The following is a 58,253-nucleotide window of genomic DNA, read 5'->3' on the forward strand; positions in this document are numbered from 1 at the left end:
CAATGGTGCCCACAAGAAGAGTTGTAGTCTCTATTTATGTACATTTGATGTAATATAGTCTCACAGAGACTCTTGCTTGTAAGTGTCGAATCATAAATAAAAGTTGAAACATTCATTCATTCTTCATTGTCTGTTTGACGCTTTATAATAAACCTTAGTCTTTAGTCCATAAACAAACCTGTTGTCGGCCCGTCTCGGACCAACGAGGACAAAGGCGTCACATCGACCCACGCGATCGGGCGAGGCCTCGAACGGCGAAACCTTGCCTCGGCCATTGGCCGGCCCACACCAATGGCCGACCCAAGGTTCCGCCGGCCAATGGCCGGCCCAATGCTCAGCCAGCCAGTGGCCGACCCAAGGGCTCGGCCGGCCAATGGCCGGCCGAAGGTTCAACCCCTTCACTCGGCCAATGGCCGAGTGAACCTTCAGCCGGCCATGCAGTTAACTCGGCCAATGGCCGAGTGAACCTTCCAGGCAGTTCACTCGGCCAATGGCTGAGTGAACCTCCAGCCGGCCATGCAGTTCACTCGGCCAATGGCCAAGTGAACCTTCCAGGCAGCTCACTCGGCCAATGGCCAAGTGAACCTTCAGCCGGCCAAGCAGTTCACTCGGCCAATGGCCGAGTGAACCTCCCAAGCAGTTCACTCGGCCAATGGCCGAGTGAACCTTCAGCCGGCCAAGCACTTCACTCGGCCAATGGCAGAGTGAACCTTCCAAGAAGTTCACTCAGCCAATGGCCGACCCAAAGGCTCACTCGGCCAAGGGGTTGCCCGAAACACCCCTTGGTCGCCTATAAATAGAGAAGTCCGCCCTCTCCCAAAGGTAATCCAATTTTGAGTCCCGAAGCGCTGTCGAACTTATACTTCACTCGTTTCGCTCATCTTTGGCCTCTCACCCTCTAAAACCTCTACACTCCACCTAAATCCCTCTAATGTTGAGCGTCGGAGAGGTAAACAGAGGCACCCCCTCTGTTTTCCCTTTGTAGTTCACGTGTTCTTTCTTCCTTTTTAGGTGCTAGGACGAACTCAAGGGTCATTGACACCTAAGGGAAGACTCGGGGTACCGAGTCCGACATGCTCGAACCGAAGCGAGGCCACTTGGTCCGGCCTTGGGCCTAACCGCTTCCAATTTCTAAATCGTTGTCCGAAAACGAGCGACAACATTTTAGCGCTAGAAGGAGGGGATCTCCCAACCTTGGCAACGCTCTCCCTTCCAACTTATTTTCTCGTATTCCGCAAGACTCTCGATAGATGAGTCTCCTTCCGGCCACCTCCGTGGGCACCCGAGCGACTAGCTCGGGGTACGACCTCAAGAACTTAACACATCGTCTAGGAGGGCAACCTCGTGACAACGAGAGCCAGCCCCAAGACCCAGCAAATGACCCCGAGGCCAAGCTCCGAGAGGACACGAATCGAGGGCTTGCCGAGCTCCTAGACCGCCCCGGCGTCGACGGCGCGCTTATCGCCGACCTCCTCGGCTATGGTGTCGAGGACCACGTCAACCACGACCAAAGAGACCCCAACAACGTGGCAAGATCAAAAATCGACGAGGCCAACCTCGACCGCGCTATTCACGAAAGTGAACGCACACGCACGCCTTCGAGGAGACTCCCTCAGGCAACCACGTCGAGACATCAATCGTCGAGTGAACAAACACGTGCGCCCTCGAGGGGACGCCCCCGAGAATCCACATCAAGACAAAGATCGAGCAATGTTCGAGGACGCTCAATCTCAAGGTCCCGAAAGGGACGCTCTAAGCTAACCATTTGCGTCCAATACCCTTGTAGAGACGACGATGTCGATGATCGCGGCATCCGTCAAGGGCGTCGCCTGAATGACGTACCCTTGCCAAGGGTGATTGGAACGGCCGGCGAAGACTTGAGAGAACGCCTCAATTCGGCCAGCGCAGACTTGAGAGACCGTCTCAATTCTCGAAGGGAGTCTCATGGGAGTGACTTGAGGGATAAACTCAACGCCCGACGCGAGATCGTGAGAGAGGTCGTGTTGGGACACCAACCACCCAATGTTGTTAATCGAGCGCCCAACAAGAAGCGCATTCCCGCACTCGTCGCACCGGCCATCGGTCGCGACTCGCGAAGGAAGAGGCGTAGAAATGGTCAAGCCCCTAACGACCGTCCTTCTCCGACCCCGAAGCAACCCTTCATCCCTCTCAATACAACACCCGACCGGATCCTTAGCGTACACAAAGAGAAGCTAGGATCTCCGCCTCCGATGAAGAGGGACCCCACAACGCGGGATATGAGCAAACGGTGTGAATATTACCAAGACCATGGACACGTGACAACTGAATGCTACCAACTTAGGAAGCAAATTGACTCCCTGATTCGAAGCGGGAATCTCAAAGAGTTCGTGGCATGCGCTAGCAAAGTGACAACCCCGACTGAGCGCCCGACTCGTCAAAAGAAAGAGAGCGTCGTCGCCGCTACAATAAGCCCCACCACAGGCAACGTTTCAGAAACCTTGAGCATGAGAGAAGTGAGACGATGAGCGCGGTTCATCGACTAAAGAACAAGCTCGCACCATTCGCGGCCGCGACCAACACAATTTTCGCCGTTAAGTTCATGCCTGAACTTGCTCAACTTTGTAATCGCTTTATTTCAAGCACATTGTTTTCTTTTCCTTAAAAAGGCCAAGTTCCAAGGCAAGCTGTAAAAACTTCTTCATTGCAATAAAAGTTGTTCTACCCATTGTAACGTACTATTGTATACCTCCAACACGAGAGTTTCTTGGTCTTCGTCTCAAAAACACAAGAAACTCGGGGGGCTAATGGGGAGAAATATTGAATGAAACCGAGACCCTAGAAAAAAAACAAAAGTATAACGAAGTCTCAAGGGGCCGATGGTTAGGCCGGAGGTCCCGAAGAGAGACAATATACACACATGACTCCTCGAGTTGAGTTCGCTCCTCGAGTTAAGTATCGAGTCCACGAGTCGACCGATAAGTCCTCGTGTCGACTCTACACATGACTCCTCGGGTTGAGTTCACTCCTCGAGTTGAGTCCTGAGTCCACGAGTCGACCGATAAGTCTTCATGTCGACTCTACACATGACTCCTCGAGTTGAGTTCACTTCTCGAGTTGAATCCCGAGTCCACGAGTCGACCGATAAGTCCTCGTGTCGACCCTACACATAACTCCTCGAGTTGAGTTCACTCCTCGAGTTGAGTCTCGAGTCCACGAGTCGACCGATAAGTCCTCGTGTCGACTCTACACATGACTCCTCGGGTTGAGTTCACTCCTCGAGTTGAGTCCCGAGTCCAAGAGTCGACCGATAAGTCCTCGTGTCGACTCTACACATGACTCCTCGAGTTGAGTCCCGAGTCCACGAGTCGACCGATAAGTCCTCGTGTCGACTCTACACATGACTCCTCGAGTTGAGTTCACTCCACGAGTTGAGTCCCGAGTCCACGAGTCGACCAATAACTCCTCGTGTCGACTCTACACATGACTCCTCGAGTTGAGTTCGCTCCTCGAGTTGAGTTCCGAGTCCACGAGTCGACCGATAAGTCCTCGTGTCGACTCTACACATGACTCCTCGAGTTGAGTTCACTCCTCGAGTTGAGTCCCGAGTCCACGAGTCGACAGATAAGTCCTCGTGTCGACTCTACGCATGACTCCTCGAGTTGAGTCCCGAGTCCACGAGTCGACTGATAAGTCCTCATGTTGACTCTACGCATGACTCCTCGAGTTGAGTTCACTCCTCGAGTTAAGTCCCGAGTCCACGAGTCGACCGACAAGTCCTCGTGTCGACTCTACGCATGACTCCTCGAGTTGAGTTCACTCTTCGAGTTGAGTCCTGAGTCCACGAGTCGACCGACAAGTTCTCCTGCCGACTCTTCATGTGACTCCTCGAGTTGAGTTCACTCCTCGAGTTGATTCCCGAGTCCACGAGTCGACCGATAAGTCCTCGTGTCGACTCTATACATGACTCCTCGAGTTGAATTCACTCCTTGAGTTGAGTCCCGAGTCCACAAGTCGACCGATATGTCCTCGTGCCGACTCTTCACGTGACTCCTCGAGTTGAGTTCACTCCTCGAGTTGAGTCCCGAGTCCACGAGTTGACCGATAAGTCCTCGTGTCGACTCTACACATGACTCCTCGGGTTTAGTTCACTCCTCGAGTTGAGTCCCGAGTCCACGACTCGACCGATAAGTCCTCGTGTCGACTCTACACATGACTCCTCGAGTTGAGTCCCGAGTCCACGAGTCGACCGACAAGTCCTCGTGTCGACTCTACGCATGACTCCTCGAGTTGAGTCCCGAGTCCACGAGTCGACCGACAAGTCCTCGTGCCGACTTTTCACGTTACTCCTCGAGTTGAGTTCACTCCTCGAGTTGAGTCCCGAGTCCACGAGTCGACCGACAAGTCCACGTGTCGACTCTTCACGTGACTCCTCGAGGTGAGTTTACTCCTCGAGTTGAGTCCCGAGTCCACGAGTCGACCGACAAGTCCTCGTGCCGACTCTTCACGTGACTCCTCGAGTTGAGTTCACTCCTCGTTGAGCTCCGAGTCCACGAGTCGACCGATAAGTCCTCGTGTCGACTCTACACATGACTCCTCGAGTTGAGTTCACTCCTTGAGTTGAGTCTCGAGTCCACGAGTCGACCGATAAGTCCTCGTGTCGACTCTACACATGAATCCTCTGGTTGAGTTCACTCCTCGAGTTGAGTCTCGAGCCCACGAGTCGACCGATAAGTCCTCGTGTTGACTCTACACATTAGTCCACGAGTTGATTTCACTCCTCGAGTTGAGTCCCGAGTCCACGAGTCGACCGATAAGTCCTCGTGTTGACTCTACACATGACTCCTCGAGTTGAGTTCACTCCTCGAGTTGAGTCCCGAGTTCATGAATCGACCGATAAGTCCTCGTGTCGACTCTATACATGACTCCTCGGGTTGAGTTCACTCCTCGAGTTGAGTCCCGAGTCCACGAGTCGACTAACTATTCCTCGTGCCGACTCTACATGACTCCTCGAGTTGAGTTGGCTCCTCGAGTTGAGTTCACTCCTCGAGTCGTGTACCGTGTCCACGAGTTGACTAACTACTCCTCATACCGATTCTACATGAGTCTTCGAGTTGAGTTCACTCCTCGAGTTGAGTTTCGAGTCCGCGAGTCGGCTGATAAGTCCCCGTGCCGAATCTTCACGTGACTAACCCTCGAGTCGACCTTACATGTAACTCCTCGGGTCGAGCCTATTCCTCAAAGTTGACCCATAAAACCCACGAACCGACTTGAAAGTCCTCGTGTCGAAAATTCACAACTCGACACGCCCTCGGTCTTTAAAATATCGATATTTTAAAATCCACATGTGACAACATGCCCCTCGGTCTTTAAAATATCGATATTTTCTCCTTAATCTTCACGATTGTGACAGATTGGTCCTGCCGTCTAAGCTGGGTCACGTTCCGTCAGTCATATTTTCACGTGTGAGTCACGTGTTACTAAGTAAAAGGGTATTGTAGTAAACTATCAAATGAATATTAAATTCATGAATATTCTAAATTCATTGATTAAAAAATAATTAATATAATCGAATAAATGAAACTAAAAAAATGAGTTCAAATTCCATTACAAATCGAGAAACCTAAACCCTGATTTTCAAAGGTATGGAGAAATCACCAGGTAAATCTTCGACGAAGAGTCCGACGAGGTCGTCTCCACGCTTGCAGAGAAGCAGTTCTGCGTCTCGTGCAAACAAGAAATCGCCGGCTAAGGCAAAAATGCCAATGAAAACAAAATCACCAGCGAAGAAGAAATCAACAGAGAAGACCAAATCGCCGGCGAAAGAAGCTTTTGATAATATACCTCACAGCGAAGATGATTTTGGTAAGTGAAAAGAAAATAATATGCTCTGATGGTGATTGTGAAATTTGAACTTTTATAAAATGGGTTCGGGGACCACATTTTTCTATTGTTTGTAAATGGTCGGGTATTATTGAAACCGTGGGTCCTCTGTGTCTCCAAGTATTTCATTTATTCCTCTTTTTAATTCATCTGGTCGGGTGTTGGTGTGTATGGATGGGAAATATTTATTAGGTTATGTCATTTAATTTGTATTTATTTTTTGTGTTGCAGATGCGTTGCTGAACAACTTTGTGATCAACATACACTATGGGGGTTCGATGAGTATTGAGACTGCTAACTGGAAATACGTTGGTGGGCATGTAGCTCGCTTGGATTGTGCAGATATAGACAGGATGTCTATAGTGTACTTGCACAATATATTGAGGGTCCAACTAGGATTTCTTGATGGCCCAGTCTATTTATTGAAGGACCCTGAGAGTCGTGGTACGCAGCTGGTATTCATTGAAGACGACGAGACGTTGTTGGACGTTATGGCGAAGACGCTGAGAACACAGTGGGCTGTCGATGTGTATTGCGATCATCCCGTTAATGTTCCACACATTGTGTATTGGGATAATGATAACAATATGCAGATCATCGTGTCTCAAGAAGGTCACATTGTCGATGATGTGACTACAAAAGAATCTCATGAGAATGATAAAGGTGCAAATGTGGAAGATCTTCCTGAAGATGGTCCTGTTGTAGAAGACCTTACTCAAGATGCTCCGATTGTGGAAGACCTTACTCAAAATGGTGGTCATGAAGAAGCTGCAAATGTTGAAGAATCTCCAAGCATTGAAGACATGACTGAAGATGGTGGTCACGGAGAAGCTGCAAACGTTGATGAATCTCCAAGCATTGAAGACATGACTGAAGATGGTTGTCATGGAGAAGATGCAAACGTCGATGAAGCTCCAAGCATTGAAGACCAACTGAAGATGGTGGTCATGAAGAAGCTGCAGAAGTCGATGAAGCTCCAAGCATTGAAGACCTGGATGAAGATGGTGGTCATGAAGCTGCTGCAATTGTCGATGAAGCATCATCAGATGAGCATGGCCATGATGACTTGCAACAAGAACCTGGGTTTGAAGCCAGTGACGATGACGTCCACGTAGATGGTGATGTTGTAGACATTGGACTTTCAGCGTTACGTGGAAAAGGAAAGAATGTTATGAGCGATGTAGACGACATTTCTGAAGATGGAAGTGAGTATGAAATGGACGCTAACATCGGTATGGCTGACGAGTCATCAGATTCAGATCTAGCAGAACATGGCAATGGCTCGTCAAGTGTCCCGGGAAAAAAAATTCCAAAGAAAAGACTTCCAAATTTCCAAGAGTTTAAGGAGGCAACTAACATGATAAACCCTAGTTTGAAACTGTGTTTAACATTCAAAACCGCTCACATATTCAAAGAAGCCATCAGAGAGTATGCTATCAGAGCAGGTAAAGATGTTTACTTTAAGAAAAATGATACTGATCGTGTGTGAGCTTAGTGTAAGGATCCAAACTGCAAGTGGACATGTTATGCCTCTTTACTAGGCAAGACTGGTTTGTTTATCATCAAAACATTTAGGTCGGAGCATACGTGTGCGAGGGTTAATCGTAACAGGTTTGCCACCTCTAAATGGTTGTCAAAGACATACATGCAACAATTAAAAAACACAGAGTCGTGGTCTGCTCCAGATTTCATGAATCAAGTTCAAAAAGACTTCAATCTCGAGTGTTCACGTGTGAAAGCATATAGAGCTAAGAAACTTGCTGCACAAGTAATAGAAGGATCGTACATTGAGCAATATGCGGCGCTATGGAACTATGCAGCTGAGCTGAAATGTTCAAACCCAGGCTCGACAGTAGAGATTGAATCTGAGGCAAGTCCGGAGGGTAAGCCTGTTTTCAGACGTATGTATATATGTTTTAAGGGTTGCAAAGATGGGTTCCTTCATTGTAGACCTGTGATTGGCCTCGACGGCTGTCACATAAAGGGTCATCACACTGGTCAACTTCTAACAGCTATTGGTATAAACGCAAACAACAACATTTTTCCGATTGCGTATGCCGTGGTTGAATCAGAATGCAAGGCGTCGTGGTCATGGTTTCTACAATTCTTGAAAGAAGATGTGAACATCTCCAATGGTCATCACTGGACATTTATTTCTGACAAACAGAAATGCCTACATGAAGCATTAGCGAGTATGTGGGAGGAAGGGTCTGTGCAAGCCGAACACAGACACTGTGCTCGACATCTTCAAAGTAACTTCACTAAGGTCAGTGTACTGTGAATATTATGATAGGTTTTTAACTAAGAATATTCTTTAACTAAATGGTGAGATGTGAATATTGTGACAGGTTTTTAAAGGACAATATCTTAAAAGCTTGATGATGTCTTCGGCAATGGCATATTCAAAAGCTCGGTTTGAATCTGAAATGGAGCTTATAAAGAATGAAGATCAGAATGCGTATGATTGGCTAATGGAGAAAGGTCCTCATCACTAGGCTAGGAGCCATTTTAGGACAACTCCTAAATGCGAGATCTTACTGAATAATCTTTGTGAAAGTTTCAATGGCACAAGAGCAGTTCTTATGGCGAGGCAGAAACCGATCCTATCATTGCTAGAACGGCTGAGAATGTATCTATTGCAAAGGTTCAGCAAGCAACGCCTTGCTGCTGATAAATGGAAAGGTTAAATAGGTCCTCGAATATATAAAATACTTGAGACTAACAAGGTTCTAAGCGCAGAGAACATAGCACAGTGGGCCGGTCAAAGTGAATATCAAGTGAGCAACATGTACGGTTCAATGTATAGAGTGAACCTCGCTCATCAGACATGCTCGTGTAGTCGATGGGATTTGTCAGGTATACAGTGCTATTTATTACATATTTAAGACGTGCTCATACTTAACATTAACATTTGTCTGAACTTTGTGAATTTAGGTATACCATGCTCGCATGTAATCAGCTGCATATGGCAACGGCATGAGGACCCAGTCAAGTACGTGTCAGCTTGGTATAAAAAAGAAGCCTACACGAAAACATACGAAAACATGATAAGGCCCATAAATCCGAGTGATCAATGGCCAAAGACAGGCTTAACTGCAATGGAGATGCCACCTGACAGAGCAAAACCTGGGAGGCCAAAGAAGCTGAGGCGAGTTGAACACGACGAAATTGTTCCTCGCCGTGGAACCAGAATAACTAGAAGGTATGTCATAACTACATGCTCAAGCTGTGGCAAGGATGGACACAACAAGACCACGTGTTTCAGACGACTACAACAACAACAGGTACCTGATTGTGTATAAGACTGGCAACCTATAACGTAAATTCATTATAGGTTTGGTAATTAGAATATTTCATACTTTTCAGAGACAAGCTACACAGAAGGCCAGCCAACGAGCTTCTCAACGAGCTCGAGCAACACAGCACACAACTCAAGAAGCTCAGGGACCTTCAGCTACACAGAAGGGCAGCCAACGAGCTTATCAACGAGCTCGAGCAACACAACACACAACTCAAGCAACTCAGGGACCTTCAGCTACACAAGAAGGCCAGCCAAATTTAAGGGTAAGTGATGTCATATTTAATTATTGGAGCTTGGTAATATAGGTGTGTATATTACTCAGTTCGCCAGCTCGCCAGCTCGCGAGCTAAGTGAGCGATCTGCGATCTGCGATCTGGCGAGATGGCGAGCCACACACCTAATCCACACACCTATATTCTAACTACCAAGCTCCAATATTAATTTATGGTCATCAGTAGATATTGGGTCGTAACATTTTATTTTTTTCTTTCCATTTACAGCGAAGCCCAAGATTTAGGACTCGCACCAGTCGACGGGAAGTCATGGAGCCTAGAGGGCTTTTCAGAGACTGATTTTGTGTTTCTAAGGACAAAGATGTATAGCCTATCTTTCGTCCTTAATTCATGCTTTTGGGTCGGGTCTAATGCCCTACAAACTTCACTTCTTCTTTTTGGTGTAAAGGCTTAAGTTATTAGTTACTGTAATGTTTGTAATGTTTTGTACTAAGTAATTGCCCACTGCTTGCAATGTGTTTTGTACTATGTTTGTAAAAGCTTATCTGAAATACAATGCTTGCAATGTTTGTAAAGGCTTATCTGAAATACAATGTTTGTAATGAATTGTAATCAAATGTGTTTTTTACTAAGTAATTGCCTACTGCTTGCACATATCTTCATTTCTAACTCTTATTCCATTTATCAGAACACATTTTCATAACCTCACAAATTTATACAAAGCAGCCAACTTATACAAAACAGCCGAACACCAACTTTAAACATCTTCTTAAACATATTGCATATCTAATTCATCATATAGGTTACGCGTCAAACACGACAATGGTTCAATAACATTCAGATTATTTAAACAAAACCAGACAAATAAGTAAAAGAACAATCATAACCAACAGCTTCAATTTATGCACTTCAGTAGCAATTAGCCTAATCACGTCACTTGAGTCGTCGTTTTTTGGAGATGGGCCTTGGTCTACCGATTTTTCAGTCACCGAAAACTGTGTTGCGCTCTCGAGTGTATTGACCTTCTTCAACAATCCAGGGATAATATGCTTTGCTCTTGAGCACATCGGTGGGTCCAACCACTCATGAAATCCGCACCCTCTCATATTAGAATTCTGAGAAACAAATCAGTCCACTTCAATACATAATGAATTAACCCAAACAAAAAATCGATTCACAACTACAAAAAAAAAAAAAACAAACCTGATACTTTGGGCATCCGTAAAATCGTCTTCCTGGGTTATCATTTGTCCACGAAGTCCGTTCGACGCTGCTAATTTCGCACAAACACTGCGGCCTTCGATCTTCGACAATGACACGAGGTTTCTTGCGATTCGACGAACTGCTCGGACTGGTTTCCATATCACAAACGAGAGAAAGCAATACGCGACAAGGACCTCAGAAATTATGGGTTCTCGAACCTTAACTGGTTATGGAGTTTCGAAATTGATTTTGGGAAAATTGGGGTTTTTTTATAACCCTAGCTCGAGCTGAGTTGGGCGATGAGAATTTTTGGATTTTGAAAATATCGATTAATTCTTCTTTTATATATATTTGGGTTAATGTTTTAAGGGTTATATTCGTAAAACCACTAGAAATGTATCTCACGTGACGAAAACGTGACGACTTAACAGACTTCTATTGAGTTTCATACACAGAAGGACCAGAAGCGTACAAAACATGATATTAGATGGTGATTTAGTCGATTTTATGTTTTAAGGAGCACGATGTCTCAAGTGCTATAATTCAGGGAGCAATCCTGTCATTTATTCTAAATTTAAATGCTCTCCCATAAGCAGCAAAAATCGTCCCTAAAGACGTGCTCAAGTCGCCCCTAACGGCGCACCAAAATTCGCTCCACGACGCTCTCGTGAGAGAAAGAATGGGCCAATTGAGTCCCCAAACGTGACAAGCGCACCATGGCTCATGCTCACAAGGGCACAAGACTCGACCCAAGAGACTCAACTCGAAAACGTGACCAGTGCACTAAGGTACCACACTCGCCGGGGGATCAAGTCTACACCTAACCTCGCCTATCACGTGACATGCGCGCCCAAGGGTGCCACGCTCATAAGATGGTATGGTTGCGCTCGCCGCCCAGCTCGTGCGCCGATAGGCAGCGAATCACATATGGGTTTCAAAGGCATGTGCCCGCCGGACGTAACTGGCCTAGCCAGCGTCCACGGAAAACCCGGTCACACCAATGTGACACCAAGGCCCCCCGAGGCCCAAGCCATGCAAATCAATCACGCCTTCATTGGTAGGTCAAGAAAATAAGCCACGCACAACAAAGCCGTGCTAATCGATCACGCCTTCACTGGTAGGTCGAGAAAATAAGCCGCGCACAACAAAGCCGTGCTAATCGATCACGCCTTCATTGGTAGGTCGAGAAAATAAGCCACGTACCCCTCAAAGCCGTGCACATCGATCACGCCTTGGTTGGTAGGTCGAGAAAATAAGCCACGCGCAATAAAGTCGTGCTAATCGGTCACGCCTTCATTGGTAGGTCGAGAAAATAAGCCGCGCACAACGCAAAGACATGTGAATCGACTACGCCTTCATTGGTAAGTCGAGAATATAAGGCACGCAATGCAAAGACGTGCAAATCGATTACGCCTTCATTGGTAAGTCGAGAAAATAAGACGCGCACCGACAAAACCGTGCGAATCGACTACGATAGTATGTCGAGAACATAAGACACGTAAAAATAAAGACAACAAAAGCCGTCCCTCGCGACGCACAAAAGCCGTCCCTCGCGACGCACAAAATCCGTCCCACGCGACGCACAAAAGCCGTCCCTCGCGACGCATAAAAGCCATCCATCGAAACGCATAGAAGCCATCCCTCGCGACGCACAAAAGCCGTCCCTCGCGATGCATTAAAAGCCCTTCTACGATGCGACCACAAACTCGAGAGCGTTTGTCCCGGGTCCGCACGTCAGCTCAAGTACTGAGATTCCGCTCGACCAGAAACTCGGGGGGCTAATGTTGTCGGCCCGTCTCGGACCAACGAGAACAAAGGCATCACTTTGACCCACGCGATCGGCGCGAGGCCTCGAACAGCAAAACCTTGCCTCGGCCATAGGCCGACCCAAGGTTCAGCCGACCCAATGCTCAGCTAGCCAGTGGCCGACCCTAGGGCTCGGCCGGCCAATGGCCGACCCAAGGGTCAGCCGGCCAATGGCCGGCCGAAGGTTCAGCCCCTTCACTCGGCCAATGACCGAGTGAACCTACAGCCGGCCATGCAGTTCACTCGGCCAATGGCCGAGTGAACCTTCCAGGCAGTTCACTCGGCCAATGGCTGAGTGAACCTTCAGCCGGCCATGCAGTTCACTCGGCCAATGGCCGAGTGAACCTTCCAGGTAGTTCACTCGACCAATGGCTGAGTGAACCTCCAGCCGGCCATGCAGTTCACTCGGCCAATGGCCGAGTGAACCTTCCGGGCAGCTCACTCGGCCAATGGCCGAGTGAACCTCCCAAGCAGTTCACTCGGCCAATGGCCGAGTGAACCTTCAGCCGGCCAAGCACTTCACTCGGCCAATGGCCGAGTGAACCTTCCAAGAAGTTCACTCGGCCAATGGCCGACCCAAAGGCTCACTCGGCCAAGGGGTTGCCCGAAACACCCCTTGGTCGCCTATAAATAGAGAAGTCCGCCCTCTCCCAAAGGTAATCCAATTTTGAGTCCCGAAGCGCTGTTGAACTCATACTTCACTCGTTTCGCTCATCTTTGGCCTCTCACCCTCTAAAACCTCTACACTCCACCTCAATCCCACTAATGTTGAGCGTCGAAGAGGTAAACAGAAGCAGCCCCTCTGTTTCCCCTTTGTAGTTCACGTGTTCTTTCTATCTTTTCAGGTGCTTGGACGAACTCAAGGGTCATTCCCACCTAAGGGAAGACTCGGGATACCGAGTCCGACATGCTCGAACCGAAGCGAGGCCACTTGGTCCGGCCTTGGGCCTAACCGTTTCCGGTTTTTTAAATCGTTGTCCGAAAATGAGCGACAATAAAACCTAACAACATATGAAGAGACAAATGTAGATTTGCATGAACAAACTCTTCATTGTTTGCTTAAAACTTTATATTCACAATCTAAAGATCAAAGGGCTATTGATCTCTGTATGATTGTTAGGAGAATCTATGATATCTGGTTATGGGACATTGAGAGTTGGAGACTCTATATTTCTTCTAGGTATCTTCTAAAGGTACTGAATTGACCAGTGCACTTCTAGAGACAGAATAAGATCAAACCATAACCTCTTATGTCTCGAAGTCACTACGTATGAATTGCATCGTGCTTACCTCAATCTTTAAATGAGACATGTCATTTCATAGCTTATGTATTCTCATTTGAGAAAGTCAGAGTTCGGATTCACTATGTGACTCTGAACAGGACCTATTGGTGAAGTACTAAGTTATGAAGAGGTCATGAGTAACTTTGTGAAGATCTCATATATATGGAATTCATGTATAAGATTGCTGAAATGCAATGTATATCACCTCATGCTTTGTTCCTTGGAATGTGAATAAATGAACTGGCTAGTGTCCAAATTGAGTCATGACACTTTTGGATGAATCAACGTGACTTATTAGCTCCTCGTCAATACATTGTTTCTAACTTATTCACAAGCGACAAAGGAGTTGAGGAAATAACAACTAGAAGGGTAAAATGGTAAATTTGCAAATCTCGACTAGCTGATGATATTCATGAAGGGTAAACATAGATAATATTTAGTGGATCCACTTATCACAATTTAGTATGATTCTTGAGTAATAAATAAATTCATTTGAACCGAGAGATTCTCAGTGTCAACTCTTTAATGGAGTTAATTAACATTAAGCTAAACTTGGAAAAGGTTTGTGAACTTTTGAGTCCAAGTAGGTTAGCTCAAGCTTTGTTCATTTGGATCCCTGAGGTCAGTGTCACAAGTCATATCGAGTAGGATTAGTTAAAATAGAAGCTAAGTCAAAACAATAACTAGTAAATTTTACGAAAATTGTCTAAAGGGTATTTTTGTGTTTTTGGACATAGGACGAAATGAATGTCAATAAATAATTTTTTTGACATTGTCATATGATGAGAATGAATTAAACCACACGGCCAAGTTAAATAATTTGGGCCTTGAGGATAAATTTCATTTCATGGAATTTTACTTGAAAATTCTTAATGGGTTTTTCTTATGTTGTCATGAACAAATGAAGAAACATCTAGAAGCTCGTTCTATATGCATGTTGCTCGTCCAAACCAAAGAAATAGAGATCAATTTTGTACATTGATGTATGAAGATACTTTCCAAATGAAAAAGAGGAAACAAATATCCTCTATGAGGAAATGAAGTGGGCGGCCAAGGCAAGAGAGAAAGCAAAAGATGAAACAAATCCAAGGCCTTCTAGAAGCTTGTTTGGCCGTGTGACATAAGGGAGAAAGAGGCAATATTTGCTCATGAATATGTGATATTCTATAGAAGAGGAAACTACCTTTATGAAGGTAATCATTCTCCTATAAATAGAGGCCTCATCCTCATTGTTTCTCATTATTTCTCCTATAGCTTCTCTCTCTAGACATTGTGGCCGCCCATCTCCTTCTCTCTCTCTCTAGCTCTTTTTGTTTTTGTTTTGGCACCTAGGTCCACATTAGACCTAGTGTTTATTTTAGCTCTTCAACTCTAAGACTTGTTCTTGAGTCGTCGTGTTTTAAAGTGCCCACACACTTATTCCGTCTTACTTCGAGTGATCTATGTTATAGAAACTTTCGTGGTTACTTGAGTTCCCGAAGAACGAAGAAAGTCGTGCTGCGTGGGAAGACGAGCGATTCAACCTCCACAAGTTTCTCAACGATCAAGCTTCATAAAGGTTATTAAACATGTAATCACTATTAGATAGTTTTAATAATAACATGTGCTTGCTCTTTGTCTAGGTTAGTAAAAATCGTTTTACTTGTTTAAAGAAAATTTTTATTTTCCGCCGCTTGCTAGAAGCGTTAAATCTTTTCTTAACCCTAGATCATTTCAACCAGTTTTCTTCTTCTCCTTCTTCTTTTTTCCCTTCTTCTTTTCCTCTTTTTCGACCTCTGCGGCCGAAACAAAAACCCTTTCCATGGAAGCTACCTTATTCCCCTTAGTCTTCTTGGCAGAAGGCATGACTCACAGCCGTCCCCTAAGTTTGGACGCATTTACAGAATAGAAATTTTTAAAGCTTGTAAATATTCTAACAAAAGCGGATTGATGGGAAACCTAAGCCCACATTCCCTAAAGAAGATTTCTCAGACACAACAATACCCCTTTGAAATGTCTGAGGCTGTATAATCTTTGCTCGGAAGGGCTAAAGAGACCTCTAGGGGAACATCAACTTCTTCAAATAATTCAACAAATTCGACTTCAGTCACCATGGTGGAACCCCGGAGATCTTTAGAGACATCATCTAATTTTTCGGCAGTAGTTTCGGTGGACAGAGTAACAAACTTGGAAAAAATATGTGAAGCCTAGTTTCATTTTTGGGGTTAATGACTGTAAAAACTTAGAGAGATAAACCCTGACAAGGGAAAAAGAAGAGAGAGATAAGAAATGAGGAATACCTTGTTTCGGAATCTTCAGAAGCGTTTAAAGGGAGGTGAAATAAAAAAGAATTGAAAAGCCCTATTTATGTATGACGATTGAGTGTCAGACTGGTTTGAAATCCCACTCGAGTAGGAAGCTCAACCGACTCTGTTACAAATTCAAAATTGATCGGCTTGACAGGTTGCACCGCGAATGAGTAAATCTTGGCACTTGTCCCGAGGTCGTAGCAGGGCAGTTTTGACCTTAAATGATTATGACGAAACATTGCTCTCTGTCGAACGTAACTTTAGTTTATTTGATAAATATCGTTATTAAATATACTAGGGGACTAATTGTGGGTATAGAAATTAATCTATCCCACTCCCAAAAAAATTTAATTAGGTTTTAAGCCCAATTATCCATTTTTCGTGATGAAAAACTCTTTCAACAAAATGACGGGCCCAATTCGCTAAAAAGCCCAACCCATACGACCAAAGCTGAGTTCGCTAGACGAATACTTCTCCGAGCCTTAGACTTCATCCTCAACCACCCGGAAGAACAGGTCCAGCTACTTTGATCTCGCATGCAGTCAGCCCGGATGATGCTGCCGGACGATAACGCACCTAGAAGACCACCATACCGACCACGTGTCCGCCAGATTGATGATGGAGCGGAACCGGACTCAGCTATAAATAGAAGATAGATAATTTTAGGAGATTCATTAATTATTTTTTTATCCTGATTATTTACATTTTGTCCGATATTCGTGTTGAGCTCGTCAACTCTCAGTCCGAGCTCGACCACTCTGTATTTCGATCGAATTGCAATAAAGTATTATTATCTTATTCATATTAGTTTGTTCATTTTGGCAATTCAGCTTTAATTCAATTCATTTACGACGAATTCTCGTGATCCGTGTATTCTAAATATATATATTTATACCATAAATATAACATATAGTTCTTTGATAGTTGAGGGATCGAATCCTACATCAACAATAAGTATGTATTTGTTTGTGTGGATGATTACTCATGATCCACTTGGGTAGATTTTCTCAGGGAAAAGTCAGATGTTCTCAAGGTATTCATCACTTTGTGCACCAAGCTTCAACGTGAAAAAGAAAGCTGCATTAAATCTATACGTCGTGATCATGGGCGTGAGTTTGAGAATAGATCTTTCATTGATTTATGTGAGTCTCAGTGGATTGTTCATCAATTCTCATCTCCTATCACTCTACGGCAAAATGGAGTGGTTGAGCACAAAAATAAAACCATACAGGAGATAGCCAGGGTGATGATTCATGCCAAGAAGATGCCTTTGAAGTTTTAGGATGAGGCAGTAAATACAGCTTACTATATTATCAACAGAGTGTATGTTCGAACTAGAATTGAGAAGACTTGTTATGAGCTGTGAAAAGGGAAAAAGCCCTCGATCAAGTACTTGCATATTTTTGGAAGTGTGTGCTATATTCTGAATGATAGAGACTATAGGCATAAGTTAGATCCGAATACTGATGAAGTTATCTTTCTTGGCTACTCCACCACTAGCCATGCCTATAGAGTCTTTAAAAAGCGCACGCACTCTGCAATGGAGTTCATAAATGTCACCGTCAAAGACATTGAAGATTACAAGGCAAGTGTAGACGAAGACTGTGCAACTAATGAAACAACCACTTACACTCATGTTGTTCAAGAACTTGGTCAAGAAGGGACTTCTGCAACTATTCAATATAAATTTGTTGGCTTATCTGATGATGAATCTATGCAAGACTTGAATGAGAAGCATCCTATCAATTCCATTATCGGTGATCCACAAAAAGGAAGAAGAACCAGAGATAAGCTTGCTCTTAATTATTGTGATTTGCTTAGTCATTCCTTGTTCATCTCTACCTATAAGCCTAAAAACATTGAAGAAGCGATTATTCATGAATACTTGGTAGTAGCCACGCAGGAAGAACTTGGTGAATTTGAAAGGAATGATGTGTGGGATTTAGTTCCTTGCCCAGCTGATGTTAAAGTCATAGGTACCAAGTGGATATTCAAGAACAAGTCGGATGAAAAGGGCAACATCACCATAAACAAAGCGCGCCTTGCGGCTCAAGGCTATTCTCAGATAGAAAGTGTTGACTTCAAAGAAACATGTGCTCCAGTTTCTCGTCTGTTGCTTGCTCTAACATGCCATCTGAACTTTAAGCTTCATTATATGGATGTCAAGAGTGCATTCCTGAATGGATTTTCTCAGAAGAAGTATATGTTGCTCAACCCAGGGGCTTTGAAGATCCTCACCATCCTGACCATGTCTATAATTTGAAGAAGACTCTTTATGGCTTGAAGAATGCGCCTAGGGCCTAGTATGAAAGGTTGACGGTATTTTTGATCGATCATGGCTACGATCAAGGGGGAATAGATAAAACCTTGTTTGTTGAACACATCAGGTCATAGTATATTAGTTCTCAGATTTATGTTGATGACATTATATTTGGCTCAAGCTCCCAGAAGTTTGTTGAACAATTGCAACGAGAATTTAAAATGAGTATGGTGGGGGGAGCTATCATACTTTCTCGAATTACTGGTGAATCAAAGATAAGGATTTTCATCAGCGGCATCAGCGATCGGCGATGTGAAATCAATGGTGGACCCTACATATAGGTGGGTCTCACTTGTATTTCAGATGCTGATAACTTATTTATATCAGTGTCTATAATCATAATCCAAATTATTTCCTTCAATACAACTTAAATAAATTAGTATGCTTATTTTTAATAGTAATTTTTTTTTTTATCTTTTATAGTAGTTAATCTAATTAATAATATGTAATTTTCATATCTATGTTTTTTAAAAATGTGTTATTTATTTCCTAAGACAAAATCGTACTATCTATGTAATGAAGTTTACTAATTTTTGACTAATTTTTTTCTATTTTTAAATCATTTATTATTGATTTATACTAAATGTTACACATAATTAATAAATAAAATATAAGAATAAATGTTACTTTTACTGAGAATACATTACTTTTACTGAGAATAAATGTTATTATTGGTGGTGCTGAGAATACATTACTTGTACTATAAAAACTGATTTTTTTAGTCCTTAATATCAGATCTTGTAATAGAATTAGGCCTTCCGTGTATTATTTCGAGCAAACGTCAGTTAAGTTTACCATTATTCCAGAAGTTACGAATATACCCTTAGTTTATACCATTTCAAATTATAAATGAGATATTTTATGATATCAGTTATAAATGATAGAATATACATTTTATAAAAAAGGAAAGCCCCAAATCTTGTTCGACAGAAAAAAATGATGAGCTAAGGTTCGAGAAAAAAATACCCAAATCGTTGTTGTTTCTTCACCGAGTAAATCGAACATCGTTTCGCGTTCCTTCCCTGTTCGCGATGAACAGCAGTGCGAGCATCTTCTCAAGTCGCAAGAAACAGCGTAGCTCCATTGATGAACATCGACACCCATATTGTAAATGTGGTATGACCAAAATCCGTACCGCGTGGACAGGAGATAATCCAGGACGACGCTTCTTTGGACGTTCACAATATAAGTTAATCTGGATTTTTGTATTTTAATTCTAAAATTATTAAGTAATTTGTGGATTTTCACTCATTTCCATCTCTTTCTGTCTATGAATTCTATCAGAGTAAGGACGATAGAGGGTGCAATTTTTTTCAATGGATGGACCGCCAATAATGTGTCCGATGCAAAGAAAATTATTCCAGGTTTACTGAAGAAAATCAACAGATATGAAAACATTGGTGAAGAATGGGACTTTGAAGATTCGAGGGATGATGGACAATATTCTGGACTGAATGTATCAACTGAGGAATCAAGATTGAATCTCTCAACTGAAGATCTTATGGTCGTGATGCATAGTGAATCCAAGAAAATTAAGTTATTGCTCTGTGTTGTTGTATTTTTTGTTTGTTTGCTTTTGTTCAAGTAATGCAGTAGTGGTTATTTGAAGATTGGTATATGAAGATCATATATGTTGTATTGTTATTAGAAGAAAATTGGTGTTTTTTCTGTGCATCTTGCGTTTTGGTTGACACTGAATGAAGATTGGGAAACAGAATGAGATACCTAACACATTCAAAATACATAGGAATCTGTTAAAAAATTCAAAGCAGTATCAAAAGGACTTGGGTTACATATTCAAGTCATATTCTACTATTAACTTTCTTAGCTTAAAGACTCCCAAAATGACCTGGTTTACACGTTCATGTCGCATATACATCATTCGTAATCCAAAAAAGTCTAACAACATAACCATAGCAATAAACCGGGCTTCTAATCTCGGAATAAACTGCTCTGCTCCATTTGCCCTCCTCGCAAGCCGGTGTGAGTATGGAACCGAGGGCTACACTGTAAATACCATATATGAATAAATCATATTCATGTTATAATATCGTCTTGAGTTTCTTACTATAAATTTTTTTACCCTAAGCATGTCCTCTTGAGTTTGACCCTGTGTTGGCTGTGAAGTTTGAGGTCCTTCAATTGTGTGAGTTGAATGCGTCGATTGAGTAGATCCTCTACTTGTACGTCTTGCTCGTTCATTTCTCTGTAAGAATAATATTATAAAAATTAGTAAAATAACCATAAAAAATTAAAATTAGTCAACACAAATACCTCTTGCTCATGCTCTCTTCTAAAGCATGTTGTTTTGTTGTGACCATGTTTACCACATCTTGAGCATTTTTTGGTTACATATTTCCGAGTCAACTTTGTGCCTGTACGAGGAACGACCTCATCATGTGTAACTCGTCTTAGCTTTTTGGGTCTGCCGGGCTTAGTTCTTTCTGGTGGCATCGACATAGGATTCAAACCTGTCCTCGGCCATTGTTTGATGGGGTTGATTGGTTGGATCATGTTTTCATAAATCTTACTTTGGAAATCCTTTTTTATACCAGTCTGACACGTAATTCACTGGCTCTTCATGCTTCTACGATATGCAACTAATGGCATGTGAACAAGGAATTCCTGGCATGGTTACTAGGTTAGATATTGAAGACACATAATTAAGTTAGACATAACCAATTGCACTAAGTCATTACCTGATAAGTCCCAACGGCGATATGAGCATGTTGGGTGTTCCAAATTGACACTGTACATGGCACCGTACTTAGTAACTTGAAACAGTTGACCACCGGTTCAGTAAGGTATATTCAGAGCACTGTGGACTTTGTTTTGCTCAAGAATGTTGTGAATGCGTGGTCCCAGTGCACCGGTCCATTTTTCATAGGCCTTGCGCTGTTTTGAGAAGCGTTGCAACAGGTACAGTTGTATGCGCTCGAGCATTGATAAAATAGGCTTCTATCTTGCCATTAGGATCGCTCGTGTGCCGTTGAAGCTCTAGCAGAGGTTGTTCAGCACGATCTCACATTTAGGACCAGTCCTGAAATTACATCTCGCTCATTGTTTAGGGCATTTGCTAATAAGCCAATCGTAGGCTTCCTGGTCTTCTCTTTTAATATCATCCATCTCTGATTCAAACCTACCAGTAGAATAAGTCATCGCCGCCGCCATCATCTTGGTCTTCATAAATTTTCCCCTGAAAACCTAATGAAGAAAGCATATTAGCCCGATATTGGTAAGTGTATTATCAGAGTAAATATTATACTAAGAGATAATCACGATTCAAATTTGCATATCTGAATTACCTTGATGAAATTCGCTTGAAAATGTCTAGCACAGTGCCTATGTTCTACTTGAACGGACCCTTTGTCCCACATATCTGTCAATGCCTCTTGTAGACCTTTTTGTTTATCAGATATGAACGTCCAGTGATGGCCGTTGACAATAATTAGATCTTCCCTCAAGAAATTTAGAAATCACGTCCATGAAGACTTGCACTCAGACTCAACAACTACGTAGGCTATCGGGAAAATACTGTTATTCCCATCGATACCAATTGCAGTCAGTAGTTGACCGGTGTGATGACCTTTGATATGACAACCATCAACACCAATCACAGGTCTACAATGTTTAAACCCAGATTTGCAGCCCTGAAAACAGACATACATCTTCTTGAAAACTGTCTGACCTTCTGAATCAGTTTCAGTTTCAAATTGAATGGTTGAACCTGGATCTGAGTGTTTCAGTTCAGCACCATAGCTCCAAAGAGCATGATATTGTTCTTTATACGAACCCTCGATAGCCTTCTTAGCAATTTTTTTTACCCTATAAGCCTTCTCCTTCGAACATTCAAGCACGAAGTCTTGTTGGACTCGATTCATGATATCTGCGGCCGTCAACGACTCACTGTCTTTGATCTGTTGCATCTACTTCTTTGAAAGCCATGTTGCAGCGGCAAACGGGTTAATGTTAACCCTAGCGCAAGTATGTTCAGGCCTCAACGTTTTGATTATGAACGTACCGGTGTCACCCAAAACAGACGCGTAACACGTCCACTTGCAGTTAGGGTCCTTGCATTCTGCTCTTACACGGTTTGAATCGTTTTTCTTGAAGTATATATTTTCACCGGCTTTGATTGAGTATTCTCTGATGGCCTGTTTGAACAGTTTTGAGCTTTTGAACACCAAACCCAACTTGAAGCTTGGATTCTGCATATCTACCTCTTTAAACTTCGTGAACGATGGGAGTTTCGTCTTCAAATTTTTATAGTCTCTAAACTTATTGGCTCCTGAGCTTTCAGGAATCTCCGGTAGTTCTTCTTCTGAGGAATCGGATTCCACGCCAATTTCTGCATCCATGTCTAAGCTTGTGTCTGTGTCGCTCAAAACAGCCTTCCCTTTACCACGCAACACTGAGAGACCAATATCAACAGCGTCTCTATCAACATGAATGTCGTCGTTGTTTAACTCAAACCCAGCAGGTTCTTGTTGGAAATCCTCTACCGCCTCTTGATCAGATTCAGCTTCATCCTGCTGCACATTCTCTCCCGCGTCTTGCTGCACGTTGTCTTGTGTTTGTGTCGCCGTCTCTGTCATGAACTCATGTTGTTCCTGTTGAATAAACTCTCCTGGATCGGGAACGTCTTGTGTTTGCTCTTCTGGATAGGGAACGTCTTGTGTTTGCTCTTCTAGATCGGGAGCGTCTTGTGTTTGCTCTTCCATATTTGGAGGGTGATCGTCAACGTCAACTTCATCCTGAATAGTCGGTGGAGCCAGGACAATCCTTTCGTTTGCACGAACACGCACATCCACGGGGTGCTCACAGAAAATATCAACGTCCCACTTGGTCTTCAATGTGTCTCCAAAAGCTTCAAACAAAGCCTCGTCGTTATCAACAACCATCACCTTCTTACTCCGTGGATCCCTCAAGTAATAAAATTCTGAACCAGGATATCATAGACTCCGATTCAGTGTGTTATTCAGTACGACAATGGACATTCTATCGATATCCACACATTCCAAATGAAGTACATGCCCACCAAGGTACTTCCATCCACCGGACTCAAACTCCATTGTACCCCCATAGTGCATATTGAGTATAAAGTTGTTTCGCAAACATTCCAAATGAAGTACATGCCCACCGAGGTACTTCCAGCCACCAGACTCAAACTCCATTGTACCCCCATAGTGCATATTGAGTATAAAGTTGTTTCGCAAAGGTTCTGCAAAATTAAATTTAAAACAAAATAAATACGAGTTACCTTTTATTGCCCAACAACCAACCAACATGGACCCACAACCCTTCAAGTTTACCGACAAATAAACAACACCAAAAAGGAAGTGACAAATAAAGATGATAAAAAACCTATTTCTTTGTGGTCCCCAAAATAAACACCGTCTATAAATATCAATCTTTAAAAGTTCACATACGGAAAACACCTTCGTCGTGAGAACTACAAGAAATACCACATTTAGTGACGAAACTATTAGCGACGACTTAATCGTCGCTAATCACCCTTTTAGCGATGATATTATCGTCGCTAATATTTTGGGGCGAAAAATATTAAAGTTTGGCGGCAAAGATAATTAGCGACGAATTTATCGTCGCTAATTCTTTTTTGTCGTCGCTAAGTTCGCGGGAAAATAATTAGGGACGATAAATTCGTCGCTAATTATTTCTGAATTCATTTAGCGACGATCATATCGTCGCTAATAATGTTGAATTAATTTCGAGTTTTAAAGAGGGAAAAATCCCTCCAATTTAATTAAGACGAAAACCTTTAGCGACGATTTTATCGTCGCTACATATTTTTTTATCGTCGCTATACAATTAGCGACGAAATAATCGTCGCTAAATATTTTCGAATTTTAAAGAGGGAAAAATCTCTCCCATTAAATTAAAACGAAATGATTTAGCGACGATAAAATCGTCGCTAAATATGTGAAATTTACTATTAGCGACGACGAAATCGTCGCTAAATGCCTGGTTAACGTAAGTTCATTTAGCGACGAAATGAAATCATGTAGCGACGAAAAAATCGTCAGTAAATGTCTTTAAATACCAGATCACGACCCAGCTTCCTCATTCGCTCCCAAACCCTAAAATTTACATTTTTCTCTCTGCTTTCTCCTCCTCAGCCGTGTGTCTCGTCCGCCGTGTGCCTCCCCGGTAAGTCTCTCTCTCCTCACTACTTCTCTCTTTCTCCTCACATCTCTCTCCTAAAGTCTCTCTCCTGTCTGCAGCTCCTCCGCCGCTCCTCCGCCGCTCCGCCGCCGACGCCGTCGCCGCTCCACCACCGACGCCGTCCTCGTCCTCGTCCGCCCCGGTCGGGCAGCTCTTCCCCTCCCCGCTTCCCGCGCGCGCGCGCCAAATCTACACGGTAAGTTTTTTTTATAAGTTTATATATATATTAGTTATAGAATGAATTAATTAGTTAATATATATATATATATTAGTTAATATATATATATATATATATTAACTTTATAGAACTTAATTAGTTATAGGGAAAATAACACATTTATACCCTGTGTTTTAGTGAAATGTCAAGTTTAACCCTTGGTTTTCAAAAATGTCGAGTTCATACCCTCTGTTTAACTAAAATGACGAAATTATACTCTCTGTTTAACTTAAATGACGAAATTATACCCTGAAATGAATAACAGCGTCACAAATCTCCCTTTCATTGATATTAACTCTTATATAAGAAAAACCAAATCAAATCTAAATCAGTGCCCTAACTTCCAAATTCTCAATTTTGAAATAAAAATAGCCTTAAATTGAAATTAAATAATAAAACTCATACCTTCTAAGAAATGACTTCATTCCGTGTTCGAATTGTAACTCTAAATCCTGGATTCTCTGTTCGAATATGCGATTTTGATGACTATCAACTATCGATGTTTACCCATTTGCCTATTTCTGTGTTCTTCACGATTAAGAGACTGTTGTTTATTTTTTAGTTTTTAAATAAATTACATATATGGCACAAATGAATAAAGATAATTGGTGTTTATATATAAATATTATAGTCAACGTCAATGAAAAGTCAATAAAAAGAATATTCGTGACACTGTTGTCTATTTCAGGGTATAATTTCGTCATTTTAGTTAAACATATGGTATAATTTCGTCATTTTAGTTAAACAAAGGGTATGAACTCGACATTTTTGAAAACCGAGGGTTAAACTCGACATTTCACTAAAACACAGGGTATAAATGTGTTATTTTCCCTTAGTTATAAAGGTAAATGAATTAATTAGTTATATTTACATAATTTAGTATAAATATTTATATTTATAGAATGAGTTATATATTTGTTATAAATTTTATAAATATTTAAATTAGTTTTGTTTACACAAATATTTAAATTCGTTATAAATTTTAATATTAGGTATAAATATTAAAATTAGTTATAAATATTTATATTAGGTAAAATTATGTAAAAACATGTAAAAACAATTAGTTAGTTTATGTAAATTAAATGGAATTGTATTTAATTCTTGTTAGAAATTATTAAAAATGTGAAATTAATTAGTTGATATGGATTATGAATTTTAATAATCGAACCACTGAGGTTGGATTTATTGTTAGTTTTAGGATGTTTCTATGCAGGTTTTAAAATTAAAGGCTTGATGCCGGGTTGTTACGTTTATAGGGGAGGTTCTGCCGAAATTTCGGTAGGATCGATCGTTAAATTATAAAATAAAATCCAAAAACTACTAAATTTTGAAATGTTCAATCTATAGGTAAAATGAGTTATCCAAATAGGAATTGGATAATCGAGGACCAACGTTTAAGCGTTGAGTTTGCGGCTGGCATGACAGAGTTCATGGCAATGGCCCGACAACACGAAAATGTCGAAGGACGAGTTAAGTGTCCATGCAAGATGTGTAACAACGTGTTGATGCAAAAAATTCCTGATATAGAGAATCATCTCTTTATAAGAGGATTTAAGAGGAATTACACGAGGTGGAACTTTCACGGGGAGGAAGAAGATGACGTAATGCAGTATCAGACGGATTACAGAGGAGGAGGGATGTTTGATGTTGTACACGATATCTTAGATCACAACGACGTAGACGGTGACGATGACAGTATTGACCCGAATGCAGAATACCAGAGTGGACAGTTCGATGACCTTTTTAATGACCTGAACACAGAATTATGGCCGGGTTGTATGGAGTATACGTCACTCTCATTTGTTGTCACGTTGATGCATTTGAAAGTGATGAACAAGTGGACGAATAAGTCATTTGATCAGCTATTGAAAGTACTGAAAAAATCTCATCCGATCGGCAACACGATTCCAGAGTCACACTATGAAGCAAAGGCGAAATTGCGTCGATTTGGTATGGGTTACAAGTCGATTCACGTCTGCAAACACGATTGCGCGTTGTTTTGGAAGGACAACACCAATCTAGACGAGTGTCCAGTTTGTAATGAGAGCCGGTGGCTAAAGAAAGACGGTGGAAAAAAAGTAGCGCATAAAGTGTTGCGCTACTTTCCACTGAAAGATCGACTTAAGCGACTGTACGCGAGTCGGCACACAGCTCTAGAGATGCAGTGGCACGAGAATGAACGCATTGAGGAGGATGGTGTACTGCGACATCCTGCAGACGGAGCAACGTGGAAGGAGATCGACCGAAAATATCCCATGTTTGCGGCAGAACCGAGGAACGTCCGGCTTGGACTTGCCGCCGATGGTTTCAACCCATTTGGTGACATGAGTTTATCATACAGTATGTGGCCGGTAGTCTTGACTGCGAAGAGTGTAATCATCGAAATGTGTGGGATCTTCCTGATATTGACCTCATTCTTGGTCAATCTTCGTCTTCAGTTTAGTTGTCAGTAGAACCGTCAGATTTAGATTCACTGTCGACGAGTCATCAGTCTGCGATACCAGAGCCCGTGAGCAACGACGCAGTGAACTTGTTGGAAAATATTGAAGAAGAAGAGTTTATCGATGACGAAGAAACTGAGGACGAAGATTTGATAGAAGAAGATGATTTGTCAAACGACAATGATTGATAGTATATAACGTTTTTCATTTACTTACTAAATTAACTGATTTAAATCATTACGAATGCATAAATTAATAAATTTTGTTTTGAATTTCAGATGGCTGCGGCTACAGGAGCTGGAGGCAGCGGAGGCGGGGATGACTTCTTAGCCCGTCTCCCGAATTATTGCCAGTCGGCGCCCGAACGTGATGGCGTCGAAGAAGAAGACGAGGATATCGAACCGGCCGTGCGTGGGCCGACGGTCGGGCTTCGATCTGAGCGTGCACGGCGCCCCGGGGTGAAGGAAGTCGTTATTTATAACGAGGAGTTTCAGTCGTTCTTGCAGCCAGAGCGCGAGATGGATCCGGATCTCGCGACGTTCGCGAACACGCTCGGGTTGGTCGTCCGAGACAAGATCTCGCCTACGGTCCCAAGGTGGACGAATGCGAACGTGGGGCCGGCGAAGGAGGCCGAGATCCGAGCAGCGATTCGAGACAAGTACGACATTCGAGTCGATGGTGATGCAACCGGGAAGAAGAAGGCGATTGTCGATGCGGCAATCATTCGTGACGCGAAGACTCGTCTTCGCGATTGGAGGCATACCTTGCGGTCATGGTTCGACATCGACTGCAAGAGCAGCGTACAGGTGGCGCGGTCGCTGAAACCGAGGACCGTTAAGCTCGACACCGAATGGGAGACGCTGATACAACGATATACGAGCGATGAGTTTAAGGTAATCAAATCATTTACGTTAAATATGTGTTTACCCTTTTATTAAACGATTTGTTATTGACGTGTGCGTTTACTTATATTACAGGCCATACAAGCGAAGAACAAGGCGAATCGCGCGAAGAAGAAGACGAAGACTCGACAGGGGACGATTGGGTTCTCGACCCACCGCATGAAGAACGTAAGTTTTATGTTTATATGATACATCAAATCGTTAAAATTATCTAACACTTGAAGTTTTGTTTACATGCATGCAGAAGAGCGCCGAGACAGGCGCTTTCGAGAGCTTGTTTGCGAACTACAAGCGCCAACATCAGTCCGACAAGTCCGAATGGCTGACTCCTGAAGCCTCCGCACGTTATGTAAGTTTACATTTATTTTTCTTATTTTTCGATTAATATATACTAACTAGTTAATTATATCAGGATCGACTGGTCGATAGGTTCAACACGTTGCGAGCGGAGGCTGAGCAACAAGGAGCGGACGTTGATATTTCCGCCCTAGAGCAGCAGGCGATCCGCGATATTATGGGTTCGCGGACTGATCACTTGACCGGCGTCGGACGTTTGGTGCCACAGGGAGCACGGATGGCGGCTGAAGTTGCCGAAGTCTACGGTTCGGAGGCTGGGACGTCGCAACCATGATATATCTCGCAGGAGGTGTTGACATCGACCTTCGCCGCGTTCGCCGAGGCAATACAGAGTCAGGTGCCCGGCGTCAACCTTAGCTCGTTCATGCCCCAATTTCTGTAGAGTTCGCAGCAGGCTCCGTCATCCCACAGCCGGCAGACTCCGACGGCCGGCGTCCACACTCCGACGCCCGGCGTCCACACTCCGACGCCCGGCGTTCACACTCCGACGGGCGGCCAGCAGAGGACTCCCGACGCCAGCCAGCAGACGACGCCCGGCGGACCAAGTCAGTCTACTGATCAGCACGTTATTCCGCCGCAGCCATCAGAGTTTCAGCGCCAACAGAAGAGCGTTTCACGTCGAGGAGGGGGAAAACGAGCGCCGGGACGACAAAGCAAACGTCGCGACTAGTGTTTTATTAGATATTTTGTGTATAGTAGATTATTATTTACATATTTCTCGATAACCGAAAACGTACGTAACCGGATTTTATATATTTGTTGATTTCGATAATATAATTTAGTTTTTATTTGATTTTTCATTTTAGAATTTCATAAACAAAAAACCATAAAAAATTAATAATTAACGACGAAAAAAATAAAAAATAAAAATAATAATAATAATTAGCTAGCGACGACAAAGTCGTCGCTAAATATTATTACACAGAAGTAATTAGCGACGACTTTGTCGTCGCTAATTCACGCGCGAAAATTTTCCGCGTGAATTAGCGACGACAAAGTCGTCGCTAATTACCTGTTTCAAAATGGAAAAAACTTCTCGTCACGACATTTAGGGACGACATTATCGTCGCTAATATCGTCGGTAAATATTTAGCGACGAATAAATCGTCGCTAAATATATTTAGGCACGGACATTTAGCGACGATAATAATCGTCGCTAAAATCGTCGCTAAATAGATTTAGCGACGATTATAGGGTTATTACCGACGAAAAAAATCGTCGGTAATTATCGTATTTGTTGTAGTGGAGGTCTCTGCGCAGAAGCCTTCGTCGGAGATTTTCTCTTCATAGGCGATTTCCTTTTCAGTGGCGATTTTTTATTCCATGGCGATTTTCTCTTCGCCGGAGATTTCGAGACACCCTTCGCCGGAGATTTCGATGTTGAACCAGAAGTTTTGTTCTTCAACCGAAGAGAAGAACGCGTCGGAGCAGCATTCCCAGGCGATGTCGCCATTTTCAATTTTGAATTTAGGTTTAGATCGATAGTTTGTTTTCAATCAAGTTTTTTTTCTTTTACTTCTTAATTTAATTCTTTTATTTCATTTTTTTATATGATGGAATTACCCATAACACCCTTCTCTCAAATAGCTAGCACGTCAGACCAATGTTCTATTTTAACTACCAACTTCACAGATTATTAGACGGAAGGACATAAATGAAATTATTTCACACATTAAGGGGAAAACATCGAGTTTTAAAAGTTTGGGGGAGGAAATTTCAGCACCACCAAAATTCAGGGGACAAAAGTAACATTTAAGAAATTTAATCTAAAAACATATTTTTTTTAATATTCTCTTTAGTGTAAAATTTTGTGTTGTACAATTGGTTCAAAATAAAATAATTATATCATATATTTTTTTATGTAAAAATTATACAAGATATAGTGTCAGCAGAGATGGTCTAAGTTTGCTGAACAAGCTACAGAAGAAGAGAGACTTGCTCCTTTGTTATTGAACCGTCAAAATTCACTTGCAAATCAGTTGTGATTGGTAGTTTGGCACCAGGGCCGGGTCACAATAATTAATGAAATCTTAAAACCGTTGACAAACCCAATGATCACGCTAACTGTTCGGCTTCCCCACCGCTTCGGCTTCTCAATATCCATATCTTTAATAACGAATGGAATTTTCAGTTTGTTTTAAATTTTGCAAAAGGCTTGATAAACAACGTGTGATTTAATACCTATTATGTGCTTTTTGGAAGTCTTTGGAATTTGCTATGCACGAAAAGTCGAATAAAATTTGGCTACCATCCAATAGAGTATATCCTTCTGTTCCTCGCAATGGAAAAGAATAGCTGAACAAATTTTTTTAATTAAAAATGAAATCGATCTATGGGAAATTGACACTAATAATACCATCTCAATATCATTTATCAAATTTAGCCCAAAATCAAAAAAATTGATAAAACTAGTACTTTTGGCAGGTGAGAGAAATTAAATTTTCCCCAAATACTCTCAACACTCTTATCATCTCAAATACATCTTACGTTTCACTTCTCCCATCTGAAACTTCTTACACGGTTTTTTTCAATTTTTTCTTCTTCTTGGACTCAGGTGGAGAATGAAGGAGTGAAGCTTCTAGGGTTGCCGGAATCTTCATCTCTTGGGTCGTCGGAATCTTCTTGTCGCCGAGTGTAAGTTTCTTAAACCCATTTTGCAATAATATTAAACCCATCTAAAACCATTTTGCAATCCAAGTTTGTTCATCAAAACTTCAAGATTCAAGTTTGTTTTCTGCAAATTGTTCATAAAAGCTTCAAGATCCAAGCTTCTTCTTCCTGCAAATCCTAGATCCAAAATTTCTTCAAACATATTTTGGTAAATTCTTCCTATCCTTAACATACAAGAACATGTTTAATTGTTTTGATTCATATTGAAATAGGTTCCATTGTCTTTGGGTGTGATTTGTTTGTCAAAAATGATGTTTTTTGTTGAATTCCCGATTTTTCCAAGGTGTCACGAAGTGAATCCAGTTCGTGACACATGTGTCACGAACTGGAAATAACAATTTTACCCTGTTGTTGATGTGTTTTATTTTATTCTTTCAGAATTAAATAACAATTAATGTTGATACAATCACGATGGATTCGAGTGATTGCAGTTCGTCAACACGTCGGAAGCCGCGCGTTTATGGAAATATAGGAGGTGGTACCGAGCGTCGACGACCTCCTCCTTCATGTTCGTGTGGTCTAAATGGAGTTGAACGAATTTCCTGGACTGTTGATAACACTGGAAGACGATTCTATGGATGCCCCGAGTATAAGGTTTGAATATGTTTCTCGTTCTCCTAGAAACCGTCTAGAAATCTTATAAATAAGGTTTGCATATGTTTCTATTCTTTTTAAGATTTTGTAAATAAATATTCTTTGGTTTATACTTGTGACAGATAAAGAAATTCAATGGATGCGGGTTTTTGGAATGGATTGACCCACCTATATGCCCAAGATCGATTCAAATCATTCAAGTGCTGCTAAGGAAGATAAATTCATTGGAAAACAAGATACCATCTTTTGTCGATGAAGACTTCAAACACGAAGAACCAATTGAAGCCAATGAATTAAAACAACTGATTGTATCTGAATTATTCAAGATTAAAATGTTGGAATCGATCTAGGGTTTAAGAAAATAATTAACGCTTCGGTAAGCGGCGGAATTTTAAAAATTTTCTTTTACAAGTAAAAACGGGTTTTTACTAACCTAGACAAAAGAGCAAGTACATGTAATTAAAAACTATTATGAGTATAGAAGTTTACTAACCTTTCTTGAAGCTTGAACTTTGAGAAGCTTTTGGAAAGTTGCAACGCTCGTCTCCCTCGCAGCACGTCTCTCTTCCTTTCCTCGGCACCTCGAGCAACCACGAAAGTTTCTATCACTAAATCACTCGAAATAAAAGGAATTAGTGAGTGGGCACTTTTAAACACGACGACTCGAGAACATGTCTCAGAGTCGAAGAGCTAAAACCACTAGGTCAAATGAGGACCTAGGTGCCAAAACAAAAACCGAAAATAACTAGAGGGAGAGAGAGAGGATCGGCCACAAGGTCTAGAGAGAGAAGCTCTCAATCTCTAACTTATGTGGGATGACTAGAATGAGAGGAATGAGGCCTCTATTTATAGGGGAGGCATGAGCAAATCTTATTTCCTCTTTTCTACCCATGTTGGACGTTCATGACATGTCATGCAAGTCCTTGGATTTGTTTCCTCATTTGTTCTCTCTTAGTTTGCCGAAAATGCACTTTCCTTCTAAAGGAAATTTGTTTCCTCTTTTTCTTTTGGCAAGTATCTTCATACATCAATGCACAAAATAAACTCTCTTTCCCACTATGGCATGAACGAAATTCAGCCTTATTTTCCTTGGGTTGGACGAAATTTGAGCTTCTAGAAGGAGCTTCTAGATGTTTCTTCAATTGTTCACGACAACATAAGAAAAGCCCATTAAGAATTTTCAAGTAAAATTCTATGAAACGAAATTAATCCTCAAGGCCCAATTACACTAATATGGCTGAGTAATATTTATTTCATTTGTCATCATATGACAATGTCAAAAATAATTTATTGACATTCATTTCGTCCTATGTCCAAAAGGACTAAAATACCCTTTTGACAATTTTCGTAAAACTTGTCTCGTTTTTGTTTTGACTTAGCTTCTAGTTTAACTATTCCTACTCGATGTGATTCGTGACAGTGACCTCATGGATCCAAATGAACAAAGCTTGAGCTAAACACTTGGACTCAAAAGTTCACAAACCTTTTCCACGTTTAGCTTAATGCCAACTGACTCCACTAAAGAGTTGACACTGAAAGTCTCTCGGTTCAAATGAATTTGTTTTCTACTCAAGAATTCGACCTAATTACGATGAGCGGATCCACTGAATATTATCTATGTTTACCCTTCATGAATGTCATCAGCTAGTCGGGATTTACTAAATTACCATTTTACCCTTCTAGCTGTTATTTCCTCAACTCCTTTGTCGCTTGTGAATAAGTTAGAAACAATGTATTGACGAGGAGCTAACAAGTCACATTGTTTCATCCAAAAAAGTCAGGACTCAATTTGGACACTGGCCAGTTCATTTATTCACACTCCAAGGAACAAAGCATGAGGTGACATACATTGCATTTCAGCAATCTTGTACATGAATTCCATATCTATGAGAACTTCACAAAGTTACTCATGACAGACTCACAACTTAGTACTTCACCAATAGGCCTTGTTCGGAATCACATAGTGAGTCCGAACTTTGACTTTCTCAAATGAGAATACTAAGGTGTGAAATGGCATGTCTCATTTCAGGATTAAGGTAAGCATGATGCAATTCATACATAGTGACTTCGAGACATAAGAGGTTAAATGGTTTGTTCTTATATTGTCTCTAGAAGTGCACTGGTCAATTCAGTACCTTCGGAAGATACCTAGAAGAACTATAGAGTCCCCAACTCTCAATGCCTCATAACCAGACATCATAGATTCTTCTAACAATCATACTGAGGTCAATAGTCCTTTGACCCTAAGATTGCGAATATATCGTTTTAAGCAAACTACGAAGAGTTTGTTCATGCAAATCTACATTTGTCTCTTCGTAAGTTGTTAGGTTTGTTTATGGACTAAAAGACTAGGGTTTTATCATAAAGCTTCAGACAAGGAAGATTGAATGAACGTTTCAACTTTTTATTAATGAATAAGCAATTACAAGCAAGAGTCTTCGTAAGACTATATTACATCAAATGTACATAAATAGACACTACTACTCTTCTTGTGGGCACCATTGACAACAAACTCCCACTTGACTCAAAGAAGATGTGAGTAGTCCTTTATGCCTAATCCCTCTCGATGTTGGTCGAAGACCATGTTCGCTAGGGCCTTGGTGAATGGATCTGCCAGAGATCTACTTCACCTCCACGTCTCCGCGTTGCGCGATCTCTCGAATCAAATGGTATTTCCTCTCAATATGCTTTAGAGCGCTTATGGCTTCTAGGTTCCTTTGAGTTAGCGACAGCCCCACTATTATCACAATAAAGGGTCATGGGCTCGTCGACGTTTGGAACAATTTCCAAATACTTAAGAAATTTTCTAAGCCATACAGCCTCTTTGGATGCTTCACAAGCAACCACATATTCTGCTTCCATTGTGGAGTCAGCAATGCAAGATTGCTTAATACTTCTCCACACAACAGCTCCACCATTAAGGATGAACACAGATCCCGAAGTGGATTTCTTGGAATCCTTATCCGCTTGAAAATCGGAGTCGGTATATCCCGTCATAGTCAGGTTAGTACCTGAGTATGTAAGCATCAAGTTCCTAGTTCTTCGAAGATACTTAAGAACATGCTTAACAGCAATCTAGTGCTCGGGTCCAGGGTTGGATTGGAAACGGCTAACTACGCCAACGGCGAAACAGATGTCAGGTCTAGTGCAAAGTATGGTATACATGAGGCTTCCTACGGCAGAGGCGTAAGGAATTTTCCTCATGTCTTCAATCTCTTGTGCAGTCTTGGGAGACTGGTCCTTAGAGAGTGAAACTCCATGCCTAAAGGGTGTTTGACCCTTCTTGGAGTCTTGCATCGAGAAGCGATCCATCACCTTATCAATATAAGATTCTTGAGAGAGCGACAGGGTCCGGTTTTTCCTATCTCGAAAGATTTGGATCCCCAGAATGCACGCGGCTTCTCCTAGATCCTTCATATCGAATTGTTTTGCCAGCCAGACCTTAACCTCAGATAACTTACCCACGTCATTACCAATGAGTAGTATATCATCGACATATAGTACCAGAAACACAACTTTACCTTCGTGTATTAACTTGTAAACACAAGGCTCATCTATTGACTGTTCAAAGCAAAAGCTTTTTACAGTTTCATCGAATCTAATATTCCATGACCTAGATGCTTGCTTTAGTCCATAAATGGATTTAAGCAACTCACAAACCTTGGTCTCTTGACCTTTATCCACGAAACCGTCTGGTTGAGCCATGTAAATGCGCTCGTCAAGATTGCCATTCAGAAAGGCTGTCTTGACATCCATTTGCCAGATCTCATAGTCGAGAGCTGCAGCTATGCATAGGAGTATGCGGATGGATTTAAGCATCGCGACTGGCGAGAAGGTTTCTTCATAGTCAATCCCTTCTTGTTGGGTATAACCCTTCGCCACAAGTCGTGCTTTGAACGTCTCGACGTTCCCATCAGGACCCCTTTTCTTCTTGTATATCCACTTACACCCTACGGGTTTAATCCCTTCAGGAAGGTCTACAAGTTTCCAGACATTGTTGACATACATCGAGTGCATTTCAACTTTCATGGCGTCAAGCCAAAGGTTTGATTCAGAACAAGCTATCGCTTGGCTATAGGAAACAGGATCATCCATGTCAGAGACGGCTACAAGAGAGTCTCCATAAGACATGTACCTGTCAGGCTTTTGAGTAGCCCTCCCACTACGTCTAAGTACTACTTGACGAGATTCTGATGAGTTAGGTTGTGTTTCAGTTGGGGTAAGAACAGTTCTTACAGATGAGGTAGAAGCTTCCTCACCCAACTTTTCTTCAAGCACAATTTTGCTTCTAGGTTTTGCATCCTTCATAAAGTCCTCCTCAAGGAAACGAGCATTCGTGCTAACGAAAGTCTTATCATCCTCGGGACTATAGAAAGTAAAACCTTTGGTTTCCTTTGGATATCCCACAAACAGGCACAATTCTGACCTACTAGCCAACTTGCTAGTCTTTTGCCTCAGCACGTGTGCAGGGCAACCCCAAATTCGGATGCGGCCAAGATTCACTTTACGGCCAGTCCATCGTTCCTAAGGAGTACCAGGAACCGTTTTGGACGGGACTTGGTTCAGAATGTAGGCGGCTGTTTCAAGGGCATATCCCCAAAAGGAAAGAGGGAGTGATGAGTAACTCATCATTGATCTAACCATCTCCATAAGAGTTCGGTTTCTTCTCTCTGACACTCCGTTTTGTTGAGGTGTGCCAGGTGCGGTAAGCTGAGAAGCGATACCCTCTTCTTTAAGAAAGTCATCGAACTCTCCAGACATATACTCACCACCTCGATCAGATCGAAGGGTTTTGATCACTTTGCCAGTTTGCTTTTCCACTAAAGCCCTAAAGACCTTAAATACGTTAAAGGTCTCGGATTTGTGTTTGAGCAATAGACAAAACCATATCGTGAGTAATCATCGGTGAAGGTGACGAAGTATTCGTATCCTCCACGTGCCTGTTGGCTGAGCGGACCACATACATCAGAATGTATTAGTTTCAGCAACTCAGTGGCTCTTCGACCCTTATCGGAGAAAGGTCGCTTAGTCATTTTTCCTTCTATGCAGGATTCACAAGTAGGTAGTGAACCTATTGCAGAGGCTTGGAGTGGACCATCCCTCACAAGTCTCTTAATCCTATCTAGACTGATATGACCAAGTCTTAAGTGCCAGAGGTATGTTGATTTTATTAGATCGGAGGATTCAGAAAGTTTGATCCTCTTTGGCTCCCTAATTAGATCGTTATCTATTTCGGTGTCTAAAAGAGAAGGTTGAGTGGGATAGATGTAGAAAAGAGCATTCTTCATACATGCATCAGTGACAAAAGAATTATCAGGAAACGAAATACGAATTCCATTCTTTATGAACTTTAAACAATAATCTTGCTCGAGAAGACGAGCAACGGATATTAAGTTCTTTCCAAAGGCAGGAACAAAATAAACATTATTCAAGTTTAAAGTGCGGTCTTCAAAAGACAGCGTCACGGATCCCACAGCCTTTGCAGACACTAGGCTCCCATCACCCCATTTGAAACAGAACTCGCCTTTCTCTAAGCTTTTGGTTTTCTTGAAACCATTCAAGGAACAACAAATATGGTTAGTAGCAGCAGAGTCAAGAATCCACGTTGATACATTATCAGCTACTAAGCATGCTTCGGTAACTAGTACAATACTATGTTCCTTTGCTTTGAGATAGGCAGGACAGTTCTTTTTATCGGCCTTGTGAGGTCTCTTCTTAGTTCTAGAGGCGGAGGCTTTTTGCTCAGTAGCATGTGCCTCTCCTTGATTCCTCTTTCTCTTAGTGAGACCTAGAGCAGTATGAAGTCCCTTCATAAGCTTGGTAACAGTGTACTCCAGCTTGTTTATGAAGTAGTTCATCTTGGAGGTATCAAGAGATGCGGGGAGAGTTTCTAAGATCACATCTATGACATTCTTCCCATCAATCTCAGATCCTAGGATTTCCATTTTACTCAGATGACTAATGATCAATATCATAAAGTCTCCAACAGGAGTCCTAGCCTTCATGCGACAGTTCATAAAATGTCAGACTGCTTGTAGCCTTGTTTGACGCCTTTGCCCTCCAAACATCTCAAGGAGATTGTAGAGCATTTCGGCGGCAGTCTCGATGTTACGATGTTGCTCTTTCAGCATATTGTTCATAGATGCCAAGATATAGCACCTCACAATCTCATCGGATCGAAGCCAGGCCGCTACGACGTCATTATCCTCTTGAGTTGAATCATCATTCGTCAGAGGAGGACACGGGGTGGTGAGTACCCGTTTGTGCTTGTTAAAGGTAGGTATTATGTCGAGGTTACGTTTCGAGTCTATGTAGTTTTCGTTTTCGAGTTTGTTCGAGGAAAGAATGAAAGAGAGAGAGTTGGGAGATATATTGCCTATAAAAGTTGAAACAAGTTTATGATTAGTCTTTGGTTTAGGATTTAAGTTTATTTAAGACTTTATAAAATCCAAAGGTGTTATGAACGAAATGACACTTTACTCCTTCGAGGGAAGGCCGCAACGAGTCTCCTTTCATAAGTAAATGACTCATCATTAATGCATAGCCAAGATGTCAATACATCAATTTTGACTAGCCACCTTGTAAATTGGTTTGATCACTCACATCCTTTCGCAGGGCCTCGAGGGAGGATTACTAGGGATTGAGTCTAAGTGTGTAACCAACCACTTAGTCCAAAAGATTGACTTTGAAAAACAATCCGCCGAGGGGAGGTCTTGTCATCGTCGTCTCACTCTCGGACGTAGCTCATTGAGCAATGATCAGAGCAAAGCGCCCTTGAGTACTCTCATTTAAGAGAGGGCCACGAGGGTGACTCTTAGTCCGGCGACACTTGCACTTTTCATTAGTGTTGGGGATCGTGGGTTACAAACAACAAGTATAACCCTCCCACTTAGTTTTTGGAGATGGTTCATCGACTCTTATAAGTTCGGAAACAAATTTCCTAGTTAGAGAGCGACAGAGCGGACAACTAGAAGAGAATCCTAGATCGACATGTTCAGAGCAGTATTAGTGCATAAAGGCACAAGGTACATACTCGATCTTTTCCTATTTTCTATTTCGGGAAAGTGCGTGAGGGAAGTGTGAACTTCAACTCACTCGAACACTTGAAAGTTTGAGATTACACATCTTTTTATTTTTCGGCTTGTCTACAAGGAGACTTCCCACTCAAATTTTCAAGAGCATATAGATTTTGAACATATGTGATATAGATATAGTTTTGAAAACATTTTGAAAATTTATTTGATTTGGATGACAATATATTTTTCAAGTTTGAAAGTGAAAACGGTTTTTCAAAATTCAAACTAGTTTTGTAAAAATTCAATTTCAATTAAACTTTCAAAAATCAAAACATTTTAATCTTACACATCATGTTTATAATCATATGAAAAACATTTTTGCTCAAGAAAATTTTCTCATTAGAGTTCTATAACTCATGGTAGTGGGGTTTGAAAATCCGGATTTCTAAAAAACTGGAGTTTCAGACAGCCGCGTACCTCGGAGTAAAATCGCCATAACTGGCGGCTCCGATGTCCTTTTGAGCCGAAACCGGTGGAATTGGAAAGAGGACAGACAGAGCTTTAATTTGAGTCAAGAATCATTAAATTTAGATTTCTGAGCAGAGAGTTATGCCACTTTTACTGCGGGTTTTACTCCAGCTCGAAGAAAAAGAAATAATTAAAGTTTGGTCCTTTTTAGGTGCGAAAAAGAATCAAGTGTAACGGAACGTTTTAAGATGTTGTTTAAAGCTTTTATTTGTGTTTTATTAGCAGGGTAATAACATAGAATAAAAGAAATAACAACATGCATAAAACGATTCAAGTAAAAATAAGAAACTAGCAAGATATCAAAACTAGTCACAAAATTTTACTCGAAATTTCTCAAACCGTTAAAACACGTTTTTCAATATAAAAAATTAAAAACTTTTAGAACTGATTCTAATGTGTTTTAAAAACATCCCAAACTCATAGAAAATCAACATGCTTTTTAATTTAAAGACAAGACCATTAAATTAAAAAAATCTAAGATTACAATTCTAACTTGTCACAAAATTAGTAAACTTTCGAAAACGATTTTCAAGCTCATAATTTTAAAAACATGTACATGCTAATCTTTGACCATAGCTCTGATACCATTTGTTGGAATCGATCTAGGGTTTAAGAAAATAATTAACGCTTCGGTAAGCGGCGGAATTTTAAAAATTTTCTTTTACAAGTAAAAACGGTTTTTTACTAACCTAGACAAAAGAGCAAGTACATGTAATTAAAAACTATTATGAGTATAGAAGTTTACTAACCTTTCTTGAAGCTTGAACTTTGAGAAGCTTTTGGAAAGTTGCAACGCTCGTCTCCCTCGCAGCACGTCTCTCTTCCTTTCCTCGGCACCTCGAGCAACCACGAAAGTTTCTATCACTAAATCACTCGAAATAAAAGGAATTAGTGAGTGGGCACTTTTAAACACGACGACTCGAGAACATGTCTCAGAGTCGAAGAGCTAAAACCACTAGGTCAAATGAGGACCTAGGTGCCAAAACAAAAACCGAAAATAACTAGAGGGAGAGAGAGAGGATCGGCCACAAGGTCTAGAGAGAGAAGCTCTCAATCTCTAACTTATGTGGGATGACTAGAATGAGAGGAATGAGGCCTCTATTTATAGGGGAGGCATGAGCAAATCTTATTTCCTCTTTTCTACCCATGTTGGACGTTCATGACATGTCATGCAAGTCCTTGGATTTGTTTCCTCATTTGTTCTCTCTTAGTTTGCCGAAAATGCACTTTCCTTCTAAAGGAAATTTGTTTCCTCTTTTTCTTTTGGCAAGTATCTTCATACATCAATGCACAAAATAAACTCTCTTTCCCACTATGGCATGAACGAAATTCAGCCTTATTTTCCTTGGGTTGGACGAAATTTGAGCTTCTAGAAGGAGCTTCTAGATGTTTCTTCAATTGTTCACGACAACATAAGAAAAGCCCATTAAGAATTTTCAAGTAAAATTCTATGAAACGAAATTAATCCTCAAGGCCCAATTACACTAATATGGCTGAGTAATATTTATTTCATTTGTCATCATATGACAATGTCAAAAATAATTTATTGACATTCATTTCGTCCTATGTCCAAAAGGACTAAAATACCCTTTTGACAATTTTCGTAAAACTTGTCTCGTTTTTGTTTTGACTTAGCTTCTAGTTTAACTATTCCTACTCGATGTGATTCGTGACAGTGACCTCATGGATCCAAATGAACAAAGCTTGAGCTAAACACTTGGACTCAAAAGTTCACAAACCTTTTCCACGTTTAGCTTAATGCCAACTGACTCCACTAAAGAGTTGACACTGAAAGTCTCTCGGTTCAAATGAATTTGTTTTCTACTCAAGAATTCGACCTAATTACGATGAGCGGATCCACTGAATATTATCTATGTTTACCCTTCATGAATGTCATCAGCTAGTCGGGATTTACTAAATTACCATTTTACCCTTCTAGCTGTTATTTCCTCAACTCCTTTGTCGCTTGTGAATAAGTTAGAAACAATGTATTGACGAGGAGCTAACAAGTCACATTGTTTCATCCAAAAAAGTCAGGACTCAATTTGGACACTGGCCAGTTCATTTATTCACACTCCAAGGAACAAAGCATGAGGTGACATACATTGCATTTCAGCAATCTTGTACATGAATTCCATATCTATGAGAACTTCACAAAGTTACTCATGACAGACTCACAACTTAGTACTTCACCAATAGGCCTTGTTCGGAATCACATAGTGAGTCCGAACTTTGACTTTCTCAAATGAGAATACTAAGGTGTGAAATGGCATGTCTCATTTCAGGATTAAGGTAAGCATGATGCAATTCATACATAGTGACTTCGAGACATAAGAGGTTAAATGGTTTGTTCTTATATTGTCTCTAGAAGTGCACTGGTCAATTCAGTACCTTCGGAAGATACCTAGAAGAACTATAGAGTCCCCAACTCTCAATGCCTCATAACCAGACATCATAGATTCTTCTAACAATCATACTGAGGTCAATAGTCCTTTGACCCTAAGATTGCGAATATATCGTTTTAAGCAAACTACGAAGAGTTTGTTCATGCAAATCTACATTTGTCTCTTCGTAAGTTGTTAGGTTTGTTTATGGACTAAAAGACTAGGGTTTTATCATAAAGCTTCAGACAAGGAAGATTGAATGAACGTTTCAACTTTTTATTAATGAATAAGCAATTACAAGCAAGAGTCTTCGTAAGACTATATTACATCAAATGTACATAAATAGACACTACTACTCTTCTTGTGGGCACCATTGACAACATAAAATGGTGGTTGTTGTTGTTTTGTTGGACTTGCCTGTGTAATGTGATATTGGTATTGTGATATTTCACCTCATATGTCACGAAGTGATCTCAGTCCGTGATACATCTATCACGAAATGAGGTCACGTTGTGACAAATAAATTGATTTCAAAACAATACATAAAATTCTAAACTAATTAATTGATTTCAAGACAATACATAAAGTTCAAAACACATACATAAATGTCTAAACATATACGTACAATCAGACACAAATATATACAGTTATAAACACATGCGTACAAAAAAAACACATGTATACAGTCATAATCACATAATTTTAAGTAGCCTCAACGTTGACATTTCCACGTGTGTGTAGTTTTAGCGCTCCATGTTGGTATAATTCGGTGTTCATCTTATGTTCGTATATCCTCATGTCCTCCTGTTTCAAAGCAGACAAGGGAAGGCCATGCGCCAAAAACTCGGCAGTCTTGATCATAAACATGCCACAATCATTTCTGAAGGAACAAAAAACGCATGCTTAAATTAAAATGTGTCGTTAAGAATGTGAAATTAAGAATTAAAATATTTACCCATTGTCTTGTTGTGGAATTTGATCGTAGTGGACGACCTTAAATATTTCTTCATTGGAGAGTAGAACGCCGGTGACATGCAGAACATATGATAAAATGGTGGTCAAGTTTCTGACTTCCGTATCCACAAGCGTTTGGTGTCTACCGGGGGAACTCATGGAGTCATACATCGTTATACACCTTGAACGCACATTGACAACCAGAAGATACCAGTGCCCGCCATCTATGACAGGGATGAAGACATCATCGATGCCATCCCTTGGGTCCACTAGTTACTCTGCTCCAGACTCCCCGGTAATGTGGTCGAAGACACATCTTTTCAGTTTCTTCTTCAAAAATACAACCGGATCCTGGTTAGCATTGAACTGAGTGTAAGTATCTCGGAGATACTTATAGAAGACAGTGGACATGACGGTGAATTACTGACGCAACAAACCCGCCTTTTTCTTCTTCCGAAGGTAATATATCGCGATGTCAACATGTTGCGCGACAAAAGATAAACATAAGCACAAAATACCTCAGTCCGTGACACATGTGTCACAGACTCAGTTCACTTCATGACACATGTGTCACTGACTCAGTTCACTTCGTGACACATGTGTCACGAAGTGAGCTGTAAAACAAGACTTATTTTAAAAATTATTAACACACATTAATACCTGATCAGACAACCAACCATCCGCGTGCCACATGTTGTAGAAAAAGGACTTCTGGTTTATAGCCATCTATCCAAGTTCCATTGAAGGCGCAATGGTTTCTTCCTCCGGCTTCCTCCGTCGGGAGCATTCGTGAACCTCAGAAATGGCAACGCATTTTTTGAAGCAATAAACCTATCGGGGCTGCGTCGTTGTCGGGTCAACTGTTTCTTTAGAAGTGAGTCTTCAATCAGGATATGAGGATTCGGTGTGCTCAAGTCATATATCTATCCAACAAGAAAAAAAGTTCAAGTGTTTTGTTGAGTTCAACCATAAAATTATATTTGATAACAATTCAAGTGTTTTGTTGAGTTCAACCTTAAAATTATATTTGATAATAATTCATATGCTTATTTGAGTTCATCCATAAAATTATATTTGATAACAATTCATATGCTTATGAAGTCATGCTTCTAAACAAGTCAAAAAAAGAGTTCAACTATCAAATTAATGGAGGTACCTCTTGAACCCCCTGTGTCCCTAACAACTCATACTCTTCCATAGCCTCTGCGTTCATTTGGACTTTCAAACTGATATGCGAATCTTCATCGCCCCAAGATTGATGACCTTGTGTTTTTTCAACATCAGCGTCGTCCTCGTGGCCATTCAAAATCATTTAGTTCAACAAGACTGTTATAAAAATAACTAAATTCAATGACTTCGTGACACAGTGTCACGGACTGGATTCACTTCGTGACACATCTGTCACGGAGTGAATCCACTCATCTCCGCATTTAAAATTTTAAACAACAAAATAATACGGATTGCATGTCTAGTTGTCAATGGTGCCCAGAAGAAGAATTGTAGTCTTTATTTTGTACATTTGATGTAATAAAGTCTCATGAAGACTCTTGCTTGTAACTGCTTATTCATTAATAAAAAGTTGAAACGTTCATTCATTCTTCCTTGTCTGTTTGAAGCTTTATGATAAAACATTAGTCTTTAGTCCATAAACAAACTTAAGAATTTACGAAGAGACAAATGTAGATTTGCATGAACAAATTCTTCGTAGTTTTCTTAAAACGATATATTCGCAATCTAAGGGTCAAAGGACTATTAACCTCAGTACGATTGTTAGGAGAATCTATGATGTCTGGTTATGGGGCATTGAAAGTTGGAGACTCTATAGTTCTTCTAGGTATCTTTCGAAGGTACTGAATTGACCAGTGTACTTCTAGAGACAAAATAAGAACAAACCATTTAACCTCTTATGTCTCGAAGTCACTACGTATGAATTGCATCGTGCTTACCTTAATCCTGAAATGAGACATGCCATTTCACAGCTTACGTATTCTCATTTGAGAAAGTCAGAGTTCGAACTCACTATGTGATTATGAACAAGGCCAATTCGTGAGGTACTAAGTTGTGAGGATGTCATGAATAACTTTGTGAATTTCTCATAGATATGGAATTCATGTACAAGATTGCTGAAATGCAATGTATATCACCTCATGCTTTGTTCCTTGGAATATGAATAAATGAACTGGTCAGTGTCCAAATTGAGTCTTGACTTTTTTTTTATGACACAATGTGACTTTTTAGCTCCTCCTCAATACATTGTTTCTAACTTATTCACAAGCGACAAAGGAGTTGAGGAAATAACAGCTAGAAGGGTAAAATGGTAATTTTGTAAATCCCGACTAGCTGATGATATTCATGAAGGGTAAACACTGATAATATTCTGTGTATCTACTCATTACCATTAGGTTGAATTCTTGAGTAGAAAATAAATTCATTTGAACCGAGAGATTTTCAGTTTCAACTCTTTAGTGGAGTCAGTTGACATTAAGCTAAACTTGGAAAAGGTTTGTGAACTTTTGAGTCTAAGTATTTAGCTCAAGCTTTGTTCATTTGGATCCATGAGGTCACTGTCACAAGTCACATCGAGTAGGAATAGTTAAACTAGAAGCTAAGTCAAAACAAGAACGAAACAAGTTTTACGAAAATTGTCAAAAGGGTATTTTTGTCTTTTTGGACATAGGATGAAATGAATGTCAATAAATTTTTTGACAAGGTCATTTCATGACTTAATATCACTCGGCCAAGTTAGTTTATTTGGGCCTTGTTGATTAATTTCATTTCATAAGAATTTCATTGAAAATTCTTAATGGGCATTTCTCATGTTGTCATGAACAAATGAAGAAGCTTCTAGAAGCTCCTTCTAGAGAAGCCTTGGGCGCCCAACATAAAGAGAGAAAGGGAAATTATTTTGTGCATGAATGTATCAAGATACTTTCCAAAAGAAAAATAGGAAACAAATTTCCTATGCATAGCAAGAGAGAATCGGCCAAGTGAGTCAAAGGCAAGGCAATGGAATAAAAGAGAAACAAATCCAAGCCTTCTAGAAGGCTGCCTTGGCTGTTTGACTCATGAGGGAATAAGGTAATATTTGCTCATGAATATGTGATATTCTATAGAAGAGGAAACTACCTTATTGAAGGTAAAGCCTCTCCTATAAATAGGAGCCTTATTCTCCTCATTTCATTCATCCCAAGTTTTAGAGATTTGAGAGCTTCTCTCTCTAGCTTGGCCACCCCTCTCTCCTTCTCTCTCTAAGTTCTATTCGTTTTTGTTTTAGCACCTAGGTCCTCACTTGACCTAGCATTTCAGCATTTCGACTCTAAGACTTGTTCTTGAGTCGTCGTGTTCAAAAGTGCCCACACACTAATTCCTTTTTCTCTCGAGTGATTTAGTGATAGAACTTTCGTGGTTGCTTGAGTTGGCGACGAAAGAAATAGAGACGTGTTACGAGGGAGACGAACGTTTTCAACCTTCCGAAGGCTCATCAACGTTCAAGCTTCTAAAAAGGTTAGTTAATTTATTATGCTCATAATAGTTTTATTTACATGTGCTTGCTCTTTGTCTAGGTTAGTAAAATCGTTTTACTTGTCAAAATAAAAATTTTAAAATTTCGTCGCTTACCTGAAGCGTTAAATGTTTTTCTTAAACCCTAGATCAATTTCAACATATCTCGCCCCTCTTGTTGATTCGTTTGCTTCTTTTTCCCTTTCTCGACTTCGTTTTTCTTCTTCTTTTGGTCGGCATCCTTCTTCTCCTCCTGTTTCTTGCTCTTCTTTGTTGTCAATGGTGCCCACAAGAAGAGTTGTAATCTTTATTTTGTACATTTGATGTAATAAAGTCTCACGAAGACTCTTGCTTGTAATTGCTTATTCATTAATAAAAAGTCGAAACGTTCATTCATTCTTCCTTGTCTGTTTGAAGCTTTATGATAAAACATTAGTCTTTAGTCCATAAACAAACTTAACAACTTACGGAGAGACAAATTTAGATTTGCATGAACAAACTCTTCGTAGTTTGCTTAAAACGATATATTCGCAATCTAAGGGTCAAAGGACTATTGACCTCAGTACGATTGTTAGGAGAATTTATGATGTCTGGTTATGGGACATTGAGAGTTGGAGACTCTATAGTTCTTCTAGGTATCTTCCGAAGGTACTGAATTGACCAGTGCACTTCTAGAGACAAAATAAGAACAAACCATTTAACCTCTTATGTCTCGAAGTCACTACGTATGAATTGCATCGTGCTTACCTTAATCCTGAAATGAGACATGCCATTTCACAGCTTACGTATTCTCATTTGAGAAAGTCAGAGTTCGGACTCAATATGTGATTCTGAACAAGGCCTATCGATGAAACTGTGAAAAGCTTCGGCTTTGAACACTCAATAGATGAGCCTTGTGTTTACAAGTTAATACACGAAGGCAAAGTTGTGTTTCTGGTATTATATGTCGATGATATATTACTCATAGGTAACGATGTGGGTAAATTATCTGAGGTTAAGGTCTGGTTAGCAAAGCAATTCGACATGAAGGATCTGGGAGAAGCCGCGTACATTCTGGGGATCCAAATATTTCGAGATCGGAAAAACCGGACCCTGTCACTCTCTCAAGCATCTTATATTGATAAGGTGATGGATCGCTTCTCGATGCAAGACTCCAAGAAAGGTCAAACACCCTTTAGGCATGGAGTCTCACTCTCTAAGGACCAGTATCCCCAGACTGCACAAGAGATTGAAGATATGAGGAAAATTCCTTACGCCTCTGACATAGGAAGCCTCATGTATGCTATGCTTTGCACTAGACCTGATATCTGTTTCGCCGTTATCGTAGTTAGCCGTTTCCAATCCGACCCTGGACACGAGCACTGGATTGCTGTTAAGCATGTTCTCAAGTATCTTAAAAGAACTAGGAACTTGATTCTTACATATTCAGGTACTGACCTGACTATGACGGGATATACCAACTCCGATTTTCAAGCAGATAAGGATTCCAGGAAATCCACTTCTGGATCTGTGTTCATCCTTAATGGTGAAGCGGTTGTGTGGAGGAGTATTAAGCAATCTTGCATTGCTGACTCCAAAATCGAAGCAGAATATGTGGCTGCTTGTGAAGCATCCAAAGAGGCTGTATGGCTTAGAAAATTCCTTAAGCATTTGGAAGTTGTTCCAAACGTCGACGAGCCCATGACCCTTTATTGTGATAATAGTGGGGCTGTTGCAAACTCAAAGGAACCTCGAAGCCATAAGTGCTCTAAACATATTGAGAGGAAATACCATTTGATTTGAGAGATCGTGCAGCACGGAGACGTGGAGGTGAATTAGATCTCTGACAGATCCATTCACAAAGGCCCCAGCGAACAAGGACTTCGACCAACATCGAGAGAGATTAGGCATGAAGGACTACACACATCTTCTTTGAGTCAAGTGGGAGTTTGTTGTCAATGGTGCCCACAAGAAGAGTTATAGTCTTTATTTTGTACATTTGATGTAATAAAGTCTCACGAAGACTCTTGCTTGTAATTGCTTATTCATTAATAAAAAGTTGAAACGTTCATTCATTCTTCCTTGTCTGTTTGAAGCTTTATGATAAAACATTAGTCTTTAGTCCATAAATAAACTTAACAACTTACGAAGAGACAAATATAGATTCGCATAAACAAACTCTTCGTAGTTTGCTTAAAATGATATATTCACAATCTAAGAGTCAAAGGACTATTGACCTCAGTACGATTGTTAGGAGAATCTATGATGTTTGGTTATGGGACATTGAGAGTTGGAGACTATATAGTTCTTCTAGGTATCTTCCGAAGGTACTGAATTGACCAGTGCACTTCTAGAGACAAAATAAGAACAAACCATTTAACCTTTTATGTCTCGAAGTCACTACGTATGAATTGCATCGTGCTTACCTTAATCCTAAAATGAGACATGCCATTTCACAGCTTACGTATTCTCATTTGAGAAAGTCAGAGTTCGGACTTACTATGTGATTCTGAACAGGGCCTATTGGTGAATTACTAAGTTGTGAGAATGTCATGACTTTCTTAAAGAAGAAGGTATCGCTTCTCAGTTTACCGCAACTGGCACACCTCAACAAAACGAAGTGTCAGAGAGAAGAAACCGAACTCTCATGGAGATGGTTAGATCAATGATGAGTTACTCATCACTCCCTCTTTCCTTTTGGGGATATGCCCTCGAAACAGCCGCTTACATTCTGAACCAAGTTTCGTCCAAACGGTTCCTAGTACTCCTTATGAACGATGGACTGGCCGTAAAGTAAATATTGGCCGCATCAAAATTTGGGGTTGCCCCGCACACGTGCTGAGGCAAAAGACTAGCAAGTTGGCTACTAGGTCAGAATTGTGCCTGTTTGTGGGATATCCAAAGGAAACCAAAGGTTTCATTTTCTCTAGTCCCGAGGACGATAAGACTTTTGTTAGCACGAATGCTCGTTTCCTTGAGGAGGACTTTATGAAAGACGTGAAACCTAGAAGCAAAATTGTGCTTGAAGAAAAATTGGGTGACGAAGCTTCTACCTCATCTGTAAGAACTGTTCTTACCCCAACTAAAACACAACCTAACTCATCAGAATCTCATCAAGTAGTACTTCGACGTAGTGGGAGGGCTACTCAAAAGCCTGACAGGTACATGTCCTATGGACACTCTCTCGTAGCCGTCTCTGACATGGATGACCCTGTTTCCTATAGCCAAGCATGGCTTGTCAATGGTGCCCATAAGAAGAGTTGTAGTCTTTATTTTGTACATTTAATGTAATAAAGTCTCACGAAGAATCTTGCTTGTAATTGCTTATTCATTTAATAAAAAGTTGAAACGTTCATTCATTCTTCTTTGTTTGTTTGAAGCTTTATGATAAAACATTAGTCTTTAGTCCATAAACAAACTTAACAACTTACGAAGAGACAAATGTAGATTTGCATGAACAAACTCTTCGTAGTTTGCTTAAAATGATATATTCACAATCTAAGGGTCGAAGGACTATTGACCTCAGTACGATTGTTAGGAGAATCTATGATGTCTGGTTATGGGGCATTGAGAATTGGAAACTCTATGGTTCTTCTAGGTATCTTCCGAAGGTACTGAATTGACCAGTGCACTTCTAGGGACAAAATAAGAACAACCCATTTAACCTCTTATGTCTCGAAGTCACTACGTATGAATTGCATCATGCTTACCTTAATCCTGAAATGAGACATGCCATTTCACAACTTACGTATTCTCATTTGAGAAAGTCAGAGTTCGGACTCACTATGTGATTCCGAACAGGGCCTATTGGTGAAGTACTAAGTTGTGAGAGTGTCATGAGTAACTTTGTGAAGTTCTCATAGATATGGAATTCATGTACAAGATTGCTAAAATGCAATGTATATCACCTCATGCTTTGTTCCTTGGAATGTGAATAAATGAACTGGCCAGTGTCCAAATTGAGTCTCGACTCTTTTGGATGAAACAATGTGACTTGTTAGCTCCTCTTCAATACATTGTTTCTAAGTTATTCACAAGCGACAAAGGAGTTGAGGAAATAACAGCTAGAAGGGTAAAATGGTAATTTTATAAATCCCGACTAGCTGATGATATTCATGAAGGGTAAACATAGATAATATTCTGTGGATCCGCTCATCATAATTTGGTTGAATTATTGAGTATAAAATAAATTCATTTGAACCTAGAGATTTTCAGTGTCAACTCTTTAGTGGAGTCAGTTGACATTAAGCTAAACTTGGAAAAGGTTTGTGAACTTTTGAGTCCTAGTGTTTAGCTCAAGCTTTGTTCATTTGGATCCATGAGGTCACTGTCACAAATCATATCGAGTAGGAATAGTTAAACTAGCAGCTAAGTCAAAACAAGAACGAGACAAGTTTTGTGAAAATTGTCTAAATGGTATTTTTGTCTTTTAGACATAGGACGAAATGAATGTCAATAAATTTTTTGAAATTTTCATATGATGACAAATGAAATTTAAATCACACGGCCAACTTCAAGAATTTGGGCCTTGAGGATTAATTTCATTTCATAGAATTTTACTTGAAAATTCTTAATGGGCTTTTCTTATGTTGTCATGAACAAATGAAGAAACATCTAGAAGCTCCTTCTAGAAGCTCAAATTCTGTCCAACCCAAGGAAAATAAGGCTGAATTTCGTTCATGCCATAGTGGGAAAGAGAGTTTATTTTGTGCATTAATGTATGAAGATACTTGCCAAAAGAAAAAGAGGAAACAAATTTCCTCAGGAAGGAAAATGCATTTTCGGCCAACTAAGAGAGAACAAATGAGGAAACAAATCCAAGGACTTGCATGACATGTCATGAACGTCCAACATGGGTAGAAAAGAGGAAACAAGATTTGCTCATGAATATATGATATTCTATAGAGAAGAGGAAACTACCTTTATGAAGGTAATCCCTCCCCTATAAATAGAGACCTCATTCCTCTCATTCTAGTCATTCCACATAAGTTAGAGATTGAGAGCTTCTCTCTCTAGAACTTGTGGTTGCCGCCCTCTTCCTCTCTCTCTCTACTTTTCTTTTCGTTTTTGTTTTGGTACTTAGGTCCACATTTGACCTAGTGTTTTAGCTCTTCGACTTTGAGACTTGTTCTCGAGTCGTTGTGTTTAAAAAGTGCCCACTCACTAATTCATTTTCTCTCGAGTGATTCTTGTGATAGAAACTATCGTGGTTGCTCGTGTTGCCGAGGAAAGAAGAGAGACGTGTTGCGAGGGGAGACGAACGTTTTCAACCTTCCGAAGGCTCATCAACGTTCAAGCTTCTCAAAGGTTAATAAATTATTATATGCTCATAATAGTTTTATTTACGTGTACTTGCTCTTTGTCTAGGTTAGTAAAATCGTTTTACTTGTCAAAAGAAAATTTTTAAATTTCCGCCGCTTGCCAAAGCGTTAAACTTTTTCTTAAACCCTAGATCAATTCCAACATGTTAAGCATGTTCTTAAGTATCTTCGAAGAACTAGGAACTTGATGCTTACATACTCAGGTACTGACCTGACTATGACGGGATATACCGACTCCGATTTTCAAGCGGAAAAGGATTCCAGGAAATCCACTTCGGGATCTGTGTTCATCCTTAATGGTGGAGCTGTTGTGTGGAGGAGTATTAAACAATCTTGCATTGCTGACTCCACAATGGAAGCAGAATATGTAGCTTCTTGTGAAGCATCCAAAGAGGCTGTATGGCTTAGAAAATTCCTTAAGCATTTGGAAGTTGTTCCAAACGTCGACGAGCCCATGACCCTTTATTGTGATAATAGTGGGGCTGTTGCAAACTCAAAGGAACCTCGAAGCCATAAGTGCTCTAAACATATTGAGACGAAATACCATTTGATTTGAGAGATCGTGCAGCACGGAGACGTGGAGGTGAATTAGATCTCTGACAGATCCATTCACAAAGGCCCCAGCGAACAAGGACTTCGACCAACATCGAGAGAGATTAGGCATGAAGGACTACACACATCTTCTTTGACTCAAGTGGGAGTTTGTTGTCAATGGTGCCCACAAGAAGAGTTGCAGTCTTTATTTTGTACATTTGATGTAATAAAGTCTCACGAAGACTCTTGCTTGTAATTGCTTATTCATTAATAAAATGTTGAAATGTTCATTCATTCTTCTTTGTTTTTTTGAAGCTTTATGATAAAACATTAGTCTTTAGTCCATAAACAAACTTAACAACTTACGAAGAGACAAATATAGATTTGCATGAACAAACTCTTCGTAGTTTGCTTAAAACGAAATATTCGCAATCTAACGGTCAAAGGACTATTGACCTCAGTACGATTGTTAGGAGAATCTATGATGTCTGGTTATGGGACATTGAGAGTTGGAGACTCTATAGTTCTTCTAGGTATCTTCCGAAGGTACTGAATTGACCAGTGCACTTCTAGAGACAAAATAAGAACAAACCATTTAACCTTTTATGTCTCGAAGTCACTACGTATGAATTCCATCGTGCTTACCTTAATCCTAAAATAAGACATGCCATTTCACAGCTTACGTATTCTCATTTGAGAAAGTCAGAGTTCGGACTAACTATGTGATTCTGAACAGGGCCTATTGGTGAAGTACTAAGTTGTGAGAATGTCATGAGTAACTTTGTGAAGTTCTCATAGATATGGAATTCATGTACAAGATTGCTGAAATGCAATGTATATCACCTCATGCTTTGTTCCTTGGAATGTGAATAAATGAACTGGCCAGTGTCCAAATTGAGTCTCGACTCTTTTGGATGAAATAATGTGACTTGCTAGCTCCTCTTCAATACATTGGTTCTAACTTATTCACAAGCGACAAAGGAGTTGAGGAAATAACAGCTAGAAGGGTAAAATGGTCATTTTGTAAATCCCGACTAGCTGATGATATTCATGAAGGGTAAACATAGATAATATTCTGTGGATCCGCTCATCATAATTTGGTTGAATTCTTGAGTAGAAAATAAATTCATTTGAACCTAGAGATTTTCAGTGTCAACCATGGATTAAAATCTCGCATCTCGCGGTCGTACCGCACTTTTAATTTTTGGGGTATCTCGTCTCGTACCGTGGTGTTCCGTGGTATTTGATGAATATTCGGGGTATCTCGTACCGTGTGGTAAGCTATATTCCGCGGGATATACCGTCTAAAAAAGAGTATTCCGCGGGGTATTTAAACAATTTTTTAATTAAATTTTATTTAAATTTAGGATACACAAAAAATAAAATTTTAAAATAAAATTTTCAACATTTCACTAGAATTCTAATAGAGTATAAATCAATACACATTTAGATCAAATTAATTACAAATGACATTTAATCAACAAAATAAACTAAAAAACATAAAATAACACCCGAACACTTATCCCGCGGAAAACGGCGAGATTTGAGCAAAAATGAACATATGACAGACGAAAAATGAAGATATCTCGCGAGATTGAGAGAGATGCGAGAAATATCGCGAGATTTCGTGAGAAATGCAACAACTCCCGAGATAAACACATACCCTTCTCGCAACTTTCATTTTTGCGAGATCTCGCGCGAGATACCCCCATCTCGCGCGAGATTTTAAACCTTGGTGTCAACTATTTAGTGGAGTCAGTTGACATTAAGCTAAACTTGGAAAAGGTTTGTGAACTTTTGAGTCCAAGTGTTTAGCTCAAGCTTTGTTCATTTGGATCCATGAGGTCACTGTCACAAATCACATCGAGTAGGAATAGTTAAACTAGCAGCTAAGTCAAAACAAGAACGAGACAAGTTTTGTGAAAATTGTCTAAAGGGTATTTTTGTCTTTTAGACATAGGACGAAATGAATGTCAATAAATTTTTTGGCATTTTCATATGATGAAAAATGAAATTTAAATCACACGGCCAACTTCAAGAATTTGGGCCTTGAGGATTAATTTCATTTCATAGAATTTTACTTGAAAATTCTTAATGGGCTTTTCTTATGTTGTCATGAACAAATGAAGAAACATCTAGAAGCTCCTTCTAGAAGCTCAAATTTTGTCCAACCCAAGGAAAATAAGGCTGAATTTCGTTCATGCCATAGTGGGAAAGAGAGTTTATTTTGTGCATTAATGTATGAAGATACTTGCCAAAAGAAAAAGAGGAAACAAATTTCCTCAGGAAGGAAAATGCATTTTCGGCCAACTAAGAGAGAACAAATGAGGAAACAAATCCAAGGACTTGCATGACATGTCATGAACGTCCAACATGGGTAGAAAAGAGGAAACAAGATTTGCTCATGAATATATGATATTCTATAGAGAAGAGGAAACTACCTTTATGAAGGTAATCTCTCCCCTATAAATAGAGACCTCATTCCTCTCATTCTAGTCATTCCACATAAGTTAGAGATTGAGAGCTTCTCTCTCTAGAACTTGTGGTTGCCGCCCTCTTCCTCTCTCTCTCTACTTTTCTTTTCGTTTTTGTTTTGGTACCTAGGTCCACATTTGACCTAGTGTTTTAGCTCTTCGACTTTGAGACTTGTTCTCGAGTCGTTGTGTTTAAAAAGTGCCCACTCACTAATTCATTTTCTCTCGAGTGATTCTTGTGATAGAAACTATCGTGGTTGCTCGTGTTGCCGAGGAAAGAAGAGAGACGTGTTGCGAGGGGAGACGAACGTTTTCAACCTTCCGAAGGCTCATCAACGTTCAAGCTTCTCAAAGGTTATTAAATTATTATATGCTCATAATAGTTTTATTTATGTGTACTTGCTCTTTGTCTAGGTTAGTAAAATTGTTTTACTTGTCAAAAGAAAATTTTTAAATTTCCGCCGCTTGCCAAAGCGTTAAACTTTTTCTTAAACCCTAGATCAATTCCAACATGTTAAGCATGTTCTTAAGTATCTTCGAAGAACTAGGAACTTGATGCTTACATACTCAGGTACTGACCTGACTATGACGGGATATACCGACTCCGATTTTCAAGCGGAAAAGGATTCCAGGAAATCCACTTCGGGATCTGTGTTCATCATTAATGGTGGAGCTGTTGTGTGGAGAAGTATTAAACAATCTTGCATTGCTGACTCCACAATGGAAGCAGAATATGTGGCTTCTTGTGAAGCATCCAAAGAGGCTGTATGGCTTAGAAAATTCCTTAAGTATTTGGAAGTTGTTTCAAACGTCGACGAACCCATGACCCTTTATTGTGATAATAGTGGAGCTGTCGCTAACCCAAAGGAACCTCGAAGCCATAAGCGCTGTAAACATATTGAGAGGAAATATCATTTGATTCGAGAGATCGTGCAGAGCGGAGACGTGGAAGCGAAGAAGATCTCAACGGTTGACAACCTAGCAGATCCATTCACCAAGGCCCTAGCGAACAAGGTCTTCGACCAACATCGAGAGGGATTAGGCATGAAGGACTACACACATCTTCTTTGAGTCAAGTGGGAGTTTGTTGTCAATGGTGCCCACAAGAAGAGTTGCAGTCTTTATTTTGTACATTTGATGTAATAAAGTCTCACGAAGACTCTTGCTTGTAATTGCTTATTCATTAATAAAATGTTGAAATGTTCATTCATTCTTCTTTGTTTTTTTGAAGCTTTATGATAAAACATTAGTCTTTAGTCCATAAACAAACTTAACAACTTACGAAGAGACAAATATAGATTCGCATGAACAAACTCTTCGTAGTTTGCTTAAAACGATATATTCGCAATCTAACGGTCAAAGGACTATTGACCTCAGTACGATTGTTAGGAGAATCTATGATATCTGGTTATGGGACATTGAGAGTTGGAGACTCTATAGTTCTTCTAGGTATCTTCCGAAGGTACTGAATTGACCAGTGCACTTCTAGAGACAAAATAAGAACAAACCATTTAACCTTTTATGTCTCGAAGTCACTACGTATGAATTCCATCGTGCTTACCTTAATCCTAAAATAAGACATGCCATTTCACAGCTTACGTATTCTCATTTGAGAAAGTCAGAGTTCGGATTAACTATGTGATTCTGAACAGGGCCTATTGGTGAAGTACTAAGTTGTGAGAATGTCATGAGTAACTTTGTGAAGTTCTCATAGATATGGAATTCATGTATAAGATTGCTGAAATGCAATGTATATCACCTCATGCTTTGTTCCTTGGAATGTGAATAAATGAACTGGCCAGTGTCCAAATTGAGTCTCGACTCTTTTGGATGAAACAATGTGACTTGCTAGCTCCTCTTCAATACATTGTTTCTAACTTATTCACAAGCGACAAAGGAGTTGAGGAAATAACAACTAGAAGGGTAAAGTGGTAATTTTGTAACTCCCGACTAGCTGATGATATTCATGAAGGGTAAACATAGATAATATTCTGTGGATCCGCTCATAATAATTTGGTTGAATTCTTGAGTAGAAAATAAATTCATTTGAACCTAGAGATTTTCAGTGTCAACTCTTTAGTAGAGTCAGTTGACATTAAGCTAAACTTGGAAAATGTTTGTGAACTTTTGACTCCAAGTGTTTAGCTCAAGTTTTGTTCATTTGGATCCATGAGGTCACTGTCACAAATCACATCGAGTAGGAATAGTTAAACTAGAAGCTAAGTCAAAACAATAACGAGACAAGTTTTGTGAAAATTGTCAAAAGGGTATTTTTTTTCTTTTGAGACATAGGATGAAATGAATGTCAATAAATTTTTTGACATGGTCATTTGATGACATGCATCACTCGGCCAATATTAGTTTTATTTGGCCTTGTGGATTAATTTCATTTCATAAGAATTTTATTGAAAATTCTTAATGGGCCTTTTTCATGTTGTCGTGAACAAATGGGAAAGCTTCTAGAAGCCTTTTCGAGATGATGTTGGGCGCCTACTACCCAAGAGAAAAGAGAGAATATTTTGTGCATAAATGTATCAAGATACTTGCCAAAAGAAAAAGAGGAAACAAATTTCCCATGCGTGCATAAGGGAATTTCGGCCAAGAGAGTCAAAGGCAAGGCAAGGAACAATAAAAATGAAACAAATCCAAGCCTTCTAGAAGGCTGCCTTGGCTGTGTGACTCATGAGGGAATAAGGCAATATTTGCTCATGAATATGTGATATTCTATAGAAGAGGAAACTACCTTATTGAAGGTGAGACCTCTCCTATAAATAGGAGCCTTATTCTTCTCATTTGATTCATCCCAAGTTTTAGAGATTTGAGAGCTTCTGTCTCTAGCTTGGCCGACTCCTCTCTCTCTCTCTCATTCAATTTCGTTTTTGGTTTTGGCACCTAGGTCCTCATTTGACCTAGTGTTTTAGCTCTTCGACTTCAATACTTGTTCTGAAGTCGTAGTGTTTAAAAGTGCCCACACACTAATTCCTTTTTCTCTCGAGTGATTTAGTGATAGAAACTTTCGTGGTTGCTCGAGTTGGCGAGGAAAGAAGATAGATGTGCTGCGAAGGGGGAGACGAACGTTGCAACTTTCCAAAAGCTTCTCAACGTTCAAGCTTCTAAAAGGTTAGTAATCTTTTATGCTCATAATAGTTTTTATTTACATGTGCTTGCTCTTTGTCTAGGTTAGTAAAAACGTTTTACTAGTTAAAAGAAAATTTTTAAAATTCCGCCGCGTACCGAAGCGTTAAACTTTTTCTTAAACCCTAGATCAATTCCAACATTCTTGTCGTCGTCAACCTGCTTCTTTTTCTTGTCGGCCTCGTCCTTTTTCTTGTCGTCATCATCGTCCTTTTTCTTCTTGTCCTCGTCATCTTTCTTCTTCTTCTTGTCTTCCTTGTCTTTCTTCTTCTTCTCCTCTTCTTCCTCTTTCTTCTTCTTCTCCTCTTCTTCTTTCTTGTTATTCTCTTCTTCCTCTCTTCTTCTTTTCTTCTTCTTCTTCTTTCTTCTTCTTCTCTTCTTCTTCATCTTCTTCCTGCAGTTTCTTCTCTTCTTCCTGTAGTTTCTTCAGCTTCTCATCCATCTCTTGTTCCTCTTTTTTTTTTCTTTTCTTTTTCCGCTTTCTTCTTGGCCATCTCCGCTTCGTACTTCTTGTATATGGCCAATTTCTCTTCGGCTGATAATCGGGCTTCCTTCTCTTGGCGCTTCTTTTCAAACGCCAGTGCTCTTTTCCAATCGTAGTATTGATCTAGTTCATCAAGAGCCACTCTGTAGCTCTTCACGGCGTCCAAAATCTCCTTTTTGAACTTCATGTAGTCCTCTTGCATGTAGAGGAAACGATCGTGGAGATTTCCAACTGAATTTTTGAGAGAGTCGAGCCGAGACTATCCATGAGCAAAATAACAAAG

General features: G+C 40.5%; 2 protein-coding genes across 2 annotated transcripts; both read left to right on the top strand.

The window, feature by feature from the left end:
* Positions 1-7,033: 7,033 nt before the first annotated feature.
* Positions 7,034-9,424, top strand: LOC149402569 (uncharacterized). The gene is made up of 8 exons (XM_089608439.1): positions 7,034-7,307; positions 7,404-7,732; positions 7,784-8,128; positions 8,211-8,343; positions 8,440-8,544; positions 8,602-8,718; positions 8,797-9,064; positions 9,229-9,424. Exons 1-8 carry the CDS (start codon positions 7,034-7,036, stop codon positions 9,422-9,424), a joined length of 1,767 nt encoding a protein of 588 aa, XP_089464565.1.
* Positions 9,425-27,415: 17,991 nt separating this feature from the next.
* LOC149402570 (uncharacterized) lies at positions 27,416-32,010 on the top strand. Its single transcript, XM_089608440.1, has 8 exons — positions 27,416-28,030; positions 28,115-28,207; positions 28,284-28,388; positions 28,452-28,590; positions 29,657-29,880; positions 30,951-31,030; positions 31,498-31,660; positions 31,783-32,010. Exons 1-8 carry the CDS (start codon positions 27,416-27,418, stop codon positions 32,008-32,010), a joined length of 1,647 nt encoding a protein of 548 aa, XP_089464566.1.
* Positions 32,011-58,253: the final 26,243 nt, after the last annotated feature.

Source organism: Urtica dioica, chromosome 3, assembly GCF_054948205.1.
Source record: "Urtica dioica subsp. dioica isolate 48M chromosome 3, U.dioica_male_clone48M_v1_H2, whole genome shotgun sequence".
NCBI classification, from domain to species: Eukaryota; Viridiplantae; Streptophyta; class Magnoliopsida; order Rosales; family Urticaceae; genus Urtica; species Urtica dioica.

Bases quoted from the DNA above. Each gene is read 5' to 3' on its own strand.
- LOC149402569 (XM_089608439.1), top strand. From the start codon at position 7,034: ATGAGCGATGTAGACGACATTTCTGAAGATGGAAGTGAGTATGAAATG. The intron at 7,733-7,783 runs GCAAGTCCGGAG...ATATGTTTTAAG, and splicing joins CAGTAGAGATTGAATCTGAG to GGTTGCAAAGATGGGTTCCT. The intron at 8,719-8,796 runs GTATACAGTGCT...TTGTGAATTTAG, and splicing joins TAGTCGATGGGATTTGTCAG to GTATACCATGCTCGCATGTA.
- LOC149402570 (XM_089608440.1), top strand. From the start codon at position 27,416: ATGGCTGCGGCTACAGGAGCTGGAGGCAGCGGAGGCGGGGATGACTTC. The intron at 28,208-28,283 runs GTAAGTTTTATG...ACATGCATGCAG, and splicing joins CGACCCACCGCATGAAGAAC to AAGAGCGCCGAGACAGGCGC. The intron at 28,591-29,656 runs GTTTGGTGCCAC...GTCTCTGCGCAG, and splicing joins TCACTTGACCGGCGTCGGAC to AAGCCTTCGTCGGAGATTTT.